Source organism: Desmodus rotundus, chromosome 4 (assembly GCF_022682495.2).
Source record: "Desmodus rotundus isolate HL8 chromosome 4, HLdesRot8A.1, whole genome shotgun sequence".
Lineage (NCBI taxonomy): Eukaryota > Metazoa > Chordata > Mammalia > Chiroptera > Phyllostomidae > Desmodus > Desmodus rotundus.
In genome coordinates this window covers 136412780-136484868 of record NC_071390.1, presented here as the reverse complement: position 1 = coordinate 136484868, position 72089 = coordinate 136412780, and the positions used below count along the sequence as shown (strand labels likewise).

The window sequence follows — 72089 nt, the reverse complement described above, 5'->3', positions numbered from 1 at the left end:
TGGGGAGCAAAGGCCACGTTCTCAAACACCACAGCAGATGGGAAAGTTGCGTCTGGACATTCCGCCTGTGTCTACCTGAGCCAAGGTTTCTTGGAGAAGTTCTAAGGAAGTCTGTTTGAGCTCTGGCTGGTCACGCCTGGATGCTGGAGCTTCGTTGGTGACCTGCAGCCTGACCAGCCACCAATGTGTCTGTGGTGGGCCTGTCCTCTCCGGAGTTCAGTGAATACAAGAAACACTTTAAATGTCAGTAATATGTGCCTGCCCTACACAGTCCCCAAGTTATTGGGAGGGTTTGGCTTGTTCCCGGGCACACACACAGATAGCACAGAGGCTGCACGTGCTCAGAGCAGCAGCTTTTCCCTTCCTGGGATCATTCGGTAGTGCAGTTCTCAGGTGAGGCTGCTGTGAACCTGGCTTCGCTTACTTTAATAACTGTTTTTGTTAACTGTAGATGTAATATGTACATTTTTCTTGTACGAAGTTAGAATAAAAAATTTAATAACCCTCCAAAACCCAACCCTAAACTTCTCTTTTATTTCTCTTCTTAAAGGAAGTGTTCAAAAGTGGGTGTTTATCCTGACAAACTTCTTTTATGAATTTACAGGCATATCAAAATATCTACAAGTATATCCTTTCCATAAGTACTGTACTATTTGAGTATGCAAATTACATTTTTCACCTAATATGTCAAAGGATCTCAACATATGGGTGCATATAGATTTAGCTTATTTTTTGAATTGCTCTATACTTTTCCAATGTATGGGTGAAAAAGATTAATTAACTATAGCCTCATTGATAAGTTTTTTGCTTGTCGTAAACAGTGCTAAGTGAATAAATGTCTTTTATTTAGAACACCAGAACAATATCTGCAAGTTAACTTTTTATAAGTGGCTTTACTGGGCCAAAGGATACCCCCTTTTAAATTTCTAAAGCTATTGATAATAATTATCCATAAAAGTTTAATTAATCAACACCCTCATAAACAGTGTATGAAGTTCTATTTTGCTAAAGCCTATCACAGAATGTCATAAAGTGTTTGATTTGTGTTATTAGTATTTCATTTTATTTTTAAGTTTTGAAAGATTTTATTTATTTAATTTTAGAGAGGGAAGGGAGGGAGAAAGAGATGGGGAGAAACGTTAATATCTGGTTGCCTCTCATGCACTGCCTACTGGGGACCTAGCCCGCAACCCAGGCATGTGCCCTGACTTGGAATTGAACCAGCAACTCTTTGGTTTGCAGGCTGGTACTCAATCCACTGAGCAACACCAGCCAAGGCTATTTTAGTTTCATTTTTAATTTGTTTCTTCATATCATCATATTTCTCTCCTTTGGGTGAAATATCATCTATATATTTTGCCAGTTTCCCTCTTGGATGGTTGGGGTTTTCATCTTGATTTATAGGAACCATTCATGTATTGAAGAAATGATCACCTTTTTCTGTGCTTTGGGTCATGAGAGCCTCCACCTCCATTTTGCTGGTTGCCATGGTTTATGTGTATAATTAAATTAACTAATTCTTCTATGAGTTCTAGATTTTGTCATAATAGACAAACATTTCCATTTTTGACATTATAGTTATATACTTTTTGTGTTTATAATTATTCAATTACAATAAAGTCTAGACATAATTATGCCCAATAAATATTTATTGAAATTTTTTGTTCAATTTTAAATGTGCTTGGATATGTATTTAACAATATTTCAACTTTGGACTTTCTAAACTGAATTTAGAGAAGTTTCTTCTTTCTTTTCCTTTTACCCTTCAACCCCTGATTTCTTTCTTAATTTAAAGTTAACAGTATTTCCTTTAAATCTTTTGTTGTTGTTGTTGATATATTTATTGATTATGCTATTACAGTTGTGCCATTTCCGCCCCTTCACTCCACTCCATCCTGCCCACCCCCTCCCTCTCACATTCCCCCCCTATAGTTCATGTCCATGGGTCATACTTATAAGTTCTTCGGGTTCTACATTTCCTACACTATTCTTACCCTCCCCCTGTCTATTTTCCACCTACCATTTATGCTATTTATTCTCTGTACCTTTCCCCCCTCTCTCCCCCTCCCAATCCCCTATTGATAACCCTCCATGGGATCTCCATTTCTGTGGTTCTGTTTCTGTTCTAGTTGTTTGCTTAGTTTGCTTTTGTTTTGGTTTTAGGTGTGGCTGTTAATAACTGTAAGTTTGCTGTCATTTTTACTGTTCATATTTTTGATCTTCTTTTTCTTAGATAAGTCCTTTTAACATTTCATATAATAAGGGCTTGGTGATGATGAACTCCTTTAACTTGACCTTATCTGAGAAGCACTTTATCTTCCCTTCCATTCTAAATGATAGCTTTGCTGGACAGAGCAATCTTGGATGTAGGCCCTTTCCTTTCACGACTTGGAACACCTCCTGCCAGTCCCTTCTTGCCTGTAAGGTCTCTTTTGAGAAATCAGCTGACAGTCTTATGGGAACCCCTTTGTAGGTAACTGTGTCCTTTTCTCTTGCTGCTTCTAAGATTCTCTCCTTCTGTTTCATCTTGGGGAATGTAATTATGATGTGCCTTGGTGTGTTCCTCCTTGGGTCCAGCTTCTTTGGGACTCTCTGAGCTTCCTGGACTTCCTGGAAGTCTATTTCCTTTGCCAGACTGGGGAAGTTCTCCTTCATTATTTGTTCAAATAAGTTTTCAATTTTGTGTTCTTCCTCTTCTCCTTCTGGCACCCCTAGAATTCGGATGTTGGAACGTTTCAAGATGTCCTGGAGGTTCCTAAACCTCTCCTCATTTTTCCGAATTCTTGTTTCTTCATTCTTTTCTGATTGGATGTTTCTTTCTTCCTTCTGGTCCACACCGTTGATTTGAGTCACAGTTTCCTTCCCATCACTATTGGTTCCCTGTACATTTTCCTTTGTTTCTCTTAGCATAGCCTTCATTTTTTCATCTCGTTTTCGACCAAATTCAACCAATTCTGTGAGCGTCCTAATAACCAGTGTTTTGAACTGTGCATCCGATAGATTGGCTATGTCTTCCTTGCTTAGTTGTATTTTTTCTGGAGCTTTGAAGTGTTCTGTCATTTGGGCCATTTTTTTTTTTTTTTTTTGTCTTGGCTCGTCTGTTACTTAAAGGGGCAGAGCCTTATGTGTTCACCCGGGTGGGGTATTGCTGGTCGCTGCGCTGTGACGCTGTACGTGGGGGAGGGGCCGAGAGGGAGCAGTGGCGCCTGCTCCACTCTCCACTGGATTGCAGTCACTCCCTCCTCTACCCACAATCAAATTGGGCCCCTCTGGTGCTGGTTCCCAAGTGGGCGGACTTGTGCACACTCTAGGCCCCTGTGGGTCTCTCCAACAACCTCTCCTGTGAGGCTGGGAGTCTCCCCTGCTTCCGCCCAACCCCCACGGGTGTTTCCACTCAGAGGTTTGAGGCTTTATTCCCCCCCCCCCCCACCCCCAGCACTGGAGCCCTGGGCTGCGCGGTCTGCTTTGCTCCCTGCCATTGGTCCCGGTTTATCTGTGCGCAAGTGTGGGGCCTCGGGGTGCTACCCGCCTGTCTGCCTGCCCTGTTCTCTGCCACTTTGAGTCCGGCCCTCTTGGTTTATCTGTGCACGAATGTGGGGTCGCAGGGTCTGCTAGTGGTCGGACTGCCTGCCCTGTTCGTCCCACACTCGGCCAGTCTCGGTCCCGCCACGGCCACGTGAGTCCTCTCCGCGCTGGTGCCCGTCTCCGTCCCTCCTGCCCGTCTTGATGAATGTTTATTTTTATCTCCTTGGTGTCGGACTTCCTTGCTGTTCGATTTTCTGTCAGTTCTGGTTGTGCGAGGAGGTGCAGTGTGTTTACCTACGCCGCCATCTTGGTTCTCCCACCTATTTCCTTTTAATCTTAATGCATTTTATATTTGTATATAAATTCCCATATTCATATTGGTAATTTTTATTGCCAAGAGCGTATTTTTGAATGTATATGCATATATATAAATTCTCTTAATAATACTGGGAATCGATGAATAGAACAAATTCACACATCTATGTTTAGGAGACTTGCCTGGACCATTGTTTTTAGTAGTTAATTATGAGCAGTGCATGGAGTCACTTTCCGAACTGGTTTCCTCTATATTCTATCTCACGAAATTCTCCTGTACGAAGTTCTCCTCTGTGTGAGGGACAGAGGGTACCTTCTCCGGTCTCCAGTGGTTTCGTAAGCTTGTCTCCTTTTTTGTTGTATTTCTCTGGTCTATTCCAGTTTCCAGGGTGGAGTGACCCCTGTGTTCCTGTCACCATTTTAATGAAAAACCTAACCTAACTTTTAAGCTGCACACACCTGGGCTCTTGAAAGGCAGGTTGTGTGCAGTTCCTAGAAGTTTGAACATTGCTTGGCACATTTTTCATGGTTAGCAGTCACTTAGCAATAAATAGTAACTGAGTTTTTATGTGGGTAGATAGAACATTTTATGGAATCTCCAAATGGTAAGAGCACTGAATCTAAGAGTTTAGGGAAAATATCTTACACAATGTGTTAAAGGAGAAAGATAAGGAGATTTTTGTATGTTGGCCTTCCGGAAGTCCTTGTTTGAAGAGTTATCTTACTAAAATGACCACAAGATGGCGTCCGTGTTCTGTTTTAAAAGCTACAGTAAATTGGACTGAGGATTCCTTTTCTCCTTTATTCGTATGTTGCAAGTCCTAGTTATAGCTATCTCTTGAATTCTTCATCTATTTACTGTGCACATAGTGGCATCTGTATCAAATTTAACATCTGTAGATGGGGACCATATTTGCATAATGAGAGAAAGGCTCAGCTGGTCTTCTGGATGCTTCCGATGAACTGGTAGTGAGGGTGCTCACAAATGCTCTAAGGGAGCAAATCCAAACGCAGGGCCTCTGACTGCCCACCTTTATGGTGCTTTTTCAGCACAACATCAGCAAAGTTTTCACCTCAAAACACAACCACTGAATGCCTACAATTGCTCACAAATCTGTCAGTGCAAAGCACTAAATTCTATAGGAAAACACGTGAGCTTCAGGATCAGACTTTATCTAGTCTCCTCCATTTAGATGATTGATTCCAGATTAATTTATTTTATTAATCTAGTTCTAAATTACTCATGTTTGTGTGAGTCTAGAATGTCCATCGAAAAAGGTTGCCATTATTTATTCTCTGCCAGGTTTTCTGTATCATTCTATAAAAGGAATTTGCTGTTCTTTTAATGCCTAAAAAATAAAATCAGGCAAAATATTCTATGAGTTCATCTGCTATTTTTGAGTCGTGAAGCCGTTTCATATTGGTTTTGGAACCCAAGTGCAGCTGTAACATGGCCTAGAAGTGACATGGTTTCTGATTAAGCAAGTTTCTTAAGGTTCTTCCTTTCAACTAAGACTATCTTTCTGACTTTTAATCTAAGAACGGTGTCTACTTCTTCAGGATAGGATCCTCCATCTTTTAGAAAATGCATTCTATATGAGAGGGTGAAGGTATTGGGAATTCAATAATACAGTTTAGAACTTGAAATTTTAGGTAGTCTACTTCTTACCCACATTCAATCCAGACAAAATTAAGCAGGCAAAGCATTATTTGGTGCCCAGTCACCTACCGTTACACGGTCTCTTGTCATTGTCACTCTGTAGATTCCACTTCCCCTTTGTTACTACTCTTTCTTAAGCTGCTCTTTTGTCTCTCCTCCCCTCCCTCTTTTCCTAAGTCCATTCTCTCAGACTAGCTAAACTGAATTTGGTATAAATAAAGGGAAGTTACTCACTATTATTTATAATGTGTTTCTGTTATAATTGTATTTTAATAATATGATTATCCGTTTCCTACATTTGACCATGAGCTCTTCAGAGACAAGAACCATGTCTTATTCATCCTGGAATTCATTACTCAGAGGACACTCTAATGTTAGTCAAAAGGAGAGAGACATTGGTGGCAAAAATACGGAAGTTTCAATTGAACTACGTATTGGACTATTCTCACTACTGAGGTGGTCCTGCATGCCTTTCTTTTTTTTAAATTATATTTTATTGTTCATGCTACTACAGTTGCCCCAAGTTTTCCCCTTTCATCCCCCTCCACCCAACTCCACATGCTCGCTCTGACAATCCTCACACTGTTCTGCATGCCCGAGCATTCTGCATATTTGTTCTTTGGCTACTATAGTCCCTATACTGTGCTTTCTACCCCTATGACTATTCTGTAACTACCAATTTGTACTTCTTGACTTTTTTCACCCATCCCGCCAACCACCCTCCCAACTGGCAACCAACAAAACATTCTCCGTATTTACGGTTCTGTTTCTGTTCTGTTTGTTTATTTTGTCTTTTAGACTCCATTGTTATGAATATATATTTATTGCTTTTTTATTGTTCATATTTTTGTTGTTCTTCTTCTCCTTCAAGAAGACCCTTTAACACTTCATATAATACTGGTTTGGTGATGATGAACTCCTTTAGTATTTTCTTGTCTGAGATGTTCTTTATCTGCCCTTCCATTCTAAATGATAGCTTTGCTGGGTAGAGTAATCTTGGTTGTAGGTCCTTGCTTTTCAACACTTTAAATACTTCTTGCCAGTCCCTTCTAGCCTGCAAAATTTCTTTTGAGAAATCAGTTGACGGTCTTATGGGGAATCCCTTGCAGTTAACTAACTGCTTTGTTCTTGCTGCTTTAAAGATTCTCTCTCTGTATTTAACTTAGAAAGTTATTATAATGTGCCTTGGCATTTTAATTATAATGTGTCTTGGAGTGGGCCTCATTGGGTTCATCTTGTTTGGTCTCTCTGTGCCTCCTGGGCTTGTATGTCTATTTCCTTCACCAAGTTAGGGAAGTTTTCTGTCTTTATTTTTTCAAATAAGTTTCCAATTTCTTGCTCTTTCTCTTCTCCTTTTGGCACCTCTATGAGCAAATGTTGGTATGCTTGAAGTTGTCTTAGTGACTCCTTACACTATCCTCACTTTTTAAAAAAAAAGATTTTATTCACTTTTAGAGAGGGGAGGGGAAGGAGAAAGAGAGGGAGAGAAACATCAATGTGTGGTTGCCTCTCACACACCCCCTACTGGGGACCTGGCCCACAACCCAGGTATGTGCCCTGACTGGGAATCGAACCAGTGAGCCTTTGGTTCACAGGCCAGCATTCAATCCACTGAGCCATACCAGCTGGGGCCTTCATTTTTTTTTTTTTTATTCTTTTTTTCTTCTTGCTGTTCTGATTGGTTGTTTTCTGCTTCCTTATATTGTAAATTACAGCTTTGATTCTTGGTTTCATGCATTCTACTGTTGATTCCCTGTAAATTGTATTTTATTTCAATTAGTGTACCCTTCATTTGTGACTGGATATTTTTCTACTGTTGAGGTCCTCACTAAGTTCCTTGAGCATCCTTATAACCAGTGTTTTGAACTCTGCATCTCATAGATTGCTTTTGTCCATTTTGTTTATTTCTTTTTCTGGAATTTTGTTCTGCTCTTTCATTTGGGCCATGTTTCTCTGTCTCCTTACTTTGGTTCCCTCCCTGTGTTTTTTATGTATTAGGTAGAGCTACTATGACTCCCGGGCTCAATAGAGTGGCCTAATGTAATTGGTGTCCTGTAGGATCCAGTGGCACAGCATCCCCTATTACCCCAGCTGGGTATTCAAGGTGCACCCACAGTGTGGGCTGTGTACACTTCCCTCTTATAGTTGAGACTTGATTGCAGTTGGCACATCCAGGGTCAGCCACCACCTGTGTTCTTTCTGGGGTCACACAGCATTAACTACAAAGCCATCTGCAGATGGCTGCTACTTGTGCTGGGCTTGAAGGTGTACAGGAGAGGCCAAGCTGTGAATCAAGGCCAGCTGCTGCTAGTAACGGGCCTGGGGCAACTTAATGAGAGGCATAGGACTCGCTGAAGCCAGATGCTGCTTGTTTGAGAGAATTTAGGAAAATATAAAGCACAGGACAAGAAACACCATTTATATGGAAAGGCCACCGGAAACAGCTTGAGTGGGTTTGAAAGTTGGGTGGAGCAGAGCCTCAGGGAATCACCAGGGTGGGGCAAACAGTGTGAGCCAGGTTGATGGAATCAGATATGGTGCCTGTCTGCTGGTTCTGTGGGTGCAGGGCTCATCAGAGGAACAATGCCTTCTGCCAGCTCTTTTGTCTGTGAGAAAGCTGCCCCCCAGCTTCAGCCCTGATGCTGGACAATTCACTTCCTCCCTGTAGCCTCTGATGTCTTTCAGTCTGCTGCTCCTGTGCTGGAGCTCAGAGAGAGTAAGTACGTGTAAGTCTGTATGTGGGCCCTGTAAGAGGAACTGCCAGGATTCCAGAAGTTTCCGTCTTTCACAGCTTCAGTCCCTGCTGGTTTTTACAGCCTGAAATTATGGAGACTTATCTTTCTGTCACTGGAACCCTGGGCAGGGGTCCTGGTATGTGGCTGGGACCCCTTGCTCCTGAGATATTCCTCCTGATTTTTATCCACTACATGTGGGTGTGGGACCAGCTCATTCCATGTCTTTGTCCATCCTACAAGTCTCAGTGTGGTTTCTTCTTTAATTTAGTTGTTGTAAGACTACCATTCAGCTCAATTTCTGATGGTTCTGAACAAAGGTTGTTCTATAATTTAGTTGTAATTTTGATGTGATAGTATGAGGAAGCAAACCATGTTTATGTGTGTTGCCATTTTTACCACCCAGTTTGCCTGTCTATAGCTCCAGAAATAATACAGTTAAAATGTAGCAGACACAATGGCTACGGTATATTCTGTAGATCCATTAGGACAGGTGTCCCCAACCCCCGGGCCACCAACCAGTACCAGTTGGTGGCCTGTTAAGAACCAGGTCTTATAGAAGGAGGTGAGTGGTGGGTGAGCAAGCAAAGATTCTCTCCCATTACCACCTGAGCTCTGCCTCCTGTCTCCCCCACACCCTGTGGAAAAACCAGTCCCAGGTGCCAAAAAGGTTGGGGACCACTGCTTTAAGGTCTGTTTAGATGCCTAACTCAGTGTTCTAACTGAGACATGAAGTCTCATTTTTCATCTTCTCATCTGCTCTATCTTAAGTTTTTTCCTCTCTCTTTCTTCCTTTTTAGGAATTAAAACAGTATAGCTGTTCCTCCTAACTTGTATAATAATCGCATAGAGCATTATGATGTCACTCATTTTCCTTTTCTAGGTTAAAATCTAAAGATTTAATAAATTGCATCAGTCATTGAAAACAGGCTCTAAAACTGAATCATAAACAATTAAGAAAGAAACAGAGGGAGGGGTTAAAAGTGACAGCAGCAAGAACTGACCATAAACAGTGTTGAGGGAGGAAAACATATTGTTAAAATACATATAAATACTACGGTGAGGTGGTAGACTTTGATATTGATGGCCTCCAATAAATCAGAATTTCTGACTTTTCATTGTATCCTTCAACTTTGACTTTGGGTTCGGCCATGTGACTTACTTGGCCCATTGGCACATCAGCAACTGTGACACAGTAGAAGGTTGATAAATTCCATGCATTTCAGATTTTGCTCACCTAAAGCAAGAGAGTGCAGGTTTCTATTGACTTGTGGTCAAGTTCACGATGCTGATAGTAAAGCTCTTTGAAGTACTAGTTACTTTATCCTTGATCTTTATTAAATTTCTTTTTATTCAATAAAGTGAAATTCTCATTTCCTGTAGTGTAGTGATGCCCCAAAAACTGGCTTAGGGAACAGCAGAAGACAAGCTGGAGACTGCCTAATGAAAGGAAAAGTAGAGATTTCCTTAATAGAAGTTTTGGAATGTGGGGGAATCATGTCTGACAGAAAAGGAAAAATAAGATCTTGAAGGTCACACTCAATGTACAAAAAGGAAAAAAAAAAACCCAAGCAGACTGACAGCTTATTGAGATAGGACTTCAAAAGGGGAAACCATTTTAATAATTAATAGGGCACAGAGAGAATCTAAAAAGGAATCTAACAAAGGAAACTGGAGTAATGATCCCAGAGGGAGCCAAAATCCAGGTGCCCTAGGAGATGTCCTCCTGAGAAAACAGAGCCAGTCAAAGCCAGTAAAGAAAATCTCGATACACTTTTAAGTTGAGAACTTGGGCAGTTAGCTGAAACTACTTCACACACGATTAGGTACGTTTTGAGGTAATGAAGTTACTTAGGTGGATATTCATGTATTTCCTGAGCCCTTAGGAGACAAGAATTTCTAGTTAATTCTACTGAAAGGAGAAGCGCAGGAAGAGGAGAAACACAGGGATGGGGAGAAACACTAAAAGGACCAAGAAGGAGAAAAGTGATTTAGCGTGCATCAATCCCAAACTCTGCATCTGTTGACACACACGGACACGCACAGTGAAGCAGTGCATCCGGATCATGAAACTGATGTGTGTATACATTTAATTACACGTTACAGTGACAGTCAGTTTTATGCGTCAGCTTGACTAGATTATGGTCCCCAGTTGTTCAGTCAGGTGGTGTGAAGGCATTTCTGTAAGGTGATTAAAGTCTGTAACCGGCTGGTTGACTTCGAGGAAGGGAGACTATCCTAGATAACTTGGTTGTACCTGATTCAATTATATTCAATTAGTTGAATTTCTGAAAATTTGCTATTCTTCAGCAATAAAGTACACATTAAGTGTGTTTTAATCAAAGATTCCAAGTGCTTGTACCATATTATCCATGTATGATTGAAATGTTTAAGTCCTGTTGTAACAATGCATTTGAACTCAAACGTGGACGCTTAGCAAGGACAGTGTATGAGGTTAACTCAGTGCTGCGACTCTTGTAAGGAGGGGTTTCAAACAGAAAGGAGGCATTTGTTGTTTTCCCTTCCAAATGAGTGAAGGAGAGATTTCTCAGAGACTCCACCCAGCACATACATTATTGATGAACCACTTACCTTTGTGTCAATTTAATGTTGCTTTTTCTTTTAACATAGTTGTATTATGTGTGCTTGTAAGCCTTAGTACAAATATTTTTAATTTTTCTCCAACTTTGCTTTTGAATAAATCATAATACCAATTTATTACTTTACCACAAGGAACAGAACAAGCAGGTCAGTTTTCTTTCACGGATTAACATTCTTCCTGTGTAATAAAGTTATGTAGGAAGTCACAACTTTACATTTTTAAATATTTTAATGCAACGATTTTTCATGTTTGGGGATGGGAATATCTGAGAAAAGCCACGAGAACTTTCTCAGACCAAATGCATATGTGTGCATATATTCAAGTTTTCCCTGTTTTCAGGAGTCATGGGGCCCCTGCAGTTCTGCAGTTCATCCTAGCCCTAGACTTAGTGGTCTGGTGTGGCGGGGAGGAGAGCAGAGCAGATTCTTTGATACCTTTTCTGTCTATATTGCAAATTGAAGATCCCTGTGATTTAAGTCTTATCTTTTTTATTTAAATTTGCTCTGTGTGGAATTTGCATGTGCCAATACTAATTGCGATATGCCAGAGTCTATAAATTTTAATAGAACACTGTAAGAACATCAGTCCAGAAAAGCTAGCTAGTTATAACACTAGAACAAGAAGACAGAAAGTTATGTCTGTATCATTTGTACCAATAAACCTAGCACCCTATATTTGGTCCCTGGGGGTGGGAGGGTGCACTGGTTAGGGCCACAGGCTCTGTAATAGGAGCCTGTGCTCGAGTCCCAGTGCACCAAGTCTTAGAAGTGTGACACTGGGCAAGCTGAGTGGGACGAGTAGACTGCCTACCTCTAAGCGGTTTAGAGAAGTGCTGGTGCTTTGTAAGAACTCCATAAGTGCTCAATAAACAACAAAATAACGTGTCAACATTTGTAATATTTAGAACAATTATTTTGGTTATGGGAAGCCTTTCTAATCTGTATTTTTGTGCCAGTTTGGTGAATTAGACTCATCTAGAAAGAGCTTCTTTGACTTTTCTGTGCCATCCTGACTCAGCTTTCTTCCTCCAGCACAATCCTGGTAAAGAGGTGGGGTGGGGTGGGGCGGGATGGGATGTGATGGGGACAGATGGGTCCCGACATGGCCACTTCCTGGAACATGGACAATCCGCAATATTTTCCAAGCCTGAAGACTGGAATTGGGAAGCATTCTGCATTGCCTTTCCGCAATTCATAGTCTGAATTTGAGGTCAGTAGATACTATCCTTGGTTTTGGCTCTTCGGAGAACTGAAGTCTACCAACCAAACAAAAGGCTTTGCAACAGCTCTGCTGAAGCTCTTATAAGGAAGAGTCTTCAGAACTCTACCTTTAATTTCAGAAATTAGATATTTAGAAACAAATGACAATACATTTTACACAAATAAAATATGTACGATTTCTAAAACATTCCAGAGTAAAGCTCTGGAAGTGACAACATTCAGGTTCTAATTTTGGTAATGGGTAACTTAACGACATATGATAGCATTTATAAAAATATATAATGATCAAAATTAATTCATCAGACATTTGTGTTTCTGTTATGTTCTTGTGTAGGTGTTTCCTTATTCTGCAGGATCAATGGGTGTTTTTGTGATATACCATGTAGCAGATGGAAAACATTAACTACTATTTTCCATACTTGTCAAAAATGTTTTGTAATCATTACCCTAATTGCATATACATATTGTACTAAGTCACAGGAAAGAAAATATTCATAATAAAGTGAACCATTGGCATTAAATGAAAGATAAGCTAGACTTTAAAGTGAAAATAAATATGAATTGAACCTGAGCTGAGTAGCAATTTTAAATTAAAAGCTATATAGAAATAAAATGATAGAAATTTGATTTTGCTTTCTTAAGTCTTTATGCAGCATTTCTATATATTTTTAGCATCTAAAAAGCACAGGCTATATCTTATACTTCACAAGTCACCTCTGAGAGCTGGTAACAGTTTGTCACCAACATAAATTTGTTAACTAACTAATAAAGAATATTCTCAGGTTCTTGGTCTGATTTTATCATTGGAACTAAGTGAGCTAAGTGACCTCCATTTTTGATAGTTATATCTAATATGAAATAATCTTTGTCATATGTTAAGGACTTTAACAAATTTATGAATTACTATTGATGACCAGAGTATTACTATTTTCAGACCAGAGCTAAAGTATTTTTGAGCTAGGCAGTTACCTGGTTCACTTCCTTTATTTTACACAACACTGAGGAAGTAACAAAAAAGATTTTAAATGGTTTATTCCTGTTTATTGGGATCCATTATTCCTCCTCAGCCTCTCAATATTTTTCTCCTCTTTATTTTTTTAGCAAAGAAAGTTCTGCAGATCTGGAGACTTTACTGTTGTGTTTTTGTATGATGACTAACAGAATGTTTCTTGGTTTCCTAACTGTACTATCTTCTGGCTGTTCAGTAGAAATACTTGTCCTGAGTCTATAAGTTATTAAACTCCCAGTGGCCATCACAGAAACAGTCCTCATTATCCTTATTAAGTTATAGCTGTGTTATAACTTTTACAGCACCACTTGCTGATGGATCGACTTAAAAAAAATTAGAACTCTCTCAGTTAACATGAAAGAAACTTTTTCTTAAAAGTACTTTTTAAAAGTAATGTATTAAATGCACAGTGTGGATTCTTACAAAACAACTTAACTTTCTGGAAGGTTTGGGGTGTAGCTGAGCCCCAGGAACATCTTGGATTAAGGCTTAAAGGCCATCAAGACTCCCAGTGACTTAGCTGTTTTCTGTTTGCCTTGGCTACTTTCTCCTTGAATACAATTAAATTCTTCAAGAGTCTACTGACAGATACAAGTTGTAATCTTAATAGTATCCCAATTGAACATAAACTGTAATTTAAAAATAGTGTTCTATTTTTAATAATTGCCTTAGAAGCCATTGTGAGACCAAACTTGATATGTGCTCTCCTTATGTCCCTAAATCATCATTCTGATCCCTCCTCTCCCTGGCCATGCAGAAATGGATCCAAAAATTTAAAGCAACCTAAAGAACATGTCCTTAGATTTTACTTGCACATTTTTATGCCAGTGCCATGATTTTTAAAATAGGTTTAATTGTGCGATAGATGATACATATGAAAGTTCATATGCAACACTAATGTTAAGTAGGAAGCACGGAAATAAACACCTGTGGATCCATGACCTAAGCTGAGGAAATAGCATATTACAAACACTACTAAATCTGCTGTTGGGCACACTCTACAACACACCTCCAATGTCTTCTGTAATATATTTCATAAATATTAACACGTTCCCTCTTTTTGACGGGAAAACCATAGAAGGACATAATGTAGACTCTGGGTTAGAATTCTACCTTTCCACTTACTGCATGCGTTAGATTAGGCAAGTTACTTTCTTTGTCTGTGCCTCTCTCTATATCTTCATCTGTCAAATGGGATTAAATTGTTCTCATCTCATAGAGTTGTTTGAGGATTACATGAGAAAATGCAACATTCTTTGTAATAGTGAAAACCTGGAACCTGGAAGCAATATAGTATAAACACTGGTTAATAAGGAACAAGTTAAACAACTTGGTAGACTCAAACATTGGCTACTGTGAAGCAATTAATATCACATTTATGTGTGTTTATTTCCCAAACAGAGGGCAGGCTTCATCCTACAAAGTATGTGGCCATTTTCCCTGGTCACTTCAGTTTGTAAAGGTAAGGCCTGAGCTCGATCTGGAGCATAGCGACTAAGACAAAGAGGGACCATGTTTAGTTTTGTCATAAGAGGAAAGGCCATTACTGAGTTTTGGCTTTTTCCCGTGGAGGGAAGGTGGGCAAAGGCTGGAAGTTGGGGGCCTTAACAAGAGAGCATGAAGGGAAGCTTTGATAGTCAGTGACAAGCATGATTGGCAGTAGCATGGCAGAGTCAAGATGAGAAACAGCCAGAAAGGGACACCCTGTGGTGGTGGTGGGCGGAGGGGTTAGTGGCAATTGACAGCCCATAGACCAAATTCAGCCCACCACCTACTATTGTACAGCCCAGGAGTTAAGAATGGTCTCTTTTTTAACATTAAATCGTTGAGAAATAAATTTAAAAAATAATATTCCATAACACATGAAAATTATATGGAATTTAAGTTTCAGTGTCCGCAAATATAGTTTTATTGAATCACGCCATGCCCGTTCATTTGCACGTTGTCCAAGGCTGCACCTCCCGTGCTGGAGTTGAGTAGTTCTGACAGAGACCAAGTGGTTTCCAAAGCGAAAAATATTCGCTATGTGGCCCTTTACTGAGAAAGTTTGCTGACTCCTGCCTTAGGGTGTAATTTATGGACTTTTCCGAAAATTAATACTAAAACTCCATGTATGCTGAACACTCACTTTTGCCCAGTATGATGCTAAGCTTTTTACACAAGTGTAATACAATCTGTGGACAACTTCAAAAGGTAGGTACTATTATTATCCCTTTTTCACAAATGAGATATTAAGAGACCTAGGTAATGTTCTCAAGGTCATAGCCCTATGAGTAGAAGAGCTAAGAACCTTGGTCGTCTAACTCCAGGGAGATAATGTGCAATATCCAGTTTTAGCTTCATTTCTTGCCTGTTTTATGATGTAATTCCTGCCAGTTATCCCTCGGAATGCCAGTATTGTTCAGTAAACACTTGCCTCCTTGTCTCAGTCTTGTTAAGGAGAAATAAGGGATTCCCTGAGCCTACACTTAGGACAAAGGATCCGTGAAAGAGGGTGGAGGAATGGTACCATGTTAATTACATTTGATGGCATCATGGAATGGAGGAAGTCACTCTGTGTGTGTGTGTGTCTGTGTGTGTGATATACACAGAAAATGTCTAAAAGGATTCACTCCAACTGCAGATAGTAGTTGCCTGTGAAAACTAAATGGATAATATAGAATTGGGAAACTTCTCCATTTTAATTCTGTGTAGTTTGAAATTTTTAAGTGGGGTTGTAGTTTGTGTTACTATTGAAACAAAGAAAACAACCCTACATAATATGGTGTAAAGAACTCTCTGGACTGGTTTTTGCTTTCGTGAGCTGAAGTAGCTTAACACTCCTGTAAGTATCTTAGGTACTGAGAAGAGATGAATTGTTAAATAATTCATCTCCCCAAAATGGAGCCTAGATGGAGAGATTATCCAGCCACCCAAAACGTCCTGCTCCGCTACTTGGGATGTGGCCAAGGAACCTACCGTGCAGATCAGGTTAGAAATTAAGGGCCCTTTAGGTCAGGGTGTTAGGAGATCAAGGTGGTAAGAAGTGGCTGGATTGGGATAACGGGTCAGTAGAAGCAAAAAAAAAAAAAAAAAGAAAAAAGTTGCTCATAATTGGATGTTAAACAAGAGAAATAAAGGAGTCAAGAGTGACTCTCAAGTCTTTGGAATGAGCAAACATTTTGGGGTGAGTGGTGGAGCCATTTACTGAGCGGACAACACCAAAGAAACAGATTTATTTTGGCAGGAGGGATCAAAAATTTTGTTTTTGGACATACTACATTTGCGGTGAAAAGATGTTGTTAATATCCTCTATTGACAAACGGTTGCTTACATTAGTCCCTTAATTTAAACAATTTACCATTCCATAAATATTTTAAAGCAGTGACTTCTTGTAGAGCATGACTAGGTAATGTGATAGTGTTTATGAATATCTCCTGGTAAAATACATCCAAAAAAATTGGAGGATTTCCATTTTTTTAAAGAAATTATCTTTCACCAATTAGACTGTTGAAGTCAAACACTCCTGGCTTTATCCCTGGCAGAATTAGTCTGATATTAGATTGGGGGACTTACACGGGCACACATTCACAGCAGTGGCTGCTCCAGATCCTCTCCGATTCATGCTACTGTCTGTCTCAAAATTATGACAGTTATGAGTTCATGAGACATGTGTGTCCATTGCAACATCTCAAAGGATGAAATTCAAGAATTTATGTAAACTAGAAATCTTTTTGTTTCAGCACCATGGGGGATATCAGAATACAATTTGTTATACATGTTGGGAGATGTTGTTAGTATTTAGCACAGTCATGTAGAGCGCTTGATTTTTCCCTTTTATGTGGCCAATGACAATAAAAGAATCCCCTAGGATGTCAGCAGTCACACTGTGAATTCGAAAGCTTGTCAGTAGAATTCTCCCACATCCCCCAAATTCTAAACAGGTATCTGAATCCAAAGTGTGATATTATAACATCTTTTAAATAGGAATGAAGTAACAAGTACTTCCGTGTTTCTCTGGCAAAAGAAAGAAAAAACTAACTATATTTTTCTTTTAGAAAAAAATAACATATGAAAGAAAAAAACTAAAATTTTTAAGTTCCTTTCCTAATATCCAGTGACTTTACTCACTAATTATACAATCTTCTACTTTGAAAATGTACTTAGCAAAAATGATGCAAAATCAATAAAATCATCCTTGGACACAGAAACTGCATTTTGTAATTTTATTTATCATGAATTCATTTGAAGTTAAACTGTAGCCACATTAAAAGCACGTTCGTGTTGAGCCTCTTTGGGTCACCATAATGGGTAAATTTAGGACTATCTTTGTAAGTATAGACAGTGTTAAGTAGCCAAGCATTAGTGAAGTCCCTACGATGTCTTTTAGGTCCATAACATTTATTTCTATGGATTTCTCTTTGTGGATCTAAGACCTGTATCCCCAAAGCTGACTTTAGCGTATTTGTTGAAGAACTTAAACACACACACGCAGCCTGTTCCATAGAGGTTCCCAAGCTTCCTCTTCGTCCAATATAGTAGCTTTCAGTGGTGATGAGAACGGGAAAGGACATCGGGAGCAACAATTTCAGGGGACCCCTGTTCTCCCTTGGCCTCAGCTATCAGTTCATTGCTTCTTTTTTGTGATCTTTCACAATCATAAAAGAAGTTTAAAAACATGATATTTCTGACCAAAGCTGACAGTGAAATCCTGCTGGCACAAATAAAAATTGGTCTGAGTGCAGCTACATGAGTCACACGCCCAGACATCTGGTAGTAATGGGTAACATATGTCTCACACTTACTTTGTGCTCCCTCTGTGTCGTCTACTCACCCAAACACCATTATGTAGGCGTGATGATTAGCCCTGTTTTACAGATAAGGAAACGGGCCTTAGTGATTAAGTAACTTGTCCCAATCTATCCTGCCACTGAGTGGAGCAGCTGGAAACACTGTCATGGTTCTCTGAGTAGTCACATCAGTAACACCTGCAAGAGCAGGCACCATGGTCTCCCTGGCTTCTGGGCTTTTGACTAACCCTAGATAAGGCACACAACAGCTCCTCCTCACCAACTCTTCCAGGGACCCACCATACTGCTAGACCTTGGGTAGAGAATAATTAATGCCCATCCTTATAAAGCAATATCCTTATAAAGCAATATCCTGGAGGCTTAAGAGAGCTAACAGTATTTACAGCTAGAAAGACTCCATCAGCTAACACTGTCAATAATCTGGCAAAATCTGGTCAATGGGTAAAAGGAAAAAATAATAATTGTCCAATAAAACTATGCTTCCTTTTCCTGAAAGTTAATTTGAATAAAGGTTCTACTTTTAGTATATAAAGACCTAGTGTTGAAAGAAATCTTAAAAGCAAAGAAAAACTTATCCTAGTTTATTTTTATTTTAATTAAATTCTTGAACATGAATGAGTCTTTGTTTTAAAACTGTATATATTCTAAACTTATAATAAATGGCTGAAAGATGGCTGGGTTTTAGGCGTTAAGCTTCATGAGAGGAAGAGTCTTGTCCTGAAAGCATTTCCAGCTAAAAAAGAAAAAAACCTTCAACAAGCCCTGGCACCAGGTTGGAATCATGAACAACCTGTTCTTGCTCAAATTGTTTTCCTCAAACGTCATTTCTACTTAGTCCTTGCCAAACATTTGTGCTACCCTAAACCCTCCTGCTTCCCAGAATCCATCTCCAGTCAAATTTGCCTTGTTGCCTCTCACGACTAATCTGGTTCTGTGCACCAGAGCAGGAGACAGATGCAGAGGCTGTAATTCACTCAGGCAGGATTTTCCCTTTGGACTGCCAGCCCAAGTCAGGCCAAGGTGGGTGGTGATTTGAGGTGAAACGAGTATCAGTGCAGTCCAACCTTTTGGTTTTGATCTGTAGAAAAAAAATTTTTTTGTACTGTGTGCCAGGGAAATGCAAGTATTAAAAAAAAATAATAACATGCAGGGCATTGTTGTATAAGAGTCAGATTGCTTTGTGCTCCCTTGGCTGGGCTGTTAAAAATGCTAAAGTATAAGGGGAAAAACCGAAAGTGGAGGAATGTCACAACCAAGATTTTGGTATAAAACACCCTTTTAAAGGAGATTGGAGTTTAAGTACTCCTTTTAAAGGACTTTGAGGCCATCCTTTGGCTTCCAAAGTCAACCCACTTGCTGCTGCTGCTCTTGTCTTTTTCCAGATCATGAAAGCATTGGAAGGTGATGGATCACAAAGCCAAGACGAATTTTCCCATTCTTGTACTCATCAGCTGGCATGAGTACTATATAATATACCTTTAAAATTATCTGCAAGAGGAGATCTCTTAAATTCCAAGATTGACCTATATTTCAGGTAATTTTATTTAGTGCAACATAAGCCTAAATTGACAACAAAGTTACTTATTTCTCCTTTCCCTTCAATCAACCAATTTTTATCTATGGAATGAGGGGTATAAGATACCCCTTTTTGGTAGATTGCTTATCTCCATTTTGTTTAATTTTTTCTAGAGTTTTGATCTGTTTTTTCATTTGGGCCATGTTTCTTTGTCTCCTAATTTTGGCAGCCTCCCTGGGTTTGTTTCTATATATTAGGTAGAGCTGCTATGAGTCCCTGTCTTGGTAGCGTGGCCTAATGTAGTAGGTGTCCTGTAGGGTCCCACAGCCTCTCCTATCACCCAAGCTGGGTACTCAGGGTGCACCCCTTGCGTGGGCTGAGTACATCTTCCTCTTGTAGTTGAGCCCTGATTGGTGTTGGCAGGTCAATGGGAGGGATTTACCCAGGTAGTCAGGGGCAAAGACCAGCTATCACCATTGACTACCAACCTCCATCCTTTGTGGAAGATCAGCTGTGCAGGGGCAGGGTGGTGATGCTCTGATGTGGTCTGTAGCTGTCCACTGAGTGTGCAGGCTCTGGGTTTTCCTGGGTGGTGCAGGCCAAGGTCATTCCCCACCTGTGTTCTGCCTGGGGCCACTCTGTGTGAGTTATATAGCAATCTGAGATGGCCGCTACTTGTGCTGGGCTTGGAGATTCCCAGGCAAAACCAAGCTGTGGATCTAGGCTGGCTGCTGCTAGTGCTGGTCACTTAGGAAGGGATACAGAGGCTGGGTCTTAGTGAGGACAGTTGTTACTTGTTTAATAAAATTTGGAAAGTTGTGAGCCAAGACCCGCCATTCATAAGGAAAAGTCTCAGTTAACAATTTGGGTGGACCCATAATTTGGGTGGGACAGAGTATCAGGGGATCACTAGGGAGGGGCAAACAGTGTTACCCAGGTTGATGGAGTCTCAGATATGGCACCAGTCTGTTGGCTTTGTGGCTGTGTGGGAGGAGGGCTCAGAAAAGGGCCAAGGGCCTCTGCCTACCTTTTTGTCTGGGATAAAGTTGTTCCCCAGCTCCTGTCTTGATTCTAGACACTTTAGTTCCTCCCTATATGCCACTGGTACCTTTCAAGCTGCTACCCCAGTGCTGGAGCTCAGAGCAAATGAACCTGAGTAATTCTGTGTGTGGGTTCTTTAAGGGTAACTGTTTGGGACTCCAGAAGTTTTTTCCACTGACTCAATCCCTACTGGTTTTTGCAGCCAGAAGTTAGGGAGATTTATCTTCCTGTCACTGGAACCCTGGCCTGTTATGGGTCTGAGACTCCTCACTCCTGAGATATCCCTCCTGAATTTTTATTCTTCACATGTGAACGTGGGACCAGCCCGTTCTGTGTCTCTCCCCCTCCTACCAATCTGATTGATATGGTTTTCTTTAACCCTGTAGGTGTCAGACTTCCATTCAACTCAACTTTGGATTGTTCGGAGTGATGGTTGTTCTATAGTTTAGTTGTAATTTTGATGTGGTTGTGCAAGAAGGCAAACCATGTTTACCTGTGCCTCCATTTGACTGGAAGTCAGTATTTTATTTCTAAAGTGACTGTGTGTTGGCAGTGATTTCTCCTGGCCTTACTCAGTTTGAAAATATCTTTACTTTGCCCCATTTTTTAAGGATATTTTTACTGGATATAGAATGTTAGCTTGGTAGGTGTTTTCCTCCTTTCAGGACTTTAAAAGATGTGTTCTAATGTTTTCTGGTCAACATTGTTCCTGGGAGAATTCAACTCTCATTCTTATCATTATTTCCCTGAAAGTTAATGATTCTACCCCACCATCTGGATGCTCTTTTGTAGTTGATTTTATTGGGGTTACATTGGTTAATAAAATTGTGTAAGTTTAAGGTGTACAATTCTATAATGCATCACATGTATGTGGCATTGCGTGTCTATCACCCCAAGTCATGTGTATTTCCATCGCCATTTATCCCACCTTTAGCCTCTCCTGCCTCCTGCTACCCATTTTTTTCTGGTAAAGGCCACACTGTTGTCTGTCTATTAGGATTTTTTGTTTTGTTTTGTTTTTGCTTAATCTCTTCACCTTTTTCATCCTCCCCTCTGACAGCTATGTATCTGTTTTTATTTTATTTATTTTATTCATTAGATTCCACATATAAGTGAAATCATAGACAACCATCAACAAAATGAAAAGAGAACCCACTTAATGGGAGAACATGTTCACCAATACATCTGATAAGGGGTTAATATCCAAAACTTATAAAGAACTTATAAAACGCAATACCAAAAAAATAATCCACAAAAAATCCAGTTAAAAAATAAGTAAAGAACCTGAATAGACACTTCTCAAAGGGAACATACAGATGGCCAACAGACATATGAAAAGATGCTCAATGTCACTAATCATCAGAGAAATGCAAATTAAAACCACAATGACAGTAACTTCACCCTGGTCAGAATGACTATCATCAAAAATCAATAAACAATAAGTGCTGGCATGGATGTGGAGAAAGGGAACCCTTGTGCACTGTTGGTGGGAATGCAGATTGGTGCAGCCACTGTGGAAAGAAGTATGGAGTGACCTGAAAAAGTGAAAAATGGAAGAGCTTTAACTCAGTGATTCTACTCCTTGGAATTTATCTGAAGAAACCTGAAACACTAATTTAAAAGAATATATACACCCCTATGTTCATTGTGGCGTTATTTACAATAGTCAAAATTTGAAAGCAGCCCAACTGCCTATCAGTAGATGAGTGGATAAAAAAGCAGTGGTACATCTGCAGAATGGAATATTACTAGGCCATAAAAAATAATGAAATATTACCTTTTGTGAAAGCATGGATAGACATGGAGAGCATTATTCTAAGTGAAATAAACTAGTACATGTATAATGTTAAGTCATTATTGTTATTGTCCCAAAGAAATCAGATTCCCTATCTTTTTAAACCATCTTTCCCCCTTCTTTTAGTTTTATTTGGATAATTTTAATTGACTTGTCTACAAGCTCACTGATTTTTTTTTGCTCTGCTGTGTCCTATCAGATAAGTCCATTGAATAAATTCCATATCTGTTAGGTTTTTATTTCTAACATTTCTATTTCTTTCTTTTTATACCAGCTCACTGTAGATATTGTCCATCTATTTATGCAGTGTCCATCTTTTACCCACTATATATTAACATATTTATTATGTTAGTTTTAACATATTTAACATAGTTATTATGGTTAATTTACAGTCCTTGTATGACAAGCCCAACATCTGGGCCTCAGGTTGTTTTTACTGACATTTTTTTTAACAACAGCTCACATTTTCTTGCTTCTTTGAAGGTGTCATAATTTTTAATATTAGACCTGGCATCATGCATAAAAGAACAATGAAGAGGGAGGTAAATAATATTTACTTCCAGAAAAGTGTGTCCGATTTTTCTTTCAGACCCCTAGTCTCACAATACCAAAGCTGGCAAGGAGGTGGAGCTACAGGAACTCACATGTAGAATGAATGAGTGTTTAAGTTGGTACAATGACTTTGGAGGGTGGTTTGAAATCCTGTGATAAAATTCAAGGTATGTCTACTCTATGACTTAGAAATTTCACTTTTGGCTCCACCCTAGATACAGGTACAATAATATTCGTAGCAGTGTTGTTGATAAAACAACCCCAAACTGGAAATGACCCAAGTGGTCATCATCGGCAGAAAGGATAAACTGTGGTATTTTCATGAAGTGGAATCTTATACAGCAATGAAGTTATATTAATTATAGCTGCACACAATATAGATGCTTGTTATAAGCAAATTTTTAAAAGCAAGACAAAATATATTATTCCACTTAAAAAATTTAAAAACAAGCAAAAAACAAGACATATTTCTTGTGGATGCATGCATATATAGTGAAAATATAAAGGGAAGCAGGAAATGATTAGCATAAACATTGGGATAAACAGTGACCTCTAATGGAGAGGTGGGGTTGGAAGTAGGAAGGACTGTATTTATCAATGGCTGCTTTGCCAGAAAATTTCTATGTGGTGATCTGTATGACGATTGCACTGACATATGGGTTTTTAAAATTATTTCTTACACTATACATGTACATGTTATATGTGAGTAATATATCTGTGCGTGTGTGTGTGTGTGTGTGAGAGAGAGAGAGAGAGAGGAGAGAAAGATATCGAATCTTAGTTTGATTTATGTGGTCCTGATACTGTTCACTGAAGCAGGCATTTGTCAGCAACAATAAATACTTTGCTTAGAAATTTAAAAATTTTATATCTTAAAAAAGTGGAGTGAAGATGGGAAAATAACCATTCAGTTACAAGAAGTCATTATTGTATCGTTCAGAGATTGACAGGGATAGAAATGGTAAAGAACTGGTGAGCTGAAGCAAATCCATTTCATCCAGTGGCTTTCTTACGACTCTTGATCTGTGCTGAATTTCTGTAAGTTCACAGTAACTCCTGAAAAAACTCTCTGTTCTCTCCTAGAAGTAGGTGAGATCAGTACAGAATAGTTCTGTATTTTCCAACTGAAGGCTTTCTCACCATGCAGGACGAGAATGACTCACATCTACTCCAGAGTTTTGCCATGTTTTTGCAGCTATAAATTTTCAAAGTATGGTACCAGAAAGGGATAACAACATAACTCTGAGTTATGTTTGTAGAAGTTAAAAAGTACATATTGTTAATTCAGGGCCTCAAAGCTGCTGCAGGAATACTTCATTCTTGGTTTTGTCCTTCATGGTAAAAAAGGCAAGCTATAATTTTGTAGCTATATATAAAAAATACCTGACTTTAAGTGGTACAAAGAGTTTCTTGTGAAATGTTTAACTCCCCTCAAAACAAACAAAAATGAAACTAAAATTACATCTTGTACATATGTGCACACAAACGCCCAACAAGACAATTTCCTATAATGGCACAGTGTGGCTTCACGTTCTTGGAAAGAGAAAAAGACCTGTGTGTTCCGTGTGAAAACAATTACACTAAGTATTCAAGTAAGAGCAAGTTAAGGAACTAAAAAATCCTTTCAAGGGAGAATGAATAGCTAAGAAAGTTAATGAAGGATCTGAGGAGCATTATGGTAAGTGAAATAAGCCAGGTGGTGAAAGACAAATACCATATGATCTCACCTTTAACTGGAACCTAATCAACAAAACAAACAAGCAAGCAAAATATAAACAAGACACCTGGAAATAAAGAACAGACTGACAGTGACCAGAGGGGAGGGGGAAGGGGGATAACGAGGGAAAGAAGGAGAAAGATAGTCAAGGAACATGTATGAAGGACACACGGACAAAGTCAAAGGGGGGTAGGATTGAGGGTAGGAGGTGGGAGGTGGGTGGGGAGGGGATGGGGAAAATGGACACAACTGTACTTGAAAAACAATTTTTAAAAAAGGAAATTCATTATTTGTAGATGAAAAACAAAGTTAATGAAGGAAATAAATATAGGCATTCAGGTCATGACATTGCTAATTTGGAACAAGCTGTTTTCAAATATTTAAAATAATCATCCTGAAGAAAAGCATGTTAAATCACAGTAATGTGGTTAAATTACAGTAATGGTATAAAATTAAGCAAGAACTAAATTATTTATTATCTTCTTTAAAGGCAAATTTTGAAAAATCCAGGATGATTGACTATGGTCAGAAAATGACATTTTAGGAAATGAATGATTTTCTGAAAAATTTTTGTGTGGTCGGTTCTTTTTGGTTCAGAGAATGACAGTTACTTAAAATCTCTTTGTTCTACTGAAGAGTTTCTGCCCCTTCTCTGCAGCCTGCAGGCCTGTTCCATAGGTCAGCATCTCCAGTTCTCCTGTGCACTCCTGCAGCTAAGACGAGCGAAGGAAATCAAGAGAACTCAAAGGAGAGATCCCTACGGTAAGCTTCATGTTTTTGTTCCTTCAGTGTGCAGAGCTCTCGGGGAAGAGATGGGAGATCTGGATCCTAGACACTACATGATTTAGAGAAAGACACTCAAACTTCATAGATCTGTTTTGTTTTGTTTTGTTTTGTTTGTTCATCTATAAGCTAGGAAAATAACACAAAAATGACAAAACTGAAGCTGTCCTACTTTGGACACATCATGAGAAGGCAGGGTTCTTCGGAAAAGGCAATAATGGTGGGAAAAACAGAAGGCTGCAGGAAAAGAGGAAAATCAGCTATGGGGTGGATGGACTCCATAAAAGAAGCCACAGGCAAGAGTCTACAGGAGCTGAGCAGGGCTGTTGAGGGCAGGACACGGTAGAATCACTCATTCAAAGGATCGCCAGGAGTCACAGCTGACTCAATGGCACGTAAATGACACAAAAGCTAGGGATAAAATTACTTATCTTGCTTACTCATTGAGTTATTAAAAGGATCAAATAATGTGTTCAAAAAATACAAAGTAAATTATAGGATCATTATTATCGTGCTCTAGAACAACTTCACAATGCTTGTTCCACCCCCACTTTCCCAGCGTCCTTTACCCCTGACTCAGCCCTGACCTTGCTGATGAATTTCCAGGCCCTATGGTGGAGCCAGCGATAGGATGGCAGAAGTAGAGGGGTAGACAGTGGGGGGTGAAGAGGCTGAACAGCAGTACTGATAGCTCAGTTGCTCCAGATTACCAGCTACACCCTCAGCTAAATTCATAGCTAGGAAGTAAACTTCTGACAATTATTATGCAGTAACAAAGATTTCTGAGCAATTTTTTTAAAGCTTTGAGTTATGTTATTATGGTCTCTAAAATTAAGATTTAGGATCAGTATGAAGGAGGGCTCTTACTCTGAAACAGTCACCTCTACTGGGGAGATCTCATCCACATTGTTGAGTTATGAAATGAGTTAAGTACAGTGGAATTTCCATGACCAAGTATGGCTTGAGATAAGCTGGACTCTACAGGTTTCACAATGGTATCATTGTGCAAAATATACATCTTTTAATGGGGCGAGGAAAAGAATGTGTAGTGACAGTATTTTTTAGACTTTTCTGGGGCTGAACACAGCTTTGTATTACTATTACAGGTGCATGATTTATATGGGCCTGAACATATAATCTCTTTAGAATGAAAACTTCCCACCTTTATGAGAGTTCACAGGCTCAGAAAGGAACACTTTGAGGTTAAGGAATGTTAATATGTGTGGAGGCATCAACAAAGTTGGAAACCAAGACTAACCAGACTAAATTGTCTTACTACCAGTTTCTCAACAACAGTGCCATTGGCATTTGAGCTGGAGACTTCTTTACTGTAGGAAACTGTTCCATGCATTGTGTGGTATTTAGAAGCATCTGTGGCTTCTACTCACTAGATGCCAGTAGCTCTCTCCCATCCGTGACAACCAAAAATGTCTCCAGACCTTGCCAAATGTCCCCTGGAGGGCAAAATCAATCCCAGTTGAAAAATCACTGCACTAAAATCATTAATTTAATTTGCTGCACAAAAACATTTTTTCCACTACTAGAAATTTGCTCTGATAAAGGACATGCTTTTCAAATAATCAACAAATTTCAGTTCTCACTAATTTTACAAACAGTTTGTGGCTTTGTAATTTACAAAATACTTCTGCATGCAATATTAGGTCAGTGGAAAAAGGAAAGGTGTCAACATTTATTATTCACTATATGCCTTCTTCTAAAGGACTTACTGCAAGTACGTCCTTCTAGTCAAGTCTCAGCATAGCTCTCCTTGGGAAACATCTCCATTTGATAGATGAGGAAACCAAGATCATTAGAGATATAAATGATCTTCCCCAAGAAATGTAGATAATCTCCAGACTTCAGTCCTCTTCGTCCACATCACCGTCAGTGAGACACTGATCGTTTCTACTTGGAGGTGAAAATAGTGATTATAATCTATGTGTCAGAATTAAGTTATCAGGTCAGTTTTTGTGCTTTTCCATTTTATGATTTGAGAGACTGGCCCCAAATCACCAGGTTGCAGGCATGTATCATTATTAAAAGAAAATCCAATTCAGTGTTCTGCAACAAACCAGGTAAAATACCCAAATCAGTCCATGCTCTCTCTGGGTTCTGGAGTTCCATTACTCTCCCATCTGGCTGATTTGTAATATATGGCAGCTGGGGAGCAGAGGAGTGAGAGTAGCAGATGTTACTGGGGATTTGGAGCAATGGAGCAGGTCTTCACTGCAGCCATGTGAACAATTTGAAATTAAATATTAGATACCCCTTCTCGCATAAGTCCTCCCAGCACTGCCTCTCCAGAGTGCACCCCGTTTTCTCCGGCCCTTTTCCTCAGGCCCCAACCTCCCATCACACAGCTTAACCACTCCTTTCCCTCAGGTATCCCCTCTTATTCCCTGATTCTCTAGATTCCTTCACCTTTAGCTCTTCTGGGGAATTTAATTCCCTGCATTTACAGGGCAGAGCAATTAGCTCTCCACTCCCTCACATTGAGGTTCACCTCTGCATATTCGAAAATACATTTGTCACTTTGCTAAACACAAGGCACCTCCTCAGGAGCTCAGCCCTGTGCAACACTGAAGAACTGGCAGACTTTGCAATTTCTGTTTTTCTTTAGTCCCTACCCCACCTTCAGTGTCCTCCTCCCAGCTCTGTAAGGGAAGACTTCAACACTGACATTATTTTCCCATTGATAAGAATTATCTAGCCACACCCCAAGCACATCTTGAAAGGAAGCAGTGGTTAGTCAGTTTTCAATTTTTTTAATAGTTTGTACAGAAATATAAAACAGACTGAAAAGTGCAAATTGATAAGTGTACATCTCTATGAATTTTTATAAGCTGAACACACCTGTGTAACCAGTCTCCAGAACAAGAAAGAACACTACAAGCCTTCCAGAAGCCTCTTTGTTCCCTCTACCAATCGCTGTAATACTCCCTAATGACAGAGTTTGCCCTCACAGAGCCATGCGGTGAGTAACCTTTTATTACTGCGTTGCATTAGATCACAAGGCACACACAATTGCTTGTATTGCTTGTACACATGCCATTGAACATGTGGTGATTATGTTAATGTTGCAGTTGAGGGGTTTGAGAGGGGAGAAAAAACCTCCCAGGTTCTGCTCCGGGGACTCCTCAGAGCCCACCAGTCTTTCCTAGGTGGGGTTCTCTCCTACTCACCAAGAGTGACGAAGTGATTACAGCTCTCCCAGCGGAGCTCACACTAAGAGCATGCGAAACTCTGGCTCCCAGAGTCACCAACACTACCACTTTATACCGTGACTGTCTCAACACGCATGAGACACCGGACTGGGAGAATTCTCTATCCCAGGAATAAGTGAATCTTATTCCTGTCCGCACATGTCAACTCCCTGTAAAATTACAATAAAGAAAGCTCATGCCCACCCTAAACCAATGACCTTGGAATCTCTTGAGGGTTATCCAGCATTGATAGCTTTAAAGTTTTAGGTATTTCTAAGGGTTGAAGAGCATTGCGACTTCCACCTTTTCTTGGAGCTCCCTTCCATTCCAACTGTCAACATGTCAGCAACTCAAATGACATTCTCAAGGTGACTGAAAATTTAGCCCAAACTTGATTGCCTCACTACCTTTTAAACATAGGGTAGGGCATTGGGTTTTTTTCTAATGAAGGCACTATCCTTCAGTTGTCACAAACTGGCAAAAAACCTCTATTTTCTCCCAATTTCCTTCCGTTGAGCACTGGGTGGGAATGGTGACATCGCCTGAGACCCCTGCGATGAAGATGTCATCACTAGAGTTCGCTGCCCGTGGAAGCCACATCCTCTCCAGCACGGAAGTGTGCCTTCACCTGGTTGCATGAGTTTCAGGACACGCGGGCTACCTAAAGAGAGCCACGTAAACAAGTGTTCTCTTGTCTCCGAAGACAGTCTTACTGGCAACAATCACCCATCACTCACCAGCTACATTTTGGTAGCTTGTGAGTTGCAACTGTCGCATGAGGGGGAGAGTGAGGTGAGAAGCCTGGGGCTGCTCAAGGTGGCTGGCGGGGAGGCGGGGAAAGAGGTATCCCAGAAGTTAGGTCCAGAATGAGTCTGGACAGAGGTGGAGTTATTGGCAGATCTGTGGAGGACTTTTCTTATGATAAAAATCAGTCCTTGTTTCCTTACATGTCATCATATGCCCTTTTCTCTGGATTTCTCTACCATTAGGAAACAGTGTATTACAAGAGATCTTCCCTGGAATTGCTTCTTGCCTTCAGCACCGGAATGATGTAGCACCTAAAGGATGGGCAGTAACTTGAGAAGGCACCCCTGCTCTTCTCAAGTGTCACCTGGCCTGAGGCTCACACCCAGATATGCTATTAGCTCCAAATATATCGGACCCCTGTAATACCCTTCCCACAATTTTTGAATAAAGTAATGGGCCATTCCACCTTTTCTTTCTGCCCCTTTTCTTCATGTTACTTTTAACACCACCCTCCACCCCAGTCCCCTGCTGCCTTCTTTTCGTTTTTCTTCAAGTTCCTTTTAACTTAATATTTTCCTGTTTTACAGGCTAGGAGAATGGATGTCACACGAGGTGATTTACTTCCAAGAGATGTCTTTGCTGGAAAAAAAAGTCACCCCCTGACAAACTTCTCTTTAAGCCCCAACTTTGAACCCAGGCTGAAGGCAGACCATTCTCAAGGCATCTTTCCATAGTAAAATCCCTGGGGAATCAACAGCATTGGTGGCAGACCTGACTGATGGGGCAGGCTGAATTAATAACAATAATAGCCTTCATCATTGAGGATCTGCTGTTCAACAGACACTGTATATCCATCATATTATATAATATAATCAACCTTTAAAGGCAGGTAGAACTCATCTCATTTTACAAATGAAGCAGTCCAATGGCTGCTTCAAATGGCTTGCCAAGGGTTACAAAAACAGTAAATGAGTGAGTGAAGCTTTGAACCAGATCTGTCTGCCTGTAACCTGCCTTTCATAAACAAAGTTCATCTAATGCTTCTCAGGTGCCTGGTGCTCTTAGGCCAATACTGGGTTCCTAGAGTCTCCCCAACTACAACCCAGCTCAGGCCAGTTCTCCTTCAAGGTCTCACATGAAGAGAGGTACCTATTGCTCTCCTCCCAGGGCCCTGTCTTTTTTTAGGAGATAGCTACCTGGAGTATGTGATGAGTTCATCTTTGGCTTGCCCTGGGTAAGACCTTTCCTCTATGAGAGACGTCCAAAAGCAATACCTTACCCGAGATCGTCACTGATGGTGGGGATTATAGGCATCTTGCAGAGAGAAAGATACATGGGCGCTTTTAGGGGTTTCTTGAATGGGTCGACCAGGAGTCTCTGCTTGGCAAGCAAGGGGAACTCAAACTCAGCCTGGCTTCAGGGAAAAGAAGATGTACGGGCAAAACTGAAACTTCTGAGACAGACTGATGAGTACAAAGCTTTGTGGAAGTTAGAATGCAGCACTTTAAATGAACTATAGCTATCTCTCATGACATAGTTAAATCTCCAAAATATAACACTGAATAAAAAGGTCAAGTTGCAGAAGTATCTGTGTAATTTGGTGAGATTATAAAGTTTAAAAATCAGCAAAAGAAGTTTGAGAATACATAAATAGTAAAAAATAAAAATGTCACATACTGAATGTGACATACTGAATGGTAAATACTGAATTTGACAGTGACCATCTTGGGGTGACAGGAGGGGTCAGGCAGGAGCACACAGCATGTCTCAAACCTGTCTTTAATGCTTAACGCTTTATATTAAAGACATCCAAGGTATGATGCTTAACATATTTGACAAAACTGGGTGTTCATCGTGTTATTCTCTACTCTGATCTGTATGTTTAAAATATTTCATAGCTGTGTTTTTTTCCCCCAAAAGAGAATTTACTGGCTCATGGAACATAAAACCCTGCAAGTATGGCTCTGTCCGGAGCATCAGTTTGTCAGGAGCTCTTTTTGTCCATACCGTGGCCTGACTTTCCTCTCTCGGGGTTCGTTCTTGATCAGGTTTGTATTTATGATAGCTGGAGGGCTGCCAACAGCTCTAGGCCCGTGTGCTAACCTTTCAGCCTCTCTTACAACATGCGCTTCCCCTGACAGTTTTGGGAAGAGCCCTATAGTTTCATCCCATTGAACAATGTGCCCATCCATGAATGAAATCATTTTAAAGGAAGGAGTGAGCTGATCAGATATGCCATGGTTATGGGCCATCTCTGGAATTGGTGTGATGAAGTATCCACTTCTCCTAAATGACATTAAGGAAGGTGTTTCCCAAGGAAATTAGGAGAGTGCTAAGAAGAAGAGGAAATACATTTGGGATAATTCGAAACAATAGATGCCTACCATAATGAGCCCTTCCATACACAGAGAAAAATTGCCTGTATGCTTTACCCATGATTATCTTACAGGAAAATATAAATCAGTCTCACTTAAGAATATATTTATATATGCAAACTCATAAGTGAAATGCCAGAAAATATAATTGAATAGTATATAAAGGAGTATTTTACTAAAATCAGTCAAGATGTTTTATAGCTTAGAATATTAGAACAAACCTATTAACATAATGTTTGGCATTAATAAGTTATGAGAAATAAATAATAGGTGAAGCTAGTCCCATTAAAATTAAGAACTAGAAAAAGTGGTGCTGATTATTATCGTTATTAGTTAATTTTTTAAAATGCTAGTTTATGCATTAAGGAAGAAAGCAGATATTAAAAGTATCATAAATAGAAAGTGGGAGAATTGTTCTACCAACAGGAGACCAGACCTAGCAAAAGTAGGCAGATTCCGTGTAGTCTATCAACAAGGAGAATCTGTTCTAAAGGACAAGGATGCAAACTTGCTTTGGAACAGGAACAGTGGGGGTGTTAGTTACGAAGCCAGGTTGTTCTAAGAATCATCTCAGAACCAGAGGAAAAGAAGAACAAGACCCAGCCCACAGGAAGAGGTGCTGGCAGGAGTGGAACTGGAAGCAGGTCCTAGCCAGCTGGCTTGGTGTACCCATAGGACGCTGAGTCCTCAAGTGCTCTGGGTAGAAGAGAAACAGGTAGGAGCCCAGACTTGCCATGTTGTGTATTTGTCAGCACCTGTCGGTACTGGAACTGTAGACACACCTAAAGTAAGCACACTTAGGTGAGAGCTGCAGGGCAGGAGATTTTGGTATAATGCTGGGCTGGCTGATCATCGGTTCAGGAGTGGGAGAGGGCAGGCAGATTATTCCTAAATGGATATTTCTTTGACAATACACTTGGGTTGAGAATGGCATGAGACAAACCTTGACAATTCCCTCTATGTATACCAAGGGTTGTGAATGACATATCATAAAATAAATCATTATATTTTAAATACGTTAATGAAAGACATTCTGTTGAAGTTTGAGCTGTTGATACAGTAGACGACCTTTGTTACTCAATAGATCTAGATCTGTGAGTAAACTAGAGGGCAAGAAATTCCAAAACTCGAAAGCCACTGGTCAAAGGGTCCAGTTTCAGGTAAGAGAGAACAAGTATACTCCACCCTTACTCTCCCACCAAGTGAAGCTGTAAAGCCTAGAAAGAACGTATGGAGCAGCAGCTATTTGAAGACTCAGAAACGTACACAGTAGCATGTGACTTGGGGAAGAAGGCCAGGATTTGAAATACCACAAAACCTGCAGTGAGTTTACCAATTTCCCCCATCCCTCCTGGCCTCAGCTCAATGCACTGGAAGTGGGCAATGGAGCCCAAAAAGACAGCTCTAGAAGTCCTCTGGTGGTGACTTGAAGATGTAAAAATGTTAATGTCTAAGCTCAAAGAGAGTGTGGAAATTTAGGCCCCTCTTTTTCTTTTCTTTGTTCTTTTGTGCCCTAGCCTCCAAGCAATCCAGTGGCCGTCAAAGCAACCTCTGGCAAAACCAGGCAAAACATAGGGAGAAAAACCTTCCTCTCTAGTGAAGATAGCAAGATATCAGGGCCAACTAACATTGCTGTTTTTTCTCCCTCGGTTCTCCCAGCATTTGACCACAGACATGAATCAGTTATGAAAGTGTACAGTATAGCAGGGCACCTAGAGCCCAGACTTCCTGGCTGGAGCAGAGAAGAGGATCTATGGGGAAGCAGAAAGCACTAGGCAGATCACCAAGAGGAAGGAGCTCAGGGAAATGACACCACGCATTGGTTTATAAATTCCTGGGCTAACCCCCAGGCTCACACGATTGGGCCGGATTCTATTCGGTAAACCAACAAGTCTGAGAAATGGACAAAGAGACACCTCACTGCCCGTGTACTACACTGGCCACGGAGTGGTACATATACCAGACAGGCCCAAAAAGCTCTGCAAAAGCGCTGAGAACTGAACTTATATATAAGAATCACAGCTGACAGAAAGTGAGTTGGAAATTTCTCCTGAACCTAGTCAGGTAGTCTCCTTCCTAAAACATAATATCAATATTCTTCACAGGTTTTAAATAAGACTCAAAGTCTAAAAACATAATATTCAGTATGTCCAGAATATAATCCAAAATTATTCGGTTTACACAGAATCGAGAAAATTTCAACTCAGAAAGTCAATGAAGAGATTCCAACACTGAGATGACATGGATCCTGAAATTATTTTACCAAGATTATTTTACCAAGCAGCTATTTTAAAATGCAGTAGCAATACATTTGCCTGGGAAGCAGGCAATATCAGTGAAAAATAATATAAAGAAGCAGATAGAAATTTTAGAACCAAAAAACACAGTAACAGAAATTAAAAAGCTCACTGGATGGGATTAATAGCAGAATAGATGTGTCAGGATCAGTGGAAATTATCCAATCTGAACAACAGAGAGCAAAAAGATAGGGAAAAACAGAGCATAGACTGGGGACGGTAGTGAAATTCTAACATTCATTAGAACCTGTGGGACAAGAGTCTAATGTTCACGTCATCAAAATCTCAAAAGGAAAGAAGAAAAAGAGGTGTGAAAAAACTATTTGAAAAAATGACTAAAAATTCTGAAATATGGCAAAAGATGTAAACCTACAGATTTAAGAAAATCAGCAAACCCTTAACAATAGGATAAACCCATTTCTAAATATATTAAAACTTGAAAATTTCCATTGCTGTTCATTACCTATAAAGGGACAATGATTCAAGTAGCTATGAATTTTTCCCTCAGAAACCAGGGAGCCCAGAGAGAAGTCAGTCAGTTCACAAGAGCTGAAAGAAAAGAACTGTCAAACAAAAATGGTGTATCTGGTTAAAAAATATATATATTATATTCAATATATATATTTATATATAATATATTTCATATACATGTATATATCCTTCAGGAATAAAGGTCAAAGAAATAAATCTTAGATTAGGAAAGCCAAGACTATTCATTGCCAGGAGACTTGATACGAAGGAATTACTAAAGGAAGTTTTTCAGACAGAATAGAAATAGTGTTGTAAGAATACTCAGAATACTGTTAATGAAGGAAGAGCAACAGAAAAGATAAATATCTGGGTAGATACAATAAGTTATTATTTTCCTCTAGAGTTCTTTAAAATATGATGTTTGAATGCAAAAGTTCTAACCATGTCTGATGGGGGCTTCAGTGTGTGCAGATGTGATACGTAAGACGAATAGAACACAAGAGGGGGAAGCAGCAGGACCTATGCATTTGTAAGGTTTCCACATTTTCCATTGAAGAGGAAAAATACTTATTTTAAGTACCCTGTGAAAAGTTAAGTGTGTATATTGTACCCTTAGAACAACCATTACAAAACTGTGAAACAATATACAGTTTTAAAAATAGGTAAATTAAAATGGCATACTAAAAATATTCAATAACACAAAACAAGTCAGGAAAGAGGGAACAGAGAAATAAAAACAGAAAATTAAAAAAAAAAACCCTAGTAAAATTGTAGACCTAAATTCAAATATATCAATCTCAATCACCTAACTACACCAATTAAAAAACAGTTTGTCAGGAAGGCTTTAAAAATATCTTGAACTAACTCTATGCTGTTTACAAGAAACTAATGTTAAATATAATGCTATATAATAATAGCATCATTTAAAAGGGAGCTGGAATAGCTAGGACACTGGAAAAGTCTGTGTTTGTGCTGCCTGTCACTGCCAAAACCATAACAAGCAACCTTTATAGGCGCTTTATTCAGATGCCAGAGATCCGAGAAGACAGCGGGTTATGTACCCTCAAAAAAACTCTCTTAACATCTCATCTCAAGCCAATGTTTTTATAAGGAGAGGGAAGGGTAGGTAAGGGGTTTGGGAAAATGGTTAATTGATAAGAGTTACAGTCCAGCAGCAATTTTCCTAGTACTCCTTTATCTGTTGATCAACAAATCCTTCAATCCCTTCCTCCCTTCCTTCCTTTTCAGAGAGAAGGGAAGGGAGGGAGAAGAAGAGGGAGAGAAACATCAATGTGTGGTTACCTCTTGCACACCCCCAACTAAGGACCTGGCCTGCAACCCAGGCATGTGCCCCAATGGGAATGGAACCAGTGACTTTTTGGTTTGCAGGCTAGCACTCAATCCACTGAACCACACCAGCCAGGGCTAATATCTTTAACTCTTGAGTTTCCCTATCAGCTACAGTTTATCAAAGCAGACTTCAAAGGGAACACAATTACCAGAGGTAAACAGAAACACTCTATAACAATAAAAGGGCCAACTCATCTAGGAGACGAAATAATTTTAAATGAGTATGCATCTGTTAACCTAAAAATAAAAGGCCTTTTTAAGTGAGAGGCAACTGCATTTATTTGAGGTCAGATCTATTTGGGCAGCATTGATTCAGGCAGAAGCCCAATATTCTGATTAGGGAACAAAGAGAAGGGGTACTTAATGTTAGATCTGGGCAGGCCTAGGAGGAATGAAAATCACCAGGTGAGAAAATGGCACTATGGGAAGCTGCCTGAAGACCCTACCCAGGAAAAACAGATGAAGATTAGGGTCTGTGGTCGGCCTATTTGATGGAACAGGATGCAGCTTTTACCCAGCAACCAGCCCTAGCCAATCAGACTCTGATACCCCAGCTGCAGGTTTTTGCGTTTAAAAACCCTGATATAAGAACAACCAAGCGAGTCTCAACTTCTCTTGGTTGGCTCCACTTTCCCCCACGAGTCCTGAACTCCCTCGGTTGGCTCCCCAACCTCCCTTGGTTGGCCCCACTTTCCCTTTTATTCCCTGCTAATAAACCCTGCTCTCCTTAGGTCCCTGTGTCTGTCAGGTTTCTTGAGCAACTCCGACCTAAAACTTTTGAGAAATAGAAGGGGAACAATCATATAAATAGATAGAAGGCATTTCTACGAATGCAGATACTACAGTTAACTGAGCCTGCCTTAGGCCATTTCAGTCTTTCAGACCAGTTCCTAGTGGGTGGTGGGGTGTAGTGATAACACCTATGAAGTCCAAGGGCAGTCATGAGTTCACTGCCACATTTCTTCTGTTGCAAAATAAATTCTGTGATAGAAAATGAAATTGTATGGGTTATAATGGGTCTGGTCAAATGAAGAATAACAATTGCCATTTTCCCAGTCTGAGTCCCATTGGCCCTAAAGACAGCACTGCTTGTCTCCAAAACCTCATCAGTCACTAGACCCTGACCCCTCTCATCCTAGGGCTGAAATCCCACCCCAGGGCCAAAAAAGGCACACCAGTTACCTCTTCCAGGACTTCACCTCTCACCCTGTCTCCCAAGTCCTCAGGGCTTTATCAAAATAACTAAACAGTGAAATGAACTCCTCCTCCACAACCAAAGCTTCTGTGCTTATCAACAGAGGCAAGGGGATAGCTGGAAGTTAGGGTGTGGTTTTGGAACCTCTACTGGGGTGGGAGGTGCAGAGGAATGCCATAGGATCCTTCCCACCAGTAGCACCTGAACTCCAGCCACAAGGTCCTGTTACACTTGGACACAGTAGCCCTACAGAAACCGTGAGTCATAATGTTCATGTTGGTACCTGCCCAGAGCAAGTGAGTTCTGCAAACAGAATTTCTATTCTTTACCACTGATGCTGAGAGGAACAGCAGAAAGATGCAGAAAAGTCAATGGATCAAATCTGATCTTTATCTCCCCTGTAGTCTCTTTTCTGGGACTGTTACTGTGGGCATGTTGTGAATAACCTAGATTCAGGAGGCTTTCCCTATCACAACCTCTTCTTCTATTCTGGGCTTGCTCATAGGTCATCCCAAACTTCAGGGCTTCAGAATCTTGGCTTAGATATTCCCTAACTATCTGATAATATCTTTGAATGTGGCAGAAAGAATTAACACAAGAAGATAGATTGATGTTTTAAAAAAAGGACAATAAGTTATGTCTGAGTTCAATGTCAGTCATGTTTCACTCAGCATTCTCCATGGGGGCGTACCCTCCTGGAGATCACTTGGTCATTCTATGTTGGCCTGGATGAACCTCAGGAGAGAAACCTCCACCAGAAATGTAACTTTAGGACTCCTCAAAGTACATGGGATGAGGAAGACATAAGTCGAAAAACACAAAGAAATGTGTGCAGAGTAAGAAAATAAAGCTAAGCTAAGACCCAAAAAACAAAAATGTTGAAAAGATGAGCAAGAGGATCTCACAAAAAACTGAGAAGTGGCGAAGAAATAGGAGAAAAATCTAAGAGACTATAGTGTTGCCGAAGTAGGCTGACGATGTTCCATGCATCATCGATAAATCCAGGCCTGGTTTTTAAAATATCATTTTTATTTTTAATCTTGTTGTGAATAGTACCAGGCAACAGTTCTCAACCTTTTTGGTTATACAAGTTATTGTACACCCTTACAAATTACTGAGGACTCAAAAGAGCTGAATATGTGGCTATAGCTCTTAATATTTACTAGGAAATTAAAATTGAATTAAATTTAAATATATGTATTGATTTATTTAAAATATATATATATATTACTAGTTAATTTATGTGTTTAGGAAAATTATTTAAAAACAAAAAGTTAGTGAAAAGAGTGGCATTATTTTATATTTTTGCAAATCTCATGAAGGGTTAATAAAAATCTCACATCTGGTTCTGCCTTCAATCTGTTTTGCTGTCATGATTTGTGGAAAATTCCACTGTAACGTCAGAGAACAAGAGTGAAAAAAGTAAATAGCAATTTGAATAATTATGAAAATAGTTTGATCATGGAGACGCCATGAAAGGGAGTTCTATGGATCTAGTGACTACACTTTTAGAATTACTGCTCTGGAGTGGAACGGCATGACAGCAATACCGCGAACCTCACGAGGACGCTCTTGATACTGTAGCCTCAATAGACTTCATTGACATTTCAAGAGCTACTTTATGAGAGGTTGAGGTTGTCTGGTTGACGTGACCTTCCAAATTGAGGAACGGACTCCAGAGCATTTATTCAGTTAATTCCCTCCCAAATATTTATTCAGCACATATTATATGCCAGGAACTACTTTAGACACAGAGGCTATAACAAACCAAACGGACAAAATTCCTTGATTTCATGAGGCTTCCCTTCTCTTTGGGGAACATTAAACAGTGAACAATAAAGTAGTAAAATATCTAGTATATTGGGGCGTGATGAGTGCTATGCAGAAAAACGACGTGAAGAGGACTTGCAGATTTCAGTAGTATGGACAGGGAAATCCTCAGTAAGACGGCAACGTTTGAGCAAAGACCTGGAGGAGGTGAGGGAGCCATTTGGACTTCTGCTGAAAGAACTTTTTCAGGTATTTAAAAAATTAATTCCTTAATTTATTCTAATTCTTATTAATATGTATTCTTTCATCAAATATCTATTGTAGCTGCGAGTGTAAGAAGATAAAACCCAAGAACGAGTTTTTTATTTAGTGTCTGTCATATTGCCAGACATTTTGCTAGGTGTTATGTATGAGGTTTGGTAACTTGACGAAGATGTACAACTTAGTGAAGGAGACAAAGTGTATACATACAATTCCTGCAGTCGTGGTGTAGCGGTTCTTACAAGGAGTAATCCTTGTTTGGAAGTTGCACTACCAGAGGTTTGTATGCATCTGATGTACCTGAAGTTTACACCTCCCTTTCAAGATGAACTGAAGTATGACCGGTACTCTTCAATCCAACGGAGTACAAGCCACGAAGCGAGCAATACCCAATCATACCCTTTATGGAGCGCTTGAGTTTACAAAGTGCTTTCACAAATTAACTTATTTAATCTTCATAACAATTCTAAGAAGCCGGTATTATTATAAAAGGTATTATTGCGATGACTGTGAGTCAGGAAACAAGCTCAGAAGACTAGGTAATATAAAGCTGTTATACGGGGGATTTGGGACCTAAATTTAAAATAATCTGCCTTTAACCACAAAGCTTTTCCTACTGCATTGCAACTGTTAGGAGCGGGTGCTGACACTTTAAATAGAGCGTTGTACTCCCGCAACGCAGCGCTTTCCCAAGGGCACCACGGAAGCAGGGTTAGGTTAGGGCTAGGGAAGGAGGAAGAACCTGTCGGTGAGGTCTCACACCCGGCGGCCCCGCCCCCCCAATCTGCGCTTGCTCCGGAGAGGACAGACGCCGGGGACTCTAGGTTTGCGCAGACGCAGAACTACCTCAAGGCGGAAATAGGGCTTCTGCCATCCACCCGCTGTAAAAAGAAGGTGGCGGCGGCGGCGGAGCAGTGCGCATGCACGGACAGCTCTTCTTCGTGAGGGTTTGAGAGCTAGACCTTGGTGGCTGCGCTCGGAGCGGACGAGGGTCGGGATGGACGAGGACGTACTGACCACCCTGAAGATCCTCATCATCGGCGAGAGTGGCGTGGGCAAGTCTAGGTGAGGGGGTCTGCGGGCCGTGACGGCGGCGGCGGGGCCCTTTCCGCCTCCGTGGCCGCTGATCTGGGACGCGAACGGTAACCGGCGGCGGCCGGGCGCCAGCCGGGGCGGGGCAGGCTCCGCTCGCGCCCTGCGGAGCCTCCGGGTCACCGAGGCCCTGCGGCCTTTGCGCCCCGCGCCGGCCAGGTTTGGGGCTTCTGCCAGGCCCGGGATGTCCGAATCGCTTTGCCTCCTGTCGTACCGAGAAAAAAACATCGGGGAACCGTTTCTTGTCTGGCCGGTTTGCTGCCGAGGAGCACAGGGCGTGGCGGGCTGGTTTAGGCCGGAGTCTGGCGGAGCTGAGGCCTCGTCTAGGCCCCGCGGGGTTCCGGCTGCCTGTCACCCCGGGAGTTAAGAGCTGTAACTTTACCACTTAGGCATTTCTGTGGGGCTTTATCTAAAAACGTAATGTTCTTCGCAGGAAGTTTCGTGACGCCTTAGGTCGCATTCCTGGCCTGCTTTGGTGCACCCCATTGCAGCTTCTCTTCGGTTTCTTTTCTGAGTCAGCTGTGAAAGAACTCAGTGGTCTTCTGACTGTTGCCTTTGCTCTGAGGTGATAGAGTTTAAGCTGTGGACCACCTTTGAAAATAAAGGGTAATTGTTAGTTCTCGTTTTGCCACATCATATAGAGGTAAAAGAACGAATTAGTGTTGTGCTTTTTTTTTTCGTGACATTTTCTTGGGGAAATAACATGGGCAGTTGTTGACGTGGAGCTGGGAAGGTGTTGCAGGAGGGTAGTGGTTTCATCCAGGTCTTAGAACGAGTTCTCTGGGTGAACTTGCCCGTCCCAGCTGATTATGAGGACGTGGTAGTCTAGGGTGTCTTCTACTGTCAACAGTTTTCGAGTTCCAGGAGCTGTAGGTAGTTTTACATTTCATCTGCACCTCCTGATAAACGTATTTTTCAAGTCGCATTTAAAGTCTTACTTTTTTAGATACAAAAAGACTGGAAATCTTATTTTGTAATACATTCTGAAGTTTTATGTATTTTTAAAACAATGACAACACATTTCGTAGTTTTTCTCATTTAATGTGTACATTGGAGTAAGGGATTTCTACACAACAAGGAATACATTAATGAAACACAGTGAGCTAGCCAGATTGTGTGATTTGTGTGTGTGTCATCGTCTGTTTGAAGGTTAAAAAGTTAGTAGATATATTGAACATTGTCTTAATAGGAATTCCATAGCCTTGTGACCTTTCTTTTTTTCTTGAGATGTGACTCTCATTAAGTTAAGGCCTCTGAAATTGCTGATTTTGAAGTCAGTAAAGGTTGAATTCATGTGGTTCAACCCAATACATGGTTGGTTGGCACTTCTTCTAAATGCATTGGGTCGATAACTAGTTAAGCTATGTTAAAATTTACTGGAAGTTGACAGTGTTTACATAATGGTGGTTCTTCCTCTAGAGTAAAATGTGTTGAGTGTAATTACTGGTTTCCTTAGTTCTCTTTTTTCATACAAAAACTTACTTGGATCTAATGTGCTCCAAATTTTTCTCAGTACTTCGTGGTCAGTTATCAACTGCTCACTGCAAAAATTTAACACTTGTAATTATCTCTTTAATGGAAAAATTGCATTTAGGGAGAAAGCTGTCTTATTTTTCTAGCTAAATATACATTATTGTATATGTAATATGTTATGAAAAACAATACTTATCTTTCTGGATAAGATGAGAATAAATGGCTCTACTAAAAAAAAAGAATCCTCTGCTTTTAAGGTGAGTTAGTTCAAAAACATATGTCATGGACATAATCTTGAAGGGTTGGTCTAACCAATAATTCATTTCTATTTCCTTACAGATGTAGAGTTAGTGGAAGTGAGATATCACTTTTATTGAGAAATCATTGCACAACAAAGGATATCTGAACTCACTGAAATTAGTGAGTTATTTTTCCAGTTTATTTCGGACTCGTACAGCAGTGAGCACGTATGTTAGCAGTCAGGAGATCGGGATTCTGAAACTAGGGCTCCCACTTGATGTGATCTTGTATCTGACATCTGAACACTCTAGACTTTCATTTCTTTATTTAAAAAATGAGGTTGGGATAGAAGTCTCTCAAACCCTACTTCATGTTAAACTTTTGAGATCCTTTGATTCTATGGCTAGCCAGAGTGAAATAAAGAAGTGGCAAAGTGTTTTAGAAACTGGAAGTGATTCTAGGGATCTTCTTTTATCTAAGTTGCTGTCCCTGCTGTGTCCCTTGTATCTCCATCCTTTCTGGCTAATTTCATTTGTAAATTAAGAGGTGCAAATCAGTTATAAATCACACTGTTTATTGTAAATTTGGTCTCCTCTTAGTGGGATGGTGGTAGTTACTTCTTCTATCTTTAGTTCTGCATGGAGAGTATTTTGCTCCTTTAACTTTGAAAATATGAAAGCTTAAACATATGTCCACTAAGCAGTGGTTTTTAATCATTTTCAGGTTGTGGGTTCCTTTCAAAATCTAATAGAGAGATGAGACTCTATGCCTAGAAGAATGAATGCATGCATAGATTTTTGGATGCATTTTGAGCTGCCCGTGTATCCCTGGATAAGATTGGCTGACTTATACTCAGAGCCTCTATTAAAATTTGTTGCTTTTACACCAGGTCCCTGCCGTTCCTGACAAAGTATCACTGATGACAAGAGTAGTTGTAAGCATTAGCAATTCTGTGAGAAAAACCACTGCCTCAGTGTCTGGCACATTGTCTATGTTCAACAAATAATAGCCAACACTGTTGTTATTATTTCTATTATTTAAGTATTGTTATTGTTACTACCACTGCTGTTCTATAAGATTATGTTAACCTCTGTTTTTGTAATATTTTCTGTAGTGACCAAGCATGGTTACATACTTTTTCTATTCTTAAATTGTGGATGACTGAAATTTTTAGTGAAATTTTCACCTTTATTAATTTAAAGTTTACTGTTGCATAGAAAAAAATTTTGCGAGTCTTTTAAGATTCTTCATTACTGCCCTCACCTAGCTCATGTTGAAAGTAAGTAAAAATAGTTACAGTCAAGCAGGTTCTATGTTAAGCAGAAAAATCTACAATTTGACTCTTCTGTTTTACTTTGACTTCGTGGTGCTGGTTTTATGGTAGACACAAGAAGGCAAAACCAGGAAAGGGACAGTTAATCCTTCAAATACAATCAGTGGTACTTACTGGGTTTGGACATTCTCAGGAAGCCACTATATTTTGCATTATGCTCTGTGGCCCTCCCACCCGCCACCCCAAATCTCTCACATCAATAATTACAACCTATAGAAATATTTATCCACAGCTCAGACATCTGATATCTATTGCCTTAATTTTATTAATGCAAACAGGTCAATAGAACAGTCTTGTCCTACTTCAGGAGATAATGTGAGGGAAGATTGATTAATTTTATAAATCTGGGGCTTTAACAAAAGCTTAGGTTTTATTTTGGAAGAGCTTCTAATAACTGACACTTCTGCCTCATATTAAATAAAATTATCCTAGGAGATACAAAATCTTAGAATATTCTTCTACTCTGGTATCTTTTTGCTTTCATGTCACCCCTCCCTTTTTAGTTTCTTTACCGTTTTTTAGGTTTAATCTTTTGTTAATCTCTCACCACACCACCACCATGGCAGTTGTCTTCTGTTGATTTGCCTACTTTTTTATGTTTGCTAGCATAACTTTGCAAAATGTAGAGCAGTTCTTGCCATTTCTTTGTTAAAACCCGTCAGTAGCTCCCTATTGCCTGCATGATTTCATACACCTTGCGTATCATTTGCCAGAGCACATGTACTCTGTACATCATGTGATCCGTCTGCCCTCACTATTTGTTAGCATGTCTTTTTATCCCACATAGGGAGTGGTCATACTGTGTATGACAAAGTACTAGACATTCACATCTTTCTGTTTTTAGTTGAATTCAGAGTGAATTACCCATCTAGTATTTTTAAAGAAAATTAACTCGCATTCCCAGAGACTTATTTTCCCCCCTTTGTCCATGTCAGTTAAAGCATGGCATAATGTTATGTCACTTTCTTAGAAGGACACACCAGTGCAGTTAAAACAAATAAACAAACCAACCTTTTCACACTGGGGGAATATGTGTAGGGAAGCATGGGGAATATGTTTTCTAGAATACACTGCTTTGCTCTTCTTTCAGTGCTTTTCCAGTAATTTAATTTGTCCTTATATACCTGCACTGAAGCAATATTTTGGGAGTAATATTCTTAGATGCGTCTAATTGGTGAGAAAATATAACACCATGAACACGTCAAATGATTAGCAGAAAAATCAAATTTCTAATCTGCCTTTTTTACATCTCTTCTAGCCTGCTCTTGAGGTTCACAGATGATACTTTTGATCCAGAACTTGCAGCAACAATAGGTAAGCCTATGTTTAAAAATTCAGTAGACATGCTAAATGTTTTCTTGCCTCCCCATTTGTCTTTCAAAGCTTAACTTTGGTGTCATTAAATTTCTGAATACTTTCAGAAAACTTCCTAATCTGTCTTATCGTGGTACTTTAACACTGTGGATATTATGATTACCTGCAAACACAGTTTCTGTTGTGTTCTGTGGATTGCCTTTTATTCAGCAGCATCCAATTATCTGAATGTTTGTTGTATACCAGGCACTCTCCTAAGAGGTGGGGTTATAATGATGAATGATACAGACTTGGTTTCTATCAGGGAGCTAATAGTGTTGCTTTAGTAGCGTATGTTAATTTTGTGTTTTTAGCATTTGCTACAGCATCTGGAATAAATTCTGCACTCATTATACTTACCAGTATGTTATTAAACATTGTTAGGAGCAGTGATACCTAAATTCCTTTTTAAACAAATTTAGATCACCTGAGAATGGTTTACCACACCAGCTTCGTAGAATATATGAGAAGGTAGAGCTAAATATTTTGGTATCATATGTTTAGGGAGTAGACGACAGTATTAAGATATCAAGAGATAGCTTGTCAGAGTTCAAAGAACTGAGTCAGAGCAAGATAGTAGTCTGGGCTGTGCCTTGAACTAGTTGTGATCTTGGGCAAGGCATTTAACTTCATTGCCTTCATCCATAAATTGAGAACTTTTGCTAATAGAGAATACATTTCTTCCAGCTCTGACATTTTATGATCTGATGAATGGATTGTAGTAGAGATGATCCTAGCACTGTTGTTGGGGAAGATGGTTTCTCTTACTCTTAACTGGCTTCATTTGTTTTCACTTACTGTGGGTCTGTTTATTTTGTTTTTAAATAATTTTATACCTAGAGAAGAGTTGTGAAAATATTTCAAAGAATGCCTATATATTTTACTCAAATTCCCCAAATGTTAATATTAATCACATTTGGTTTATCCTTTTCTCTCTGCATTCAAACAGTAATCTTGTGTTTTTCCCAATTGTTTGAGAGGAAGTTACAGATCTGATGCCTTTAGCTTCTAAATACTTTATTGTGTATTTCCTAAGTTAACATGGATAAAATTCCACTGTATACAGTCAGATTTTATCAATTTTCTTACTATTACATAGTAAAAGAATTGTTTCTGGTCCAGGATTCAGTGCAAGATCACACACTGAATTTAGTTGTCATTTCTCTTTAATCTCTTTTAATCCGGTCTTCAATCTTCGGTTGTGTTTTATGGCCTTGAGGTTTTTAAAATAATTTTTATTTTTCAGTTACAGTTGGTATACAATAATATATTAGTTTCAGGTGTACAGCCCAGTGATTAGACATTTATATAGGTCACGAAGCGATAACCACATTAATTCTAGTACTCATCTGACATCATACATAGTTAAGACAATATTATTGACCATATTCCCGATGCTGTCCTTTTCATCCCAGTTACTATTCCTTAACTACAGATTTGCCTTTCTTAGTCCCTTCAGCTTTTCTACCCATACCTCCTACTCTTCTCCCCTCTGGCAACCTTCAAAATATTCTCTGTATCTATGAGCTTTTTTCTATTTGCTTGTTCATTTATTTTGTTTTTTAGGTTTCACATTTAAGTGAAATCATATAACATTTGTCTATCTCTGTCCACTTATTTCACTCCGAACAATATCCTTTAGGCCCATCCATGCTGTTGCAGATGGGGAGATTTCATTCATTCTTTTTTTTTTATTTATGGCTGAGCCATATTCCATTGTATATATATGCACCACTTCATCTTTATTCATCTGTTGATGGACACTTAGGTTACTTCCATATGTCAGCTATTGTAAATGATGCTGCAATGAACATATGGCTGTATATCTTTACAATTTAGTGTTTTGGGTTTCTTCGGGTAAATACTCAGATGTGGAATTGCTGGGTTCTTGGTCCTTTGTTACAGCCTTTGTTTTAAAGTCTATTTTGTCTGTTATAAGTATTGCTAGCCAAGTTACTTTGTTTTGATTTGTAATGAAATATACTTTCCATCCCTTTACTTTCAGTGTGTGTGTCTTTTTATCTGAGGTGAGTCTCTTGTAGGTAGCATATGTTTGGGTCTTGTTTTGTTATCTCTTCAGACACTGTATATCATTTGATTGGAACATTTAATCCATTTGCATTTATAGTAGTCATTGATAGGTATGTATTTATTGCCATTTTATTATTCGTAATTTTATCTTTTTTTCTTCTTAAAGAAGATCCTTTAACATTTCTTGTAATACTGGTTTGGTGGTGATGAACTCCTTTAGCTTTTTCTTGTTTGGGAAGCTCTTTATCTGTCCTTTGATTCTAAGTGATAGCCTTACTGGGAAGAGTAGTCTTGGTTGCAAGTCCTTATTTTTCATCACTTTAAATACTTCTTGCCAGTCCCTTCTGGCCTGAGGTGTTTCTATTGAGAAATCAGCTGACATTCTTGTGGGAACTCCCTTGCAGGTAACCAGCTTCTTTTCTCTTGCTGATTTTAAGATTCTCCCTTTGTCTTTAACCTTTGGCATTTTAATTATGATGTGTCTTGGGGTGGGACTTGTTGGGTTTATCTTGATTGGGACTCTGTGCTTCCTGGGCTTGTATGTGTATTTCCTTTACCAGGTTAGGGAAGTTTTCCATCATTTTTTTTTTTCCACATAGGTTTTCCGTTCCTTGCTGTCTCTCTCCTTCTGGTACCCGCATGATGCGAATGTTGGTATGTTTGAAGTTGTGCCAGGAGGCTCCTTAAATTCTCCTCATTGTTTTTGGTTTATTTTTTTCTTTTTGCTGTTCCGTTTGGGTGTTTTCTGCTTTCCTATATTCTAAATTACAGTTTGTGTCTGCTTCATCTACTCTACTGTTGATTCCCTGTAATGTGTTCTTCATTTCAGTTAATGTGTTCTTCATTTCTGACTGGTTCTTTTCTATATTTTCTGTCTCCATTTTTATGTTTCTGTAACTTTGTTGAAGTTCTAACAAGTTCATTTACTCTTCCCCTAAGTTTATCAAGGATCCTTATAACTAGTGTTTTGAACTCTGCATCTGACAGATGGTATAGTTCTGTTTTTAGAGTTTTGTTCTATTCTTTCATTTGGGACATGTTTCTTTGTTTCCTCTTTTTGGCTGCCTCTCTATGCTTGTTTCTGTGTATTAGGTAGAGCTGCTACCTAATAAAGTGGGCTTGGTAAAGTAGTCTTATACGTAGTACGTGTCCTGTGTAGCCCAGTGGTGTGGCCTCTCCTGTCACCCAAGTTGGGTGTTCCAGGTGCAGCCTGTCACCCCAGCCCACCGTGTGTAGGCTGTGTGCTCAGTCATGTTGTAGTGGAGCCTTGATTGCTGTTGGGCACCTCAGTAGGAGGGATTGACTGCCCTCATCCAGTTGGCTATGAGGACCAGCTGGGACTATGTTGGATTGGCTGCTGTGAGGGGCCAGCCGCACGTACGGGACTTGCTTCAGCAGAACCCTGGTGCCTGATAGTCTGCCCCTTGAGCGTATCACTGGTGGAGGTGGTTGGGTGGTACTCAGAGTCGTCTGAAGCTCTCTGCCAGGTATGCTGGCTCTGGGACCTCCCAGGAATTGCACGTCAAGGCCAGCCACCGCCTGTGCTCTGTGCTGGGCCACCTGGCATTAGCTACACAGTGATCCACAGATGGCTGCTACTTTTGCTGGCCTTGGAGTTCCCAAGAGAGTTTATACATGTTTGATGCCTTAACATAAGCTTGTTAAAATATTTGGAAATTTGAAATAATTCAAAGGAAAATCTATTCCATTTCATGTAATTTCATTCAGTTGAGCATTTTAATTGGAATAAAGCAATGAAAATGATACTAGCATTTCTTTATTTAGAATAATGGCAAATACTTCATCATATTTAGTGGTTTGTTTTTTGTCTTTTACTTTGACATTTTACTAGGAAATGTGATTTTTTCCATTTGTCTTTTCAGCATTGATACATTGTTTATAGCCTTTTATACGGAAATGTCCTTGCTTTCCTAGATAAGTCTTCACTCACACAGTTTGATATATTTCTGGATTCGGTTGACTGGTATTTAGTTTAGAATTTTTGCATCTAGCCCTGGCTGGTGTGACTCAGTGGATTGAGTGCTGCCTTTGAACTGAAGGGTCACTGGTTCAGTTCCCAGTCAGGACATGTGCCTGGGTTGTGGGCCAGGTCCCCAGTTGGGGGCATGCAAAAGGCAACCAATCAATGTGTCTTTTGCATATTGATGTTTCTGTTCCTTCCTGTCTCTTTAAAAATAGAAATAAAATCTTTAAAAAGAAGTTTTACACCTATTTTTATATATAATATGTTTTTCCCCTTTTTTTGGTATTTTTTAAAAATCAGGATTTGGTATTAAGAGTTGTACCAGTTTATAAAATGAAGGAGCTTTTCATCTTTTTAAATTGTCTTTACTAGCTTAAATTTATTCTTTAATTTCAATCTGATCCTGTTCCTTTCCATACCATTCCAACCTCTTCAAGTTTTCTATTTCTTAAGATAGTTTTGAGAGTGTATCTGGAAAGCCCAGTTATTTCTTAAGTTAGTTGCACATAGTATTCTTTCAGACTCTTCATTATCAGTGTTTAAGTTCCTTTCTCATTCTAAACTTGTATATTTTGATATAATTTTGTTGTCTGTCTTTTTCTAAGGGATGTATCTATTGTTTGAGGAATTGCTTTATTTTTTCCTTTCTTTTTGACTTTTCTTTTGGTTTATTTTGTTAGTGTCTTAAGATGAATATTAACTTTCCTTATTTTTAATGTTATTTTTAAATACAGGTGTACTCTTAGAGTAAGTTTTACTATGTCTCATAGATTGTGGTGTGGTGTGTTTCTCTTTTATTGTTCTTAGGTAGTTTGAATTTTCAGTTTGAACATTTGAAATCTTTGATTTAGGAATGGTCTTCTCAATTTCCAGGCCCTTTTTAAATTTTATTTCTTATTTATTGGATAGTGATCCCCATGTGAAGTAAGACACCTCCCCTTCCCCGCCCTGCAACCCTCTGCCAGCCTCATGTCCTTCAGCAGCAATCAGGTTGGAACCTCACAGCTCATTCTGATAAGACTGATGTCAGTGGAGTTGAAGAGCATTTAAATTAGGAACAGTTGTGAAAATGAAGGACTGAGCCAGGCAAATGCAAACAACCCAAAAAGCAGAGGTGGTAATATAAGTTAGGGTAGAATTTAAGGTTAATGTACTGGACAGAATAAAATAGGGTATTATATAATGATCAAAGAGGTCCAATTAATTAACAAAGCAGCTATAACAGTCATAAACAAGTAGGCACCAAACATAGAAGCAATGTGTGTGTGTGTATTATTGCTTATGTATTTATATGTGTGTGTATATACATACACATGTATGTGCAAAATCTGTCCATACATAGAGATGAAGTAAAATTTACTTTTCTGGGGTATACAGTTATTTGAATTTTAACATATGTATTTTAATAATTGTATATGGTCATATTTTTACCTCCACAGTTGGGATGCCATACAGTTGTATCACCTACCACCCCAACTACCTAGTGCTGTCCCTTCTTTATTTTTATTTATTTGTTTGTTTATTTATAGAGAGAGGGGAAGGGAGGGAAAAAATGAGCTAGAGAAACATCGATGTGAGAGAAACATCAGTTGGTTGCTTCTTACATGAGCTGTGACCTGGGACTGAACTGGCAACCCAGGCGTGTGCCCTGACTGGGAATCAAACTGGGGACCTTATGCTTTGCAGGTCCACACCCAAGCAACTGAGCTTCACTGGTCAGGGCAGTCGTTCTCTTTTATTGCTGAGTTATATTTCATTGTATGGATGTTTCAGAGTTGGTTTATCTGTTCTCATTGTAAGATATTTGGGTTGTTTCCAGTTTTGGGTGATTATGAATAGACTGGTTTTTAACTTTCAGGTACAGGATTTTATATAAACACTAATTTTTATTTCTCTAGAGTAAATACTCAGTAATGGGATCGCTGGATTACGTGGTAAATGCATGCTTAACTTTGGAAAACAGTTTGACCATTTTTAAATAAAGTATTTTTACATTTTTCCCACTAACATTATATGAAAGTTTCTCCTCTTTCACATCTTTACTCATTATACAGGGATGGGCAAAAGTAGGTTTACAGTTGTTCATATGGAAAATAATACACTAATAGGTGATAATACAAGAATATACTAGGTGTTTCACTCAAAACTGTAAGCCTACTTTTGTACACCCCTGTACTTAGTATAAAGAGTCTTAAATTTTGACTATCTAGTAGATGTGTATTGGTATCTCATGGTTTAATTTGCATTCTGTAATGACTAATGTGGTTGAACATCTTTTAAAGTGCTTATGTACCACACACCCATGTGTGTTGTATGTGTATGTGAAGTGTTTGTTCACATCTTTTCTTCATTAATTGGGTCTTTTCTTTTTTCATTGTTGAATTTTCAGGGTTCTTTATATATTCTGCATATTAGTCCCTTATTAGATGACTTACACTTTGCAAGTGTTTTCCTCCAAGTCTGTGGCTTCCCTTGTCATTTTAACAGTGGAAATTTTTTATTTTGATGAAATCTGAAATATCAATTTTTTTCTTTTATGGGTGATACCAATGTTGTATCTTTTGCCCAACAGAAGTTGCAATGATTTTCCTCTAGAAGTTTTACACTTTCATGTGTTACAGTGGGTCTGTGTATCATTTTGAATCAATTTTAGATTGGTTTGGGAGAATTGACCTCTTAACAATATTGAGTGTTATGATCACCGAACAAGTTATATCTCTCCATTTGTTTATGTCTTTTAAAATTTCTCTCAAGTGTTTTGTTTCAGGTCTTTTGCATCTTTTGTTAAATTCAGCACTAAGTATTTCATAGATTTGTATGTAAAATGGTATTGAATATTTAGATATTTTTCAACTTCCCTTTGTTCGTGGCTAATGTATAGGAACATATATCTTGATTTTTTTTAAATGTTTATATCCCCCAACCTTGCTAAGCTTGCTCACTAGTGCTGGGAGCGTCTGCTTTGTTTTTCACTCTGTAGATTCCATTGGATTTCTATATTCTTCCTTTCCAATCTGGTTGGTTTTTATTTCTTGTCTTACTGTCCTCACTAAAACTCTTCAGTACAATATTGAATATAAGTGATAAGAGCTGAAATCCTTTTTTTTTTTTTGTTCCTGATATTAAGGGAAAATATTACCATTAGGTATGATGTTAACTGGCATTAGGTACATTTACATTGTTTTGCAACCATCACCACTATAAATTTCCCAAACTTTTTCATTACCTCAAACAGAAACTAATAGTTAAACAGTCTACTCCTACTGCACTCCCCCCACAGCTTCTGGTAACCTTTATTCCATTTTCAATCTCTATGAGTTTGCGTAGATTAGGCACCTCATACAAACAGAATCATACAGTATTTGTCCTTGTGTGACTGGGTTCTTTCACTTAGCATAATGTCTTCAAGATTCTTCCATGCTGTTGCATGTGTCAGAATTTCATTCCATTTTATGGCTGAATAATGTTCCAGCCTATCATGTAGCACATTTTGTTTATCTACTTAGTTTGGGTTCCTGGACCCAATTCCAATCCATGTGGAAGGAGTGTTTTCCGTGTCATCAGTTCTTGAGACGCCAGCTGGGTCAATTTTGGTATCTAACCAGAGATAATGTCCCATCTTACAGGCTAAGGGTTCAGTCCTATGGGACTGCCCACTTCTTCCTGCCTCCACTTCAAATGCCCTCTCCCTGCCATCATCACTACTTCCGATGCCAGTCCAAATCCCAGGTTGTCGCCTGTGCTTCTGACTGGCTATACATGCTGGTTCCCACAATCCCCTCCTTGGACTTCAGATGTCAGTCACAAATTCAAGTTGTTACGTGTACTTATAACTGATTGGCAGTAAATCAGTTTCCCTCAAGTCTCCTCAGGTTCAGTTAATTTGCTAGAGCAGCTCACAGAACTCCGAGAAACATTTCACTTATTACATCACTGATACATTATAAAAGGGTCAGACAGATGAAAGAAATGCATAGGGCAAGAAGTGTAGGAAGGATTGTAAAGTTTCCATGCACCCCTCATCCCAAAATCAACCCAGAAGCTCTTTGAACCCCCTCATTTTTGGTTTTTTGGAGGCTTCGTTATATAGGCAGGATTGATTAAATCATTGGCCATTGGTGATTGATTCAACCTCCAGCCTTTCTCCCCTTCTCCCCAGAGGTCAGAGATGGGACTGAAAGTTCCAATCCCCTACTCACAAGGTTGGGTCCCCTGGCAACCAGTCTCCATCCTCAGGTGGAGTCTAAAAGCCACTTCATAAACGTTTCTGCAAAAAAGCCATTGGAATTGTTATACAGATTGTGTTGAATCTGTAGATTGCTGTGCGTAATGTTGTCATCTTAACAGTGCTGAGTCATTCAACTCAGGAACACAGCATGTCTTTCCTCGTACTTGTGTCTTCTTTAATTTCTTTCAGCAGTCTTTGTAGGTATAAGTGTATAAGTCTTAAACCTCCTTGGTTAAATTTATTCTTAAATAATTTATTCTTTTTGATGTTGTAAGTGGAATGGAATGGTTTTTAAAAAATATTCTTTTGGGATTTTTCATTGCTGGTATATAGAAATGCAACTGATTTTGTGTTGATTTTCTATTCTACAACTTTGCTGAATTCATTTATTAGTTCTTCCAGGGTTTTTTGTGTATGTGGGGAATAGAGTCATTAGGATTTTCTGTATATTAAGAGTATGTTGTCCGAACAGATAGAATTTCACTTCTTCCTTTCCACTTTGGATGCCTTTTATTTCCCTTTTCTTTCCTAATTGTTCTGGCTAGAACTTCCAGTACTCTGTAGTGAGAATAGGCCTCCGTGGCCAGTTTTTGATCTCACATAAAATGCTTCCATGTTGGTGAATACTTGGAGGTGCTGGGAGGATGGTGAGCTCGGAGAAAGGCATAGAAGCCCTGTGTTCCTTCCCACATTCTTTGCCCTTTGCATCCATCTTACTGTTCCTGGGTTGTATCCTTTTATTATACCCCTCTAATTTGTAGACAGTTGGTCAGAAGTACAGTTAACAACGTGGATTGCGATTGGCATCTGTCATGGCGGGTGCAGCAGTCTTGTGGGACTGAACCTTTACTCTGTGGGATCTGACTCTAATTCCAGGTTTGTAGTATCATTGCTGCATTGAATTATAGGACAACTGCCTGGTGTCCCTGGAGAAATGGAGAACTGCTTCTTGTGGGGAAAACCCCTACATATCTGGGCACAGAAAATGTTCGGTTTTGTAGTAGAGGGGAAACACAGTAGAGGAAATGTGTTTCTAGACATTCTGCTTCTATTATGAGCTCCTTGTCATCAACATGAGGAGGTTGAAAAGATATTTTAATCAAATTTAGTAGTAAGAATTTGGCAAAATCAAATTGATCAAAGAGATTCCTACATTCTGCCATTGAAGTCAAATTAACAGCCACTTGGAAACAGAACCATGCGTGGTGAAGAAACAGTTTGAGCATATGAGGGCTAAAGAGTGCAGTGGCAGGCAGCCCCTTAGAATCACTAGAAGAGACAAGGGACAATGAATGGGGACTTGAGGAGTCTCAGTCCAGATGAGATGCCTGTCAGGCTAACCGCGAGTGTTGACTTTGAAGGTAGCATGTTCTCTGTAACTTTGGGGTCTGATATGTTAGAAGAGTAACTTGGAAACAATTATCAACATGCAAACTACACATGACGGAGACAGTCATTAGGCTGCCCAGAAATGCACAGAAACAAGAAATTATCAAAGAGAAAGGAGATTGGGGAAGGGAGGAAAATAAACATTTTGGGAACAGTGAGTTTCTTTTCTTGGGTAAACTAATTAGCCAGTAACTAGGCAAAAGGCCAGCTCGCCCCTGATCATGCTGTCTGGGGTTATTAAGGAAAAAAAGAGTTCTCCACTCTCTGAAAAACCTTGAGAATGTAACTGTAAAATATGTATGACAGGCTATCTCTGTAGATCTACCAGTGGCCTTGATTTAGTATGTGTACTGAGTCAGAACTGTTACCCTCATCTGGAGTTTCTTAGGTTTTCTTTTGTTTTGTAAACTGATATGAATAAAATGTAAGGAATTTCATATATATATATATTTTTTTAATCCAGATGTAGTGTATACAAGGTTACTTAACATGGGATTTTGGTGGGGAGGTGGGTTGCAAAGAAACTTTATACTTAGGCTTTCCTTAGACTATGGAATTTGCACACTCCTTTAACTAATGGTTGTTAGAGGAGTGGCTTTAACAACTCCTTTATCACTTTAGCCCAAACACCAAACTTTTTTTTCTTTTTTAATCTTTGGCACACAGGAGGACCTGGTATAATGCACATTTTGAAATGCATTTTTATATCTAACTTGTATATGTAATGGATTACCAGAAATCATCCAAGAATTACTAATATATTTCCTTATTGGTGACAGGTGTTAAACAGTTAGTATATGAGGGTGCTGTTCATCTTAGTTGTGGCTTTTCTGAATTAATTGTGACAAGCTAATAAGATCTTTTGAAAGTTACTTTCCAAACTTCTTGAGCTAATGTTTTCCCTCTGGCCAGGGGGGTAGACTAGATGTTATTTCTGATGCTCTTTAAAGACCTATGGGCAGTTACTTTCATTCGAGCCAGATGGCACGTGTCAACTCCTTTTCCTGAAAAGGGAGATGTTTGGGGGGGTTGCTATAGTAAAACCTTATGTGACTTTTTATGAGGCTCTTTTTCTCTTTATGTAAATCACTACCAATAGAAGATTTTTACAGAACTTTGAGCACCACCCACCCTGTCTTCCACATACGAAGATTCTTGGAGGGTTGTGCACAAATTTTTTGTGTATGTAAGTTCTCTTTTTGAAATTGTGCCATAGCAAGTGATCATTGATAAAGTTATATAAAACCAATATTGTTTTTAGGATAAAAATAAACAAAACAAAGAATTTACAGGATAAGGAGTGAGTGGCTCCTTTATATTTTTATTAGTCTTCCAGGTTTCCTACAGTCAGAATCCAAGTTAGGGAGTTGGTTAGCTGTGACCCACACTCATAATAGTGTGTAGATGCTTAGGAAGCCTCTAAAAATTGCCTGGATTCACAGCCAGCCATAGATAGTCTTTTGTACTTGAACACTCTGAATTCTAACTCTTGGCTTTTAATGTACATATTCAATCTCCACCTTACATTGAATTTTATTTTTTCAAGAAGCACAGGTAGGTGAACGTTTGCATTCTACAAACATCTGGTTCTCATTTATTTTGACTAAATCCTAAGGTGCTGAACTTTAGTGACACTTTTTCTTTTATCTTCACATCCATATCTCTACGAACTTGGGGTATGAATTAGGGCATTTGATAAAGCAACTTTTTGTTTTCTGTGTTCTTGGTAATTGATTTAAAAAATATATTTCACTGGGATTCTTACCAAAATTTTCATTTTTTCAAGGTGTTGACTTTAAGGTGAAAACAATTTCAGTGGATGGAAATAAGGCCAAACTTGCAATATGGGTAAGACTTTTAAAATGTATTTGTATAAATATTAAATTGTACTTTTTAAGGAAGTAGATCTTGGTGTTTGTAGTGTTTTAGAGGTGAATGAACAATTTGTATTAAATAATTTTTGGAAAATTTGATGGTGATTAAAGGATAAGCAATAAATAGTTATGTCTTATGGTTGCGTAAGAGACCTGTGTTATTTAAATTTTTCAAATATAACAGTCCTTTCAGAATATTGAAAACCAGAACAAAATATTTAAAAAGTCATCTTGCCTGCCAGAGAAAATTATTATTATTGGATGTATTTCTTTAAAGTTTTAAAAAGATAACTTAGATTAAACTAACATAACACTAAAGGCAGTTGTTGGGGAAAAGGGAAATGGAGTCATACCTAGAAAAAATATTTTTGTTTTAAATATAAATGTTTATAAAATTTGAGTTTTCTAATGTAGGGCTTATTTTTTAATTTTTTATTGTTGTTCAAGTACATTTGTGTCTATTTTCCCCCTCCGTGCCCAGTCTTTACATACAGCCTTTTATTTCATTTGCCTGTCACCAAACAGTTCTGATCCCCATCGCTCTGCCGACAAGACATCTTCGTGGTAATGCTGTATAGGTAGCTTAATTTTTAAAACATTTTTATTGAATTTTTTGTAGTGACATTGGATAATAAAATTATATAGGTTTCAAGTGTACTATTCAATAATACATCATCTATATATTGTATTGTGTTCACCACCCAACATCAAGTCTCCTCCATCACCATTTATCCCTCCTTTACCCTCTTCTACCTAGCCTCACCCCCCTTTCCCTCTTGTAATCACCACACCATTGTCTGTGTCTGTGAGGGTTTTTTTGCTTAAACCCTGCATCTTTTTAACCCAGTGCCCCCAACTCTCCTCCCCTCTGACAGCTGTCAGTGCGTACTCTACCTGTAAGTCTGTTTCTATTTTGTCTGTTATTTTGTTCATTAGATTCCACATACCATATGAAGTCATATGGTATTTGTCTTTCTCTGATTGGTTTATTTCATTTAGCAAAATGTTCTCTAGGTCTGCCCATGTTGTCACAATTGGAAAGATTTCCTTCTTTTTTATGGTCGGGTGGTATTCTATCATGTAAATGTGCACAGCTTTTTTATCCATTCATCTACAGAGGGGCACTTGGGCTGCTTCCAAATCTTGGTTATTGTAAATAATGCTGCAGTGAACTTAGGGGTACATATATTCTTTTGAATTAGTATTTTGGGTTTCTTTGGTTATTTTCCCAGAAGTGGAATTTCTGGGTCATAAGGCAGTTGCATTTTTAATTTTTCGAGGAAACTCCATATTGCTTTCCATATTGGCTGCACCAGTCTGCATTTCCACCAACAGTGCACAAGGGTTCCCTTTTCTCTACAACCTCACCAACGCTTGTTTGTTGTTTTATTGATGATAGGCATTCTGACAGGTGTGAGGTGATGATCTCATTGTGATTTTAATTTGCATTTCTCTAGTGATTAGTAAATGTTGAGTATCTTTTCATATGTCCATTGGTCATCTATATGTCCTCTTTGGAAAAGTGACTGTTAAGGGTCTTTTGCCCATTTTTAAATAAAATTGGCTTTTTTGGTGTTGAGTTGGATAAGTTCTCTATAGATTTTGGATATTAAACCCCTTATCAGATGTATTATTGATGATGAATATGTTCTCCCATTCAGTGAGTTGTCTTTTCATTTTGTTGAAGGTTTCCTTTGCTGTGCAAAAACATTTTAGTTTAATGTAGTCCCATTTGTTATTTTTTTCTTTTTTTTTACCTTGCTTTAGGAGATATATCAGAAAAAATATTACTAAGAAAAATGTCCAAGATTTTACTGTCTATGTTTTCTTCTAGGATTTTTGTGGTTTTGAGTCTTGCATATAAGTTGTTAATCCATTTTGAGTTTATTCTTGTATATGGTATAAGAAGTTGGTCTAGTTTCATTTTTTTGCACTTATCTGTCCAGCTTTCCTAGCACCATTTCCTGAAGAGACTGTCTTTACCTTATTATATGTTCTCGCCTCCTTCTTCAAATGTTAATAGACCATAAAAGTGTGGGTTTATTTTTTTTTTGCTCTTGTTCTTTTTTATTTTTTCTTTTATTGATGCTAGAGAGAAGGCAAGGGACAAAGAGAGGGAGAGAAACATCAGTGTGAGAGAGAATCCCTGCCTCTTTGCACATGCCCTGACTGGGGACCAAACCCACAACCCAGGCATGTTCGCTGACTGAGAATCAAATCACGACCTTTCAGTTTACAGGATGATGCCCAACCAACGGAGCCAGGGCTTGGCTTTCTATTTTGTTCAATTAATCTATATGTCTGTTTTTATGCCAGTACCATGCTATTGATTACTGTGGCCTTCTAGTATAGTCTGATATCAGGTAGTATGATTCCTCCAACTTTGTTGTTCTTTCTCAAGATTGCTGTGGTTATTCAGGGTTTTTTTGTGGTTGCACATAAATGTTTGGAGTATTTTCTAGTTCTGTGAAATATGCCATTGGTATTTTGATAGAAATTGCATTGAATCTATAGATTGCTTTGGGTAGAATGGACATTTTGATAATGTTAATTCTTCCTATCCATGAATACAGTATATGCTTCTATTTATTTGTATCTTCTTCAGTTTCTTTCTTTGGTGTTTTATAATTTTCCAAGTAGAGGTCTTTTACATCCTTGGTTAAATTTATTCCTTGGTATTTTATTTTAGTTTTTGATGCAGTTGTAAATGGGATTGTTTTATTAGTTTTCCTGTCACGATAGTTTATTGTTGGTACATAAAAATGCAACTGATACCTGTATTTTGTGTCCTACTGCATTACTGAATTCATTTATCAGTTCCACTAGTTTTTTCTTGGAGTTTTTAGGGTTTTCTATATACAGTATCATGTCATCTGCAAATAATGACAGTAAACTCTCTCACACTGATGTTTCTCTCCCTCTCTTTGTCCCTTGCCTTTGTCCTTTTTAATTTGGATGCTTTTTATTTCTTCTTGTCTGGTTGCTGTGGCTAGGACTTCCAGTATTATGTTGAATAAAAGTGGTGAAAATGGACGCCTCTGTCTTGTTACCGATCTTAATGGAATACTTTTAGTTTTTGCCCATTCAGTATGATGTTGGCTGTGTGTTTGTCACCTGTGGTCTTTATTATGTTCAGGTCCGATCCCTCTATTCCTGCTTTGCTGAGAGTTTTAATCATAAATGTGCGCTAGATTTTATCAGATGTTTTTTCTGCATCTATTGATAATGATCATTTGATTTTTATCCTTCATTTTGTTTATGTGGTGTATCGTGTTTGTTGATTTGGAAATATTGTACCATTCTTGCATCCCTGGAATAAATCCCACTTGATCATGGTGTATGATCTTTATAATGTATTGTTGGATCTGGTTTGATAATATTTTTTGAGGATTTTAGCATTTATGTTCATCAGGGATATTGGTCTATAATTTTCTTTCCTTATAGATTTTTTATCAGGCCTTGACAGAAGAACTTGGGTCTCTTCCCTCCTTTTGAATTTTTTGGAATAGTTTGAGAAGTATAGGTGTTTGTCTTTTTTGGATGTTTGGTAAAAATCACCAGTGAAGTCATCGGATCTAGGACTTTTGTTTGTTGGTAGTGTTCGATTACTACCTCAATTTCATTAGTTGAAGTTAGTCTGTTCAGATTTCCTATTTTTGTCTTGATTCGGTTTTGGAAGATTGTATGTTTCTAGGAATTTATGCATTTCTTCCAGAATGTCCAGTTTGTTGGCATTTGGGTATTAGCAATATTTTCTTACAGTCCTTTGTATTTCTTTGGTGTCAGTTGTTACTTCTTCTTTTTCATTTCCGATTTTATTTATTTGAGTCCTCTCTTCCTTGCTCTGAGAAGGCATCTCCTCTTCTTCCTGTGGCTGGTGTTCCAGGGGGCTCTTACTCCTTGGAGGCCATGTGGACCATAAGGTCCACCACCCTGTTGCTGTAGCCAAATTCATTGTCATACCAGGAAATGAGATTGACAGAGTGATGACTGAGATCAATCCCAGTCCCAGCATTGAAGGCGGAGGAGTGGATCTCACTGTTAAAGTCGCAGAAGACAACCTGGTCCTCAGTATATTCAGGATGTGCTCGAGTAGGGGCCCTCTGATGCCTGCTTCACTCCGCCTTGGTGTCATCATATTAGGCATGTCAGATCCGCAACTGACACATTGTGGGTGGGGCCATGGCAGGCCATACCAGTTAGCTTCATCTCTTACTGCTTTTTAAGGTTCTCTTTTTGTCCTTAACCTTTGGCGTTTTAATTATGATGTGTCTTGGCGTGGACCTCTTTGGGTTCATCTTGTTTGCGACTCTGCACTTCCTGGACTTGTGTGCTTTTTCTTTACCGTGTTAGGGAAGTTTTCAGCCATTATTTCTTAAAATAGGTTGTTGCTTGCTTGTTCACTCTCTTCTTTTGGTACCACTGTTACACTTCGTGTTGTCCCCAAGGTCCTTTAAACCATCCTCATTTTGAATAGGGAGCTTTAATTGTCAGAAACATCCAAGATACTTAGTGTCTTTGTCCACCTGTCTTTCCCTTGCTCCTGTTTACCTACCTACCTATTCATGTCTGTCTCTCTATCGAAATACCATTACTAGTATATTAGATATATATTACATATATGTCATAAAAATATACTGTGTTATATATCTAATTCCTCCATGTACTATGATAATCAAATATGTGAATATATTTTTATAACATGATATGTAATGTTAGAACTGGTCAGCTACCATCAAACTGAGACATACTTCAACATGGGGGTTAAATGTGAAGGGCTGTCTAGACATCAGTTACAGACTGAGGCCACGATATTCGTGCATTGTGTGATCTCATTCATCATCGTGGCGTTCTTTGAATGGCACGGTATTCCTAAGAAGCGTTTTATCCCAAATAATAAGTAACTATGTAAGTGTTCTAATGTTCTTTTATTAATTTTTTCTAACATACAAGTTATTAAAGTTGAAGACCAAAGGGAACAAAATTTATATTCAAATGTTTTCTGCTAGTTTTGGAAATTAATTTATTAAAGTATGGATATTTTCACTACATAAATAGAATCACTTTTTTTCCTGTTATAACAAGAAGTCTTTGGAGAAAAATATTTCATGCTTGGTCCTTTCCCTGACCTATATTATATTGTCAGAATTACAGTCTGCTTTAGATAGCAAAGTCACTTTATGCAGCTTTTAATTTGTATTATTGTTTTGAGTAAACATGCAAATTGAATAATTTTAAATATCAGAGGCAGGTTTATAAGAGAATTTTTGTAAAAGGAAATCATTTTTTTCTCTCATAAATTTATCTCTTTAGAAAGTTTGATTTTAATTTTTCTACTTTTTCACTTCAACGTGGTGGGGGGCATTTCTGTAGTGGTGAGAACCTGAAAGCCGAGGACATCCTGAATTCATGTAACCTTATCCGTGGGAGAGCAGAGGATGTGCGGAGTGGTCTGTGTGAGGGTGCTTTCCCTAAGTTTCTCTTCTGGGGCTATCAGTTACCTCAAACACTCTCTACCTTATTGTTATTTTCTTAAAGCGTTCGGTACTTTGGCCAGGCTAAGAAACTAGATATTGCTACAGCCTATCACTGATGGTTTAAAATTTCTCTCCAATCTTATAAACTTCTTAGAGGTTATTAATACTTTTTATATATAAAGGATCTTCTGTTTGCTCCTTAGCTAAATTGCATGTACAACCTTGGAACTGGTAGCTCAGTTGACATACATCCTTACTTTTTTTCAGGGTACTTTACGTTAGCAGACTACAGACTTTTCCTTTTATTTTTTTTAATTTTATTTTTCAGTTATAGTTTACACTCATTATTATTTTGTATTAGTTTTAGGTGTAAAGCCTAGTGGTTAGACAGTCATAAACTTTACATAGTGTTCCCCTCAGTATTTCTGGAACCTACCTGACACCATGCCATAGTTATCATAATATTATTGATTACATTCCCCATGCTGTACTTGACATCTCTGTGACTATTTTGTGACTACCAATTTTTACTTCTTAATCCCTTAAACTTTTTCACCCAGTCCCCCAACCCCTGTCCCCTCTGGTGCAAACTTTCTTGAAAAAGGCTGGGTAGTAAATATTTAGTCCAACCCTAAGGCGGTCCATGTGGCATTACATAAGTGGATGGGCCTGGCTGCTGAAGCGTTCTGTAATAAAACAGGTAGAGGGCTGAGGCGGCAGATTGCCAACTGCCATTTTGCATAGTCTTGGGTACCTGGGAGCCACCGTTAGTCCAAGGATGGTAGAAAGAAACCAGAAGGAACCATTCAGGAAGTAGGGACTTCTCGATTAGTTTTTTCACTCCCTCCCCCCTCCCCAACAGAGGCTGAGCAGCTGTCCTATGGCAGGACTTTCTCTAGGCTCTGGGGTTAAACTGGACACTAAGCACACGGGTTCTTCCTCATGAAATCTTAATTTCCTACTAGGTTACATCTTATGTTTATCACCCTGGCATGAGAAAGAAGTGGTAGGGTTTTATGCATTTTCATAAAAGAAGATATGTAGAAAACACTTCACAAAATCCAACCTAAAAGTTGTTTACCTAAAATAAGACACCTCTCTGATTCTCTTTAAATCAGTATTTCTCAGCCTTGACTCTGTTAGAATCACCTGGGAAGATCTTAAAAACTTCCCTCATTTCCTAGACCACTTAAATCAGAATATTTGTGGGTCAACCCAGAAATTCATGGTTTTTGTTTCCCAGGAAATTTCATTGTGCCGCCAGAGTTGAGAACCATGCTTTCAATGAAGTGGGTTTCATGTGTGATGAAAATCTTAAAGCCAAAGTAGTAGAAAACCTTTACCTAATTGCATTTTTCTAGAGATGAGTCAGTATTTAATGTTATCTAATATAACAGCATTTTTCATTAAGAGAACACATATTATTTAAATTTCAAGTTTTAAATTAGCTCTTGTGCATTGGTATTTTAAATAATGTTTACTTTCTACTCTTAAATTAGTATGTTGAATATCTGTTATTTATACTTTGTTTTATTTAATAGTAATTGATTGTCACTTTTTAGGATACTGCTGGTCAAGAGAGGTTCAGAACATTAACTCCCAGTTATTATAGAGGTGCACAGGGTGTTATACTAGGTAAGTTTTTACTTTAATGTACTGTTTTAAAATATTACTGTTTATTACTGGAATTTCTGATTTTTCTTATCTGTAAAGGTCAATACATTTTTGTTTTATTTTTGATAGGACTACCTTTATGTAACTTAAAGTTGTATTAACTTTATTTAATATTAATGAATAGTGTAACTTTTAAAATTTATTTTCAACCTTTTTTCTAGCAATTAAAAAAAATCAGACAAATTTATTCCATTTAAAAGCATATGTTAATAAGGAAATAATTGGGTATTAGTCCACATATAATTGGTCTTAGAATATTACCAGAAACTGATCTTTAGTTAGCAGCGTTTTACCAGCCCTAAAATATAGCACAAAGCACTTAACACAGAATTTTAAAAATAAAATGTAGGTTCTCATTGAAAAGTGCTTGTCCTTTTTCTGGTCTTACATTCTTTTATTATATATATATATATGCAGATCTGTTTTATGTACAATACTTGGTTCTATCAACTAATCATACCAAAGCATTCCATTGATAATCCTCCCCAAAATAGATCTTTGTGCACTTCACGCACTGTCAGAACTGGAGATTTCAGTACTAATTTCAGTTTTGAGGTCATACACACAATTCACAATATACACAAATTGGGTTAAAGTGATAAAAGTGGGCTGCAAGAAACCATAGGATTCAGAACAATTAAATTGTATATTTTGCTTACATTAGAGCCGCAATGTGAATAGCAAATGGTGTGGTTATTTCCTAGCTCTTTCACTGTAGTGTGGGAAGGGCTTTTGAAATCTCTAGTGACTGCATGGGGTGACTGCCCTGCAGGTGGGCAAGTCACTGATTGTCCTGCTGGAAGCTTCCCCAAGGGCTCATTTCTTCTCCACCTCCCCTTTCTTGGGTTCTTGTTTCAGTTTATAAATTAGCCAGGGCTGCCTTGATGGCATCTTCAGCCAGCGTGGAGCAGTGCAGTTTCACAGGGGGAAGGCAGAGTTCCTTGGTCATATCTGTGTTTTTGATGGTCAAGGCTACCTCCACTCTCTTCCCTTTCAGCCATTTGGTGGCACAGGAGCTGGAGGCAATTGCAGAACCACAGCCAAGTTACTTAAACCTGGCATTCACAATCTTCGCCTTTTAATCCACTTGAATCTGTAATTTCATGATATCACCATGTGCTGGAGCCCCCACAGATCCAGTTCCAGCATTTTTAGATGTGCTTTCAAGAGACCCCCCTCATTTCTGGGACTTTCATAATGATTGACAACCTTCCAGAGCTGATAGCTGCTGCCCGGAGTAGCAGGGCCTGCACAGCGCACCTCAGACGTGGCCCCTGGCTGCTGCTGGCTTGCTGGCTTGCTGAAAAGTGCTTGTTCTTAATGCTCCTGAGAAAGGGGTTAAAATTAAATTGATCATTTGTAGGGTAAATTCTTTTATGTTGTGATTTGTGAGGCTTCGTTTTTATTTCTGTTAATTTGGCAGTGAGTTGTATTGTCTTGGTTTTAGCATCTCCTAAGTTCAGAAAATACTGTAAATTAAGAAACTTCTTTATTTATTATAGTACAACATAATGTAAAAGTGATAACAGAGGAAAACAGGATTCCATCTACTAACTTTACATCCTAGTTGTGTAAGAACAAAATAGCAGGGTCATAGATGTTTAAATTCATGTAAAACTTTTGGTATTTTGTCATAGATTTGAACCTAAACACTTGGTTTTTGGACACACTTCATTTTTTGTTGTTATGAATGGGGGTGGGGGCAGCCGTTTTGCTTAAATTAGTTTTCTGTAATCACACAGATACAATTTTATTCCTCCTACAGCGTGTGTTAATAAAATTAAAATGTGTGTATGTATTTTGTATTTTTTTTTTTCATTTCTTTGTTCCTGCCATCTAGGTCAGTAGACATTGAAGATTATACATCAAAAGCTTAAAAATACAGACTTACCTATATAGTAATGTTAGCTCCTATTTATGTATCAGAAATATGATGTCATTGCTACTTATTTTTATGCTTGTTTAATAAATAACTTTTTTACTTCAGTTTATGATGTCACAAGAAGAGACACCTTTGTTAAACTGGATAATTGGTTAAATGAATTGGAAACATACTGCACGAGAAATGACATAGTAAACATGCTAGTTGGAAATAAAATTGATAAGGTAAGAAGTTAGAGACTTAGCATTTTGGCTCTATGTTTTGGTAGCTTTTCTTAATCTTTGCATTGGTCTTTTAGGAAAATCGTGAAGTCGATAGAAGTGAAGGCCTGAAATTTGCACGAAAGCATTCCATGTTATTTATAGGTAGGTGTGTGAATACTTATCCTTTCATTAGTAATGAGGAATTTTAAAATAAAAGTTCTGCTAAATTTTTCTCTTTACAAATTATACATGATGTATGTTTAGCTCATAGTTATCTCACAATATAAAATGTAACTAGAGAATCAGGTTCTTTATTGTTCCTTCTGTAAGAAAAAATAGGATCCATTATATGAAGTCATACAGAATCATTCCTGTCAGGGGGTAATGCCACTCAATAAAGCCAAGCTCCCAGTGCTAAAGTCACACCACCTGGGAACTTGCTAGAAATGCTTTCTCTCGAGCTATGACCGGGTTTTCTGAATTAGAATCTTCATTTTAAAAAAAAAATCTTCTTGTGATTTGTATGCACACTAGAGCAAGGGTTGGCAAACTACAGCAGGGGCCAAATCTGTCCCCATCATTTCTGTGGAACACAGCCATGCGCAGTCACCTACCTGTCACCTGTGGCTGCCTCAGGGTTCATGGCAGAGTTCAATTACAACAGAAACTATACAGCCTACAAAGCCTAAAATGTTTCTGATCTGGCCCTTTACAAAAACAGTTTTCTGATCCCTCATCTAGGGGAGTGGGCTGCCTTTTAAAAGTACAGGTCCCTGGGATTTACCACAGGTCTGAAACAGGACCTAGAAGGCAGTATGTAAAAGCCACCCTAGTTGATTCTAATGTGAAACTAGATACAGGAACTACCGATTCACCTATTTCACAGTGTTAGGATTGACTAGGAATCCAGAAAGGGGTCCAGGAGAACATCATATATAGGCAGAAGCAGGGTGGCGCAAGTGGAAGGTGTAGGGAGTTTTAGAAAAGAACTGAGTACTACCTCTACTGCTTACTTACTGGGTGTCCTTTTGTTTCAAAATTATTAGTTTATTCAATAAATATTGATTGAACATTGAGGATATAATAGTGAATAGAATGAACAAACTCCCTGCCCTTATGGAGCTTACGTTCAAGTATGAGAAACAGTTAAATAAGTAAGTAATGCTCTGAAATAAAGCATTGTTAGGGGAGAGAGAATGACTGATGCTGGGACTGATTAGGGCAAGTTCTTTAAGGCGATGCCATTTGAGCAAAAATCACTCCTATGAAGACCTAGAGGGAAAGCATCTCAGGCTGAGAGGATAGCAAATATTTCCTGACTTCGGAACCAGTTTAGTGTATTTAAGAAAAAGGAGGAAAACTTGTGGGCTGGAGCATTGTGTGTTGGGGGAAAGGGTGGTGATAATGGGAAGTGAGGTTTAAAAAGGACCTCACAGGAAATGGTAAAGAAAGAGATTTTATTCTAAATGTGGTAGAAAGCAAGGGAATAGTGCTGTGGTCTGATATTCTTTTAAAAAAGAAAGAAAAAGGGCCCATTTGTGTTGAAAATGGACCAGGAGAAGCAGAAGCAAGAGGCTAGTTACTCTCTTACAATAACCCAGATGACCGAAGCTGGTGGCTTTGACTGCTGGTGGCTTTGACTGCAGGTGGCAGTGGTGGGTGGTGGCAAGTTGGCAGGTCTGGGAGATAATTTGATGGTAAAGCTGACAGCCAGTGAGAGTGGGGGGAATTTGTTGATTTGGCTCTTTATATATTGTCGGCTGATATTTATGCCATGATAGTTTCACCGGAAAACAGGAGTATGACCAGAAAGGAATGTACTATGACATTTTTCCTTGAATTTCAGAGGCAAGTGCAAAAACCTGTGATGGTGTACAGTGTGCCTTTGAGGAACTTGTTGAAAAGATCATTCAGACGCCTGGACTGTGGGAAAGTGAGAACCAGAATAAAGGAGTCAAACTGTCACACAGGGAAGAAGGCCACGGAGGAGGAGCCTGCGGAGGTTATTGTTCTGTGTTATAAACTCTGGGAAACGCCATCCTTGCATATTTGATTAGATAATGACATCTTTCTGTATATAAACTCTTAACTGCTATTTTAGGGACCTTGCAGTTTGCACATACTTGTTTTGTATCATGGCAGTAAATACTTACAAGAAATCCCACTCATTGGCTTTCCCAGGTAAAATGTTATGGTAAGCATGCACAGTTTGCAGTCCACAGTTTTTTATGTAACATAAAGCTGGTGTACCTTTATAAGTCCACTTGATTTTATGATTTACATTTATCATGTGATTTTTAAAAGTCCACCTATCATATGTTGAGAACAAGGTCTACTTTTGATCTTCTTTTTGCTTAAATACTCCTATCAATTACTGAATTAATTGGTATGTAGAATTCCTAGAACCACTGGGAGATTACAGGTATCATCCAATCTGGTGAATTTCTTCAGGAATAAAAAAGAGCATGATTCTACAGCTTTCCTAGGATGTCTGTTGACAGATTCTCTTTTAGTACTAAGCAAAATTCTCTTTACAGGGTGCAATCCAGGCCAATTTATAATTAAATCTCTGTTCTGATGATGCTTCTAAAATAGCATTGATATATTAAAGAAGTTTGGTCTTTTTAATTTACTTCAATGAGTAGCTCAGTTGCTTAACTGGAGTTTGAATTCTGTGATACGTGTACATTGGATTCGCGACCCTTTGTGCAGCATTTTTAGTTATGTGATGTTTGGCAGAGTGGCAATAAGGTTTTCCCTTACTCTGGTTTCAGAAGGATATGAATAGTGTGTTTATGTAGCTCATGTTAGTACTTAACACTTTTTAAACCAACACCTTTTGCTATAAATGTTGGTGGTGTTTGTCCAGGTACCTCCATTGTAGCTTGTGTGATATTTAAGATAGCTGTATCTTACAACTTCCATAAGTCGCTTGTTGATTCTCAAAACCTATGCCTATGTTTTGAGGGTTGGGGGGAAAAAAACACTAAATGACAATTTGCTTCCAGATTTTGATGTGTATGGGAAAATACTGTTGCAATGAAAATCTTGGTAATTTATTGTAACAAGTAGTCAATATTTTATCAAAACCAACTTGTACAGACTAATAAATCTTTGCCACAGTATTCAGGTTTCTAACCTCCAGCTCTTGTACATTGTATATATTTTTTTAGTCATATGTTATTTAATTCACATTGACCTCTGCTATTTAAGTCCCCAAATTAAGTAATTTATCTTTACAGGCAAGACACTATAATACAGAAATAATACAAATTCCTGAGCAGTTTGTTCCCTGTATGCAGTTACAAATAATAAGCACTTTTGTGGGTCATCTTAACAATACATGTGATAATGGATTTACTTTGAGTTGGATTCTTTCCAAAATGTCCGTTTTCACATAAAACCTTACATTCTACTTGGTTCACACTTGTAGTCCTCATTACATGTGATTAAGGGTTTTATACAGTATGTATGTTTTTTACCAAGTATAAAAACATTTACTGCTTTAATGTTGGAAATAGTTAGCCAACACATGTACTTAAGGTTTGTTCATGTTACGCTAAAACTATAGATTTGTATATCCATGTAGTGTCTATATTGACAACACGTTTCTGTTTATTGCTTTTCGCTTCTTGGGCTATATAACCTTTCTGTACATTGGATTATTGCCTTGATTTGATCAGAATTTGGATACATGAGAGTCACTTAACTTTTAAAAACTAATTTTGTTTGATTTATATTGTAATCTTGTATAGTTTTGAATAAATATGGCCTGCTTTCCTTAGATGCATTTGTGCAGGAAGTGTTACACATTTCCCTATTCCTCTCATCAGCTGAGAAACCTCTGAGTAGAGTGTTATTCAAGTTCTGTTGTATTCTGTGGCTTTCACGTTACTATTTTGTTGCAAGTTTATTGTTTCACAATAGAGGTTTTCTAAGTGAAGTATTGTAATATCTAAAATTATTAGCCACAGAAAGGATTTTGTTAATTTTTCTTTTCCAATCATTTGAAGTAGTTTTAAAGTGCTTTCTGCAGATGGTGCGAATTAGAGCAGTTAGGATACAGTGTTTGTATTCTAGGAGTACTGACATAGACCTAAACAAACAAATAGCTGTTCAATTTATATTAAGAGTGATAACATTTATTGAACGTTTCTTTGCTATGTGGTGCTGAATTATCTCCTGAAACCTTGCAGAAACTGGAAGAGACTGGGTGGTACTGTTATTATGCCCATTTTAAAGATGAGGATAATGAAACAGGTGTGTCGGGTCAGGTCCCAAGATCACACGGCTGATCAGTGATGGAGCTGGATTTCAGTCACAGCCTCTTCCCTGCTGAGTCCATGCTCTTTAACCACCGCTCCCTCTGCTCGCCTAGGTACCAGCTTGCTGTCTTAACACAGTAGAGTTGAAAGAGTTTCCCTATTTCTTACCGTTCGTTTTCAGATAGTTCGGTTATAGAGTAAATCCCTCTGATGTAAGCCAGCCATGTAAGTCATTTAACCAGAAAGTAAGAATAGAGGAGGAGGTTGTCTCTTAGCTCTTTTTTCTTCTCAGGATGGAATGAAAACCCCTGACTTCAAATAGTACAAAGTCAGGGGACTTAAACAGCACCTTAACTTTCTGTTTGTAATTGGATTTGAGAAAAATTAAACCTAGGAACAGCCTTTAGTTTAAATTAGAAATCTGGGGGTATTTTCATTTCAAGTGCTTAATTGTCATCAACAAATTCACACCTGGTGTTGACTTTCAAATTGAGGTCAGTGGAATTAGACTTTATTTTGATGCATATTTAAGAAATATACATGATTCTGTACAAAGTGTGGGGCTGGCCCCAGAGCTCATAAGAGCGTCCTTCGTCGCCATAACATCTTTAAGTACCGTTTAGTGTATATTTTTTTTCTAATTTTCAAGTGAACTGGAATAATTGCATAGGTACAGTATGCTCTACATTGTAAGTCTTCTCTGTATTCAAGCATTATGTTTCTGTCTTGGGGTATTTTTCAATGTAGGAAGTCTTTGTGTCCATCATGTGTTTTTCCCTAGTTGGATATGGAGTAAACATCTTATCAATTTTCAGAAGACATTTTACTAGTTCTGACCCCAGCTATGCCAAGATTAATCAACTGTAGACTTCATCTTGGATGTTGTCCAGGAATGTTGAAAGAAGAGGATAGAAAGAAATAGGCCAAGTCAAGACTCGGAGCTAAGGAATATAGATTTGCCCAGGAATCTCTGATTTTTTTTTCCCCCAAAATGGAATCATCTATCAGGTTGGAGGAGGAAAAAAAGTAGTCATATTCTGTTACATTATGGGGCTTTAAATTTTGCTATTTGTTGCTAGCTTTTTGCTTTATATTTAGCAACCAATAATGTTTCTAATTGGAGTATAAAACTTGCCTGAGTACCTTTTAGTTAAAACTGTACACAAGCACCATTCCAATAGAAGTGTCAGCTCCTATTCTCAGTCCTGCCTCCTCACTGCCTCTCTCACACACACAAACAATATTTCTTTCTTTATTAACCTGATAAGCAACACATTATGTAATTTTATTTGTATTTCCTTGAATCCTGAGCACTTTTCACATTTTATTGGATAAATTTCTCGTTCATGCGTGCTGTGGTTGCCCATCCAGCACCCACTTCCTTCTCTCACAAGGCCACCCCCTTTTTCTTTGGGTAACACTCTCCCCATTACCACGTGTGTGGTTTGGATGGGATTGTCATGCCTGCAACTCTAGAGTTAGCCCAGTTACTTTTAACAGTGCTACAGCGAATGGTTCAGGGGTCGGCAGGAGACTTCAAGCTACTTAGAGACTAGGTGTTTGCTGAGGGTTCCTCAGAAACTGCCGACAAAGACATCTGCTTGGAACTGTGATGTGAGGATTCACATCTGACCTTGACACAGCCCACTTTTCCAACGGAAAGGAGCCAGCCTGAGGGCCCTACCAAGAAAATGAGAGGGATTCGAGCTTGGAGCCCTGAAGCAGTTTGGAACCTCCATCAAATTGGAACTGAAGGCAAATTATTTGTAGACTTTTCCCTTATGAGAGCCAATAAATTCCTTTTTTGTTTAAGCCAGTTTGAGTTGGATTTTCTTTTTTCTTATAACCAAATGTATGCTGTGTGAGTGTACACATAGGGGCTCTTGGTACATCAGGTTCAGTATGTGATGACTATCACTTGAAAAGTTATTACTCTTAAATAACTTAATATTTTAGTGAGTTTATTTATATTTCTGTGTGGATATATACATATAAATGAGATACCTTCAGCCTGGCTGGTGTGGCTCAGTGGATTGAGCACTGGCACGTGAACTGAAGGTCTCTGGTTTGATTCCCAGTCAGGGCACATGCCTGGGTTGCAGCCAGGTCCCTGGTTGGGGGTGTGCGAGAGGCAACCTATTGATGTTTCTCTCCCTCTTTTCCCTTCTCTCTGAAAATAAATAAAATAAATAAAAACAAATAAAAAAAATGAGTTAACTTCATACATGTGATTTTAAGGACCCCTATTTTAGGACCAGAGGATGGGCTTTCCTAATAAGGTCCAATATTTTGGAAGGTTCATGCAAGCTGGACAGATAGGCAGTGTTGGAAAGATTCTTGACAGATTCTGGGAGTGGAGTAGGTACACACATAGGTGCCTGAGGCGGAGTGGGACAAAGGCAGTTGGAAGTGAGGGTGCCAGATCTTTAGGTGGGTCAGGGGTGTTTCTTCAGTCAGTAGATAATACAGTTGACTCATTCCGAGATTCTGTTCTGCTCTACCAATGTAGTCTGCCAAAGTCATAACCATTTTGGTTTTATGGTGTATTTGTAAATCAAGTTCTTTCAAAATAAAGTACTAATTTTATAACTTATTTTGGCAATCATTTTATCCAGTTACAAAATAAAGCTTTTTAGAATTGTGACAGGAGCTATATTAAATTTAT

General features: G+C 38.7%; 1 protein-coding gene across 2 annotated transcripts; it reads left to right on the top strand.

The window, feature by feature from the left end:
* Positions 1-39773: 39773 nt before the first annotated feature.
* RAB18 (RAB18, member RAS oncogene family) lies at positions 39774-68284 on the top strand. Of its 2 annotated transcripts, XM_024560593.4 has the most exons (7): positions 39774-39991; positions 44323-44378; positions 55836-55897; positions 62963-63035; positions 65062-65180; positions 65255-65321; positions 67006-68284. In XM_024560593.4, exons 1-7 carry the CDS (start codon positions 39924-39926, stop codon positions 67179-67181), a joined length of 621 nt encoding a protein of 206 aa, XP_024416361.2. In that variant the 5' UTR covers positions 39774-39923; the 3' UTR covers positions 67182-68284. The 2 variants fall into 2 exon arrangements, with proteins under 2 accessions (XP_024416361.2, XP_024416362.2); XM_024560594.4 differs by lacking the exon at positions 65255-65321 and having other exon boundaries at positions 39775-39991.
* The last annotated feature ends 3805 nt before the right edge of the window (positions 68285-72089 follow it).

What these genes read in the sequence shown, in the direction of transcription:
- RAB18 (XM_024560593.4), top strand. Translation starts at nt 39,924, where the DNA reads ATGGACGAGGACGTACTGACCACCCTGAAGATCCTCATCATCGGCGAG. An exon ending in AGGCCAAACTTGCAATATGG is followed by an intron (nt 55,898 to 62,962) that starts GTAAGACTTTTA and finishes GTCACTTTTTAG; the next exon opens with GATACTGCTGGTCAAGAGAG. An exon ending in TTGGAAATAAAATTGATAAG is followed by an intron (nt 65,181 to 65,254) that starts GTAAGAAGTTAG and finishes TTGGTCTTTTAG; the next exon opens with GAAAATCGTGAAGTCGATAG.